Source organism: Diadema antillarum, unplaced genomic scaffold, assembly GCF_040938485.1.
Source record: "Diadema antillarum isolate AM-2024a unplaced genomic scaffold, OU_Dant_1.0 scf00000055, whole genome shotgun sequence".
Classification (NCBI taxonomy): Eukaryota; Metazoa; Echinodermata; class Echinoidea; order Diadematoida; family Diadematidae; genus Diadema; species Diadema antillarum.
In genome coordinates this window covers 1,859,171-1,920,416 of record NW_027270944.1, presented here as the reverse complement: position 1 = coordinate 1,920,416, position 61,246 = coordinate 1,859,171, and the positions used below count along the sequence as shown (strand labels likewise).

Below are 61,246 nucleotides of genomic sequence, written 5' to 3'. Positions count from 1 at the left end.
GTTCTCCGTCTTAATTTCAATCATAACTTTTTTATAAGATGGATTTGCATTCAATTGTAAAGTTGCGATTGATTTGAATCAATCACAAGTCTTTATAAGACGGGGCCCAAATGACTTCGTTAGTATGCCTACACACGGACGGCCGGCGATACTTTTCACATTCAATTTGGAGAGAGACCAGAATCCCATTCGATATTACCTGGCAAATTGCTTACAGAGTTCGTTTAGAAGAGTGCGCCTCGCGTTCATATTGCTAACAGTGAATTAGTTTAACAGGTCTTCCCCACGTCTTCAAGGGTAAGTTTCAAGGTCCTGATATCCTTTATTTCACTTACGGTCCTCTGTGAAAAGACATTGAGTGTTTTTCTCAGTTTCCTCACGATAATGCATCTTGACGGTTGCTAGGAAACCGCATACCAATTCTTCATCAGTTTCCCTGCGGAACGATTGAAATAATATCATTATTTGCAAGAGAGAACGCCTGATTCGATTTAAGATACGGGCAATGCGCAGACGTATTTCTAAACAACTTTGTGTTACCTCTAGTTGCAGATTCAGATAAGCCTTTTAAAATGTTAAGTCTGTATCATGGTGTGGTAATAAACTGATTTCATGTGGTCTTCTTACAAATGTCTTTATAAATTCTCTATCTTGTAATAACAAAAAATTACAGAGAAGCAGGTAGCATCCTTTTTTCACCTAGTCTACATATGCCATATTGAGATAACGACAGCTGAATACAACCATGCACACACGCATTATATCCAAATCCACATATACATAAATACATACAAATATTGTTATCTTCTACTACTAGTAATACACAACACATACTCGTACAAAATCTCTCGCTCCCTTTCTCTCTCTCTCTCTCTCTCTATATATATATATATATATATATATATATATATGTATATATATATATATATATATATATATATATATATATATATATATATATTTATGACAATCTTTCACATTTATATAATATATCTGACCTAACTTGGATTTTTTCGTCAATATGTATTCTATGATTTCTATTTATTTCTTCTTCTTTTTTTTAAAATCATAATAGCATTTCCCGTTTTCCTTACTTGGTATAGCTATATCATCTGGTCTTAATTTTTATCCGTTCTCCGTTTTTCTTTCACAAACAATGATAACTCGGGAATTACAGCCAAACCAGCTTGCTTTCACATAGGTCCCGTCATACTTCTCTTTGTTCAACCCAAACCGAGTAGTTACCATTATAACTACTGTGATACATTGATATTGTTTTTTTTGTTTGTTTTGTATATTATTGACAAGGTACAAGAATTTGTGCTATTACTTTTGATAAAACGAGAAGTATGAAATACATTGGAATTGAATTGAAATTGAAATTATGTAACTGGTAAATTAAAAATCTTCACCATTCATCTGTTTGACTCTGTTGGTTTTACGTTTAGAGAGTAGACGAGTCTGGACTAAGACACAAGGGATATTTGACATCAGTCTGATATTTATTATCAAGATTACAAACTTTTTACATAGACACGCCCTCACCTCACATCGTGTTAGACTACAAGTACATGTATTTTACTTATTCTTATTGACAATACACCATTCCTCAGCTTACAATTCTACAAAATGTTCACAATAATAATATGGACTCTTTTCCCAGTTAAATGGGACTTCATGAGCATTTCCATCAAACATAATCTAGCCTCGTAAATTCATACACCACCGTATACGCGTTACACCAACAGTGTATTCAGGTTATCATATTCATCGATCAACAAAAAGACAAACACAGACAGACTAGGGTTCAAGTGGCTCAGAGCGAGATAGCTTGTCCTACAAAATAATGCACTTTGTACTAACAATGGCGGCAGAACAACTCTGCGGATAACAGAAAAATAAAGGAACACACGAAAATTATACCAATATCAAGAAATGTAAAAAAAATCTATATTTGAAAAAAAAACCCACAAACAACAGTCCTTCTTAACCCGTTGAGGACGGTTTGATTTCGCTACAACACGCATTTCCCATAGACACCTGCCCGAGTATACAGTACTCGGGACTCGTCCTCAGCGGGTTAAGGTGAAACATGTAACACCTGCTTTGGAAATGTGTTAAATCACAGAGGCACTGAACATTTATCATTTCTTATACAACAAGTGTATCTTCATATAGACGAATTCGATGGACATAATATCATTTTACCTGCTCACGTCTTAATAGTCAACCGCATGTTTTGGTATTGTGAATCACCGTATCAAACAAGCGATGAACAACTATACATGCCACAGTAGTACATCATCAAAGCAACCGGAAAGACACGATTATACTCACATTCATGAGCGCACACATTTTAACCCGACCTCCTACCTCAATCAATTCGGGAATTGCATTGCATGGCAAAACTTAGGTTTCTATACATTTATTCGACAGGATGTACCCAACACAATAATGTATGTGCATTGAATTGCTTACGATTCACTGAATTGCAGCACACACAATACCACCACAAAATAAAACAACACAAACACACCTAGAGACAGTAATACGAGCCCATCCACCGTTCCGGAGGAAAGAGGAAAACCGTCCAGAGTGACAAAAAGATCAAAGCAACATTAGATGATGCATAATTGGTATAAAAAGTAGATATAAACTCTCCACATATTTATCCCTGTTTGAAAGAAAATAAGTATTTTATACACTAGAAATTACGAAATACAGATGAACATGAAAAAAAAAAATGTTGAAATGATGTACCGTACACGGTGACTATCAATGCCACAACAAAGTAATTTGCAATGAAATGTGTTGCACACACGCATTTCAAACATTACAATATACTAGAACGGAGCAGTTGCATTTAGAGCGCAGGAAAATAAAGTCAAGAATATCAATTAAATGGCTTTACATATTTCTAAAATCAACATTAAAAGGCATCGTTTACCATTTGCAGATAAAACAAAAACTCAGCTTTTGTGCTTCAAAGTTCTAAAATGTGAGTTACGAATAGGAACTACCAATGAAAACAATTATGCTAAGTATTGTTAAAATGGTTCATGTGAACAATAGTTATAACAAAATTCTTTCTAGACTAAACCGTCTACAGTTACGGTTTATTTAGAAAAAAAGTGATATCTCCTTATATTTCATAGGCTGTATTGCGACATTTCTATATGGTAGGACGTTTTGTGATACAACTGATCTACACATATGCATAAAATGCTGTAACTCGAACATTGTTTAAATCACTGCTCCCGATGGTAAACAATATCTTTAATCACCCAGTTAACGTCTTCTCCCGATGAACTTGTTATTATCATCATCATTCGCACAACAATCTTCTTTAAACATAATCTTATTGACACTCCCCAACTGAATCACGTATTCGGCAAAAGGGAAAGACCAAAATAATTTTACCAAAAGCGGTTCACGGACTTCAATCTAATCTCGACAAAAAAAAAAGAAGAAGAAGAAGGAGATAATAACAGAGAGACACATATCGAAAGCGATATCTTATAGTCACTGAAAGATTTCAAGGATCATGGTCATACACCCACACTTTCATTATCATGTCGTGTGATGATGAGGAAACAGGCTGAACGTCAGTTGAATACATTAAGAATACGATTGAGCATGAATTACACTAAAATGCAACACACGCTGAAACAAAAACGATGTAAGTGGACATCATTACTCTCATGTCCTTTTCCCCTTGAAATTACTTATCGACGTTACTCATCTTCATTTCTTTTTCTTTGTATTGTGTGAGGAATCTTTCGTGCCCTTCAAGTAATCGGACAGAACCCCTCTCAAATCATTATGCCGTCCGTAAATTGCACGTAAACCATAACAAGCGGAAATGGGACAATACATATTATCATAGCACATTTAACATCCTATCATACTATCATAGGTCTTAACGGTTTTCCCCTGATGCTATTATAGTTGTGTCTTTTTATGTCCTCAAATCACGTGGAATGTAGCATCCTTTTTCCCTACTGAAAGTTACATCAAGGAATGCGGGCGGTGATTAAGATTTGACCTTGAACAGCAATAAAGTCAATCAGTTCCAATCCAAATTACGCCATAATTACAAAACGATAGGGATAAGATAACCTACTTCCGTTCATAACTTAATAATCGTTCTTCATCATGCATGCCTGATATTCATATTCTGACTTTCTCTTGACACCTTGCCACGTTTCATTCCCTGGCGAAATTCCTTTCTAGTGGACTAGCTGACAAATGGATTTACCTATTAAAATAGCCATTCCGACGAGCAATCAAGTGTCCTGATTACTGTCATAACGTTTCGATAATCTGTATCGTATTATCCTGTGGGTCAGCTCAACCAACCAATAATGCAAACTCTTTCACACATCGATGGTGTAATCTTTCTTCCGTCTGGACTCGCCAGACGACTTTCACAGTTAGATTTAACACCATGTAGAGCAATGACCGCGCTTACGGTCAGCATCGTCCTCGTGGGCACAGGCCGTCATCCTGGCGAGGCACCGGAGCAGTTTTAATGGATGATAAACTGACCGTAAAGACGCATTACATCCTGCTCATTTTGTGTCAGAAGTATTGAGTTTTTTTTTTTTATCAAGGCGTCAAAGAGAACATATCACCTTCATGCAGTTCTTATAAACGTGTGAATTAGATGAAAACATGAGATCAACATTTTCGTGCCATTTGAGTACTCAAGGTTAACTATCCCCATTATTGTTATTCTCTAAAGTACAGGTTGCATTTACAAATTATTTCGGTATATACGACAAAACAATGCAAAATGATTGCGAGAGAATTGAATATTGGTAAAACAAATATGCACTACATCAAAAATGAGGAGCAGTAAATCGAAAATTATTTGATAATAGCTTAAATGTATCTTTTCCAATGGGCGAGACAAATGATTTTATTCTTTTTTCTTAATATGCATTTATTTATTTACTCAGGTAAGCGCTTGTTTTGTAACTTTGTCTTGCTTCCAGCCGTACTGCATTGTGATATGTTTGAATTCACGTAAATAATACTGCCTCTTCAAAGTCAGGTTTTAAATTCATCACAAAAATATAACAGATCGATGTAAGTAACATAATACAATTTCATAATACATTGACAGTTTTGCACCAAGCATGTCCAGTGTGAATTGATATGAATCCCCTAGCTGATCCTAACCCAAATCCTAATCCTAACCCCAAGCCTAATCTTAATCCTGAACCCAATTCTATCACTAACCGGTGTTTGGCCGAGGGGTAATTGTCCGTAGGGGGTAATTGTCCTGATTCGGCGTACACATATGGTAATTGTTTAAGCGCCAGCTGCATGCGCCTTAATAGCCAATTCTAAAATCTAGGTCATAGCATCACAAATACTGATAGGTGTTACGATAGGCAACTCTTTACATTTTGCATTTAGAGCAATATGAAGCTAAAAGTGATTATTAAGGCGAGCGGGTGCATTGGATAGGGAGGATAGAGGCATAGAGTGCATTCTTAACACGGTGTAAAGAAAGTCACGTGATTGACGATCAGCCTGCTTTCTTCCGTTTCGAGAAATGAGTACGTGATGGGCGGTTTATGGATACTGAATCGTGACAAGAAGAAAGGCAATACTTTTTTTTTCAACACATAATAAAACTAATGCTATGTATACCTGCACATGCACGTCTACGTACGTGTGTATGTACCTCAGAACAACTACAACCCCACGGAAATCTCGGTTGCAAGTCTGTATCATATCATAACTAAACGTTCTTTCTGCGTTTGAGCAAGCCTAACGATTGCGTAACATGTTCCCCCACCGATCAGATGTCACATTCCCAGATTCGTTGGTCAATTCGGAACACTAGTTCACATCGTGACGTCATCAAACCAGTACTGTCACTATTCTGAGCAGGAAACAACATGGAACACAAAACTATCAGGAATATCGTGACATTTAACTCATACTGCCATGTTCGTATCTGTTAGGTTAGGAACAGCACGGAACATAAAACTAAGTATAATGAAGCGAATCATTCTGGTCACTAACCCGTCTCAACGATGACGCAATGGATAAAATTAGGTTTAAAGACGTTGATCAATTGCATGTTTTGTGGCGTAAACAGCCAATCTTTGGCTTTACGAGAATATCGTCTCAATCCCAATGCGTTGAATCCTCCTCAAGAAAGATAATTATGGAAACGATAATTCCCCGTGGTACCGTCGCACAGTGGGCCAGAATGAGCTCAAAGTGCGCCAAAATTATATTCCGTGGTTTCTTTTTACCCAAATTTGGTGTCTAGGGGTAATTTGGGGCGTAGAATTGATTGAACATAATTTCAAACTCATATGACGTCGCTGTGATGCTGTTTTTTCATTGGCTACCAAAAAACTGTGTAAATGACGAATAAAGCAATGCAAATCTTAGGCTGTTATTTTTTTTCTTTAAAGATTAATATTTATCTTTTCACATTCACTGACACTGCTTATATACTACCATTGAATACACGATGCTTACATGTCACAGAAAGTGTGTAAACATTCGGGTTTCGTTAAAAGAATCGAATTTGTGCTGAAAGTTCCATATTACACACGTACTGCAAAATGATACTGTTGTCCGTGTAAACTAGTTACAATATAAGTTTATGATGTATGAACGCCGTACTTTTGGGTGAATTTATTCACTTTATTCTAGCAGGACATAAAATAAAATATGCGATATAAAATCAATCTCCGATATAGTTCTTATCTCTCTACTTCATAATTATAACCTTAGGCCTATGCCATATCAATTCATGATTACAAGCGCAAAAACCATTTTGTCTAATTTTACTGGAAAAATAACAAATTGTGAAGTCAGTAATCAGGAAAATGAAAGGTTATGATTTAGCAGCCAAGAATGAGTCTGCCGTGTATAAAAGTTTACTTGGAAAAGCTAATTTTTTTTTTTTGATGAAAAATTTATCGGAATCACTATCATATGAAATTATTAATTCATCCACGTTCCACAATGATTTTTTTTTTTCTCATCAGTCGTCGGAAGCAAAGTTTTTTTTTTTTTTTTTTTTTTTGCTTCCGACAACCCATAAAGTGTATGGGATCACAGTCTGATGAATCCGACTTGTATTGGTCGCCTATCAGGTCAATGTCAGACATGTCAGGCATGATCCGATGAGGCAAGATCGTCCGATGAGGATCACGCGAGCAATGTCTGACAATCACCTGCAATCGGATTCACAAACTGCGATCCTATACACTTTGCTGAGCGGCGGGAAAGCAACAAACTTTGTTTCCAACGAGTAATAGATGAGAATAAAATTTCTGTGTTTTGGTGTATAACATTCTATCTGCATATGTCAAGAGTAGGATCGAAGTATTTAGGTGTCCACACAGTATGTAACGCAGTGGAAATAGCTATGTTTACAGGATTATAGTGGCTATGGCAATTATGAACAATAGGCTATATGGCCTTGGCTATGTGCAATTATGTACTCTTTTATCGTCTGAGGAGGGGTCTTTTAGGTGCCAGACTAGCCCTACACAATCTGTTTGCCTCTTTTTCAGTGTTATTCATGTTACTGTGCCTTTAACGTGCGAGAAAAAAAAATTTACAAAAAATGCCGCCCTCATGCGGCCCCGTGTGATATAACAGCATTCCTGAGCGGCTGCAAGGTCCAAAATAGACGTATTGTGTCGCGAAAAATCGGCTCTAACACAAAAAGTGGCAAAAGGTGGCAGCCAAATCTGGTATCAGCTTAAAGCTGAGACATCAGGGAATGTGGTGGTAATAGAACTTAGTTGGAAATCCGTGGCAATCTAAACTTTTCATTAGGGTATATTAAAAAGACAAATAATTAGCCTCTTTTCCAGGATATTTAGCGTAAAATATTCATGAACATTAAGTTTCTTTGCATTTTTACGGCATTCATAACGTAAAATGAACTCTGAGAAATATGTGGGAGAAATTACAGGTTGATATCTCAAAAACTACATGTTGACATTACTTATTTATTAAAGAGGTTACAATTTGCTTTGAAACTCTTAAAATATTGTATTTTGCTACTTCAGGTAGGAAATATACCCCTTTAATGTACATACCTGATTTGAATATTTCAATTATAAATTCCTCAAAGTATTGCCTCTCAAGGGCGCATGTCAAAAATTAAAAAATCCCAAGTGCCCAAAGTGACTTTTGGCGCACTTTGGTATCTCTCTGGCCCACTGTGCGTCGTTCCTCCACATGAAGCTGGTGGTGCCCGGGTATATTCTCGTTACTTTCGTTTCTTAATTTCCCTCTCAAGTTATTGTAGTAATGTTTCTTGTCTCAACAGCCGTTATGCTCCAAGGAGTTGGCCCTGACCCTTATCTTCTTATCATAGCAGTAGATTCCACTCTCAGGCAATCAGTTGGCACCATTAAGGAGAAAGGAATTGTCATTAATCCGGGGAAGTCAAACCGTGACAGGAGTATAAGGTCATATCTTATCGATCTTGGTAATGCAGGTAATATTGCAAGAGTAGAAGCACTTTTGAAAGAAGCTCAGGTCTTGCTAGCCTCTCTTGAGAATGCTTCTGCTAAGATTGATTTCATTCTCAATGCCGAAGAAACACGAATTACAAATGACAATAAATGAGGGAGCTGAGCATCTGCAAATCCCCTCCACTGGTAGTTCCCAGCTAAATGAGGTCAACGACTTTTAATATCCAGGCTCCTGCGTGGATGACTCCACGAAGAACTTCACGATTCGCAAAGCACAAGCTTGAAATGCATTGTATGCATCATTAGAAATTTCGATCTTTCTGTCTCCGACTATCTTTCTTTCTTTCTTGATTTCCACATTTTGGAATGTAACATCCTGACCGTAGGAGAAAAACCCGAAGAAGTTCAGTGAAAATATTTCTTGCTGTTTCAAAACGTCACCTTTTCGGACTTACGGTGTACTTGTACTCTCCAAAGTACGTTGTCCAAAGTTGTAAATATTTAAAGTCACGGATTATATTTCGTTCATTCAGCTGACGACGACAGTGCCAGACTTTACGGCAACAATTTCCAATAAACGACTCACGACGAGACCCACCCCTTCCCCATAATATCCGTTTGCAGAATGAAAAGAGAGATGCTTGGTAGAATCACGTGTAAATAAGTGTAGTCACTATATATCCAGCAGCATCCATGTCACAAGGAGCTTTTGCGATTCTGAGGCTTACAACTAACAACGCGACTAACAATGAAATAGATAATGCCTTTGGTGCTCTACTATGCATAAACTTTCTGGATGGAACAACTGCACAGGAACTAGCGCATGCATTCATTTTAAGTCAATGAGATAAAAAGATCGTTTGCTCATTGGAGCTCCGGAATCTCAGCTAATTGGACTCCAACAGATACAAAATTCAGCTGCACGGATTGTAACACGCAAAACGAAATTGGATCATAAAGCCGATAAGGGCTCGTATCAAGTATAAGGTTCTTTCACTAGCTTGTATTTAAATATCATCATGGGAAAGCTCGTGCCTTTCTCAGTGAACTCATCAAGCCATATCAGCCCTGTCTTAATCTACGCTTAAGGTCAAAGAATATGCTCTCTGAAATACGTGTGAAATATAAGACATTTGATGAAAGGGCTATTAGAAAAAAAAAATAGCACTAGCATTACGGAACAATCTCCCCCATAAGCCTTAGACATATTACAGATTTTGCTAAATTCAAATCTGTGCTATTGTGTGTTTCTAAGACCTAAATATCATTATTTACTTGCTCATTAGCGGTCGATAAGAGGTCCTTGTCCATTGGTGACAACGGCAAACAAGGAAAACGTAAAACAAGTAATTTTTTTTTTTCAATGAAATCATCAAGGCCAAAATGTCAAATCTGTCCCACTGAGAAGAACGATTCTCTATTGACGAGTTTGGAATTCCGTTCTCCTCTGTCAAGCTATTAGAGGCAATATGAAATAAAAAATGATAAAAGCAAGTGTAAGGGGCATCCATACTACTTTTCTGACTTTCCACGCCCATCTAGTACTCTCTTTCCATGCATTTTCTAATCACATTTGCAGCTGCTGGTTGGATTACTGTATTTTTGTCATGCATCTGCATGAACGCTTACTTTCATTACGCAACAATAATAACATTGTGAGGGAAATCTAATTCCATCTAAGTAATGCTACTACTACCAACATAGATGTCACAGGTTATACCTGTGACGAGAATATAGTTATCTTGGGAGGGAGATGAAAACATCTTTTTGAACTTTCATCAAATTATTTTTTCCCTCTTTACAGAGAGCAAATGCAATACTGACATATCTATGTCTTCTTATTTACTCTTTGAAAGTTTCCGTTCGTCGATTGTAATCGACTTATCATTTTGACATTTCATAATGCATTGCATGCCACACACACACATACACACACACACACACACACAAATACATACAAAGACAGTGACATAATATATCAGTCTTTCATCACATCTTATCAAACTAACTTCCTAGATCTCTTCTATTCTTACAGAGGGTCGTGTAAGTAGCATTTTCACCATGATTAAGATTTCTTCACCATTTTACCATTTCTCTTTACCATTTACCATGATTAAAGGGGATAGCTAGTAACTGATCAGTGGGAATCAGTGGAAATGCTGGGGATGATTGTTCCAATTTTTGTGGGATTCATTTAAGAGTACATTATATATCTACTGTCGTGTGAAAATTATTTGCTTCACAGAGGTCTCATATTCAAGTACTGTGCAGATTAATGCCCCATCACTGTACAGGCATGCTAACCTGGAAACATTATACTGCACATTACTTGAATATGAGACCATTCTGAAGTAAACACACACTCACACAACAATAGATATATAATGTACTCTTAAATGAATTCCACAAGGATTGGAACAACCATCTCCCAGCATTCCTACTGATTCCCACTGATTAGTAACTAGCCATCTCCTTTAAGATCTCTTCACCATTTTACCATTTCTCTTTACCATTTCCCATGATTAAGATCTCTTCACCATTAAATTTTTACCATTTCTCTTTACCATTTAACCATGATTCAAGATCTCTTTTCAATCACCACCTCGTAGTCTTTGAGGATCCGTCCCGCCGCCGACTCGGGCTGGAGTTGCAGCAGGTCGACGTCGGTGTGACCCGCTGGTTTTGAGATGGTGTAGTTCTGCACCAGCCAGGAGGATATAAGGAAGAGGTCGGCCTTGGCCACTGCCTCCCCGAGGCAGCTGCGACGTCCGGTCCCAAACGGGAGGAAGCTAGGAGGGTGCTGTCTCATCGAGCCAGTCGGATCAAGGAAGTGCTCTGAGAAATAAGAGAGAGACAGCGAAATGATTCAATAATGGCATATTGTTCTACTGGACAAGTGCATCCCTATAAGGGCATCATGGCATTCTTCTGGATAGTTCGATGGTTGCATTACACAGTAGAAGTAAAATGATGTGCTTGTTTTTATTTTTTATGGGAATTAGTGAGTTGAGAGGTATATGTACCCCTGATCGAGATCGAAGTGACAAGGACGCTAAATTGTAACATATATTCTGTATTCTTTTTACTCTTTTCTTTTTCTTCCTTTTTTGGCATAGAGGAAACAAAATGAGCAGAAAAAAAAACAGTGGTCTCATCTGTCCCAAATGTAGTGTGGTACTTAATAACGAACTGTCAGGACACGACTGAAATGAGGTATACTATTGCACTATCGTTCACTTCAACAATATGCCCGACTTACAATATCTAACATCCACAAGCAGGTAAGCGGACAAAACAATCAAGCTATAGTCAAGCTCCTGGTAAAATACATGTATATGATTGCGACCATTGTAGTGTGGTACTTACGGGGTTTACTTGAAGAATATCACACTGAATGCAGCCATAATGATGTGCGACATAATAATGTTATTATCGAATGAAACAGACTTTGTAAATACATGTAAAAATATAATTTTGCTTACACAATGTGTCATGATAACTCATACACTGTGCATTTTTTTTAGCAGTAAGACATATAACATTAACCCCGCACAGCTAAACATATGTCATGTGACTTGAAAATTATGTAACACCATAATAGTAACCACATTAGGCGCAACCAATACAACTATGCATGCATGCAGCTTACTGTTGGTCACTTGGGTTAAAAGGTTAGAAAATCACAATATGCGATATTGATACGAAACACATTTATATTCACCTATATATGAATGGATGTATATAAACCAAACCATAGAATATAATTGAACATTCATAAAACTACATTATAGCAAGTAACATAAAAGGAAGTAACTCATAGAAATAATTATGTCTTATATGAATCCTTTTCTTACCAGGCCTGAAAGAGTTAGGCTCCGCCCACTCTCTGGGGTCAAAGTGCATGGAGAAATGGTTGATGATGACGACGGTGTCCTTTGGAATCAGATATCCATCTGGGGTAAATAGGTGTGAGAATAAAACTGTCCTTTGTATTGATTAAATACTAGACACTTAACAACGAGCATTGTTTCTTCCGTCATAATACAAGTGTACATGAAGTACATTCTCTCTTTTTTCATATACAATGTAATTTTATCCCACATTCTATACAATAATCATTAAATACCTATAGAAAACTGTTTTATAAGGAAAGAGAGGGAACCAATACGGGTCAAATTGCTTGTTAAAAAAACACAAAAAACCCCGCATAATATACATTACAGAAAAACATGTTTCTGTGTATACAGGACCCTATCATTTTGTATTGTATAGCCCCATGTGTAGACATCTGTATTGCTACAGATTGAAAAGTAACCATCTGTGCGCGTGATTGCATACTAGTGCGCTTTTGGTAAAGATCATAAAAATAGAGTTGGTCCTTACAGAACTCCGTGTCCACCGTAGTAGAGTGTGGCACTCCGACGGGGCCGACTGAGCTGTAGCGAATTGACTCCATCACCGTCGCCTCGGTGTACGGGAGGGTACCGCGATCAGCGAGGCACGGAGGGCGATCACGGCCGATGACCCGGTCGATCTCCTGCTGGACCTTTAGCTGGATGTCGGGATGCTCAGCCATGAGGGCGACAAACCAGTAAAGCCGCTGAAGCGACGTCTCGATACCGGCTATTAAAAAGAATTAGGTGTCGGCAAAAATTGATGGACATGACATCAAAATAGACGAGAATAAACAGATACCTGGTGTGATCATCTCGTGCACGAAGCCGCCGTTTTAGGACCTATTTGGTCAGAAGGTGTCATACTATGATCAATAAAAAAAAAAAACCAATATGCAAACGGGATACCATCCCAGCTCTCAATCGTAGCGATCAATCGTAACTACGCTTGCTCATTTATGGAGCCGTTGCTAGAAATGTTTGGTTTAACGCATCTACGATGCCCCCTAATACACACAAACTTTGTACATACGAGTAAAAAGGCTCTTGCACAACATCATCCACTGGGCTGAAAGCTCAAAAGAAGTGACGGCAGAATAGTTGATCTTTTTCAATTGTTTGCTTCTCATTTCTAGATGACAAAATTCCTAAATATATTACTTTACTAATTCCCTTATTCAATCATCCATTCATAATTATTTACCTACCTACACATAACCTATTTGCTTCAACAATAATCCTCTATCTCCTGCATAACACAGAGGGCGACATGTTTTTGGTACATTTGGGTAGCTCTTCAGAGGAGAATCAATCACTAAATGATGTGTCCACGTTAGAATGAGAAATAAGGGGGGGGGGGAAGGCAGAAGACAAATGTCTTACCGATGAATATATCATTGACAGTCTGCACTAAATGGGTGTCTGTGAGGTTGTCGATGTTCTCGTGTTTACTCTCTATAGCCTCCTTCTGGGCTAGTAGCATGAAGTCACAGAAATCTCTCAAATTGTCTGCAAGAATGGTTGATATGGCAGAGAAGACAATGACAAAAACGATTTACTGGCATTGGAATAGTCATGATTCTCCCTTATTGCCCGATTTCCACCTAATGATCTAGTCTGTTTAATTACACCATATTAGTGAATGGCATGCTATCAACTTATAAGATGAAACGTTTGAAGTGTTGATATTCCGTGACTTATACTTGTGACTGGTAGACAATATATTTACGTTTACACACTGGAGTGATGATAACTTTGAGATGACCGTGATTACAATTTATAAACAAAATAATTACAGACACCTGGACGTGTTGGCCATCTTGCTAATGATACCTTATTGATTGGTTTTTTAGACGAAAACTCCGTAATTTACTAATTAATAGCAATAACGTCATAAATCGTCTCTTTTGCAAAGCTGAATCGTAAGAGAATATTGCCCTAAAGCGCATATATGTTGGTTATTACTGTGTCTCCATTTTAGATGAAAAATAACAATAAGAAGATTAAGAACCCATCTTTATATATATATATATATATATCTTTTTTTTACCACATAGACTCAAAGTGCTTGGACGAATACAACGAAAGATAAAATGCAATGCAAGGAACAGACTGGTTTGATCCTATCCTCTCCAGGGGCTTACCCGGGTCAAATGTGGCTTTGTGACGTTCCATCTGAGGCATCGACCAAGCCAGGTATTGTGACTTGATATCGTTCATAAGGGTGGTGCCGCTGGTAGATATGTAGCGGGCCCATGGGAAGATGTCTGCCACAAGACCGAAGCCCACCCTCTCCCACATCTCCCGAGAGAACTTGATATACTTTAGCAGCTTGGGATCGTCGAATCGAAAGCTGCAAGACAAATCCAAGAAACTTTATTACACTTATTACCAAGATGAGGTATATGATTCTGTGTATCAACATGGAATTGTAAAATTTTGAAATTTACGATGTGTAGTGCATAAAACCAGTTAAAAAAGGAATGCACCATTTAGAGATAAAGATATTCTTCTGTTGCGACGCTCATCCTCGTTTGTATAAAGAGGCTGACCTACTTTGTGTATAATCATGTATGAGGTTGTGCGTATGTGTTTTATTTTGTTTTGTTTTGTCTTTTTCTGTTTTCCTTTTTTTTTTCATCAGGCAATATGCCTCGGCCTCATTAGTTCATTACATGTTGTAATTAGTTATTGTTCATGAGGGGACTGTAAATTACAAGCCAAGCTTTTCAGCAGTCAACTTCTTTTCCAACAAATACAATGCTCTTTTATACCGTGAATTCCACTGTATGATGAGTGCACTACTTCATTACACCATAATTTTCCCTTTTATGTCTTTGATTCTGTATAACTATGTGCTACGGCTGATATCATGCTGGTTTCATATTTTGTTGGAAATGGAATAAATGGAATGAAATAAATGACATGAAATTACGAAACAACTGCGGTAAGATATATATCCCCGCTATCTTTATATACAACATATTCTATAGATGGCAAACGGAAATGTTGATACCTCTCAGCAAAGCACATCTGGGAAAGGACGTTGTAGATGGTAAGAGTGAGGAGGAGTTTGGGGTCGAGAGGTTTATCCCCGTTCCGTGCGATGACTTCCTCCGCCTGGGGGAACACCTTGTGAACCAGCTTGTCAAGATTCTTCCCCGTCGCGAAGTGCCTGAGGGGTGACAGAGAGAGACTCCTCACTACAAAGGTGGTGTAAAACGCGACACAGTTCCACGACCCGCTCCGGTTTAACGCATCATCAGATAATACTCCTGTCTCCATGGCAACTCCCTGTCGTCATCACCACCTCCCCTTACCTCCAGCTCATTCTCCTTTACATAACTCTATTTATCTACCAGTCTGTTTTCCTGCCATAGTCAGCATGCTCAGCTACTTTTTCCTGTTACTTTGTTGTTTAAGATGAAAGCCTTTGCAACTGTGAAGAATTTGTCCATCGGGCAACTATACAATGCGATTACGAGTACCACTGTGAGATATCCGCTTGGGAAGACGTCGCACTTAAAAGCATAAAGTTGAACGAAATTCTCAACAACCACACGTAAGAGAGAGGGAACATTGGCCAACTCAATTACGCCCAGGGAGAGAATGTAATGTTTGGCGATAAGTCGCACAAACAAAATTCGCTGAATAACAAGAAAACAAAGAAAGTAGAGTTCGCTTATGGCACAGACTTCGTTTCTCCTCCTTATTGATGTAAACTCGCAGGCAATGCTGAATAAGATTCTGCATATCCTACCATGTGAGCATTTTCAAGAGGGTTCACAGAAATCAGGTCAGTGCGTGTGCCAGCATGTTTCGTTTATATAATACTCTCTTGCTAAAAAGAAGCACGCTTCGAACAAGCTATTATAAGCATGCATAAAAACATGACTACATGACTAGAGAAGATACACAACGACCTTAAAATTGATATAATATTTGTGGTTTTGCTGTGAAAATAGCCGGACCTTTTAATGAACTCAGTCGTTGATCTTCAGGCGAGTTTTTAAGATTGTAATTATTACTATTATAATCAATGATAATTGAACTAATAAAATAATGATAATAATAACTATAATAATAATAATAACAATAACAAAATGACAATAACAATAATGCCGCCATAAATATTGTAATTGTCATCGCTATTTTATCCGTTGCAACTTCAGATGTTGGCTGTATAATCTGAGTATGAACACAAGAATGTTTACATCTAGATTCAAAAAGGACAAAACCATCATCTCAAAGCAATATCTGTGCGCGATGCATCCATCTTTATATCTATTGATATGATATAATAGTCTTACTTTAGGTCATCTTTCGATGAGTCTTCTACCAGTCAATTCATCTGATTATACTCTTTTGATTGAGGTCAACTTCGTAATGGTTAGGTGTGGGATAGCACTTTAATTAAAATGGCGACGCACAAGGAGGTGATGACACAAAAATGGCTGCAATTCAATGGGTGCAAATGAATTGCAAGGTAAGAAAAAAATTGCCCTTCTCATTCAAACCCAAAAGTCAAAACAATCAACAATGAAAAACGAGCAAAATAACGTAAATGATACAAAAACAAGAAAACAAAATAGTGACGTCAAGGTTGTGCAATTACCTGAGAGCTGAGTGCGCCAGTTTGCGATGGAGCTTCCATGTATCAGTGTAGGGACTGAAGACAATGTCTTTAAATCCCTCAGACAAGATCTCAGCTGGAGAGAGAGAGAGAGAGAGAAGGATAAGAGAAGGTTGGAGGGATGAGAAAGGGTTGGTGAGATGGGGAGTGTTTGGGGATGAAAGATGGGGGAGGAATGCCATTGAAGAGAAAAGCAGCGAATATTAATCTGTTAAGTAGCTGATACCACTGATAGGGTTTAGGTAGTTCCTCGCTCGAAACATTGAATCAGCTGGGTTCAAGGCTGTGCTTCAGGGAAAATAATCAGGGCGATTTTAGAATCGAAATCTCGTTACTCCTGTTAGTTTGGACGAATGCCTGGCTTCTTATTCAATTATTCCTTGCATTGTGGTGATAAAGCCGTGGAAAGCGAGGCTAACGAAGTAGGAACGAATGTATAACGACGTAATGTACGCCCCATGTTGCGATTATTTACCTTTCTCTTCGTGGAGACATAAAGTGCAACAAAGGAACAACTGTAAAACGCATACGTTGTAGCATTTAGTCAAAGGCAACGTACTTTTTCGTTCTGGTTTCTGCTCCAATGTTATGGCAGTAATAAACTAGAAATGTCGCTAAGGCGACTGGTATGCCTCCGCCATAATGCATGATTCTCCCAATAGGACTATAGTACATGTGGACAATGTGTGATTACATTTTCACAGAATTGGCAAAATATTAGAATGACAAGTTTGTCACAAATGTGTTGAATGTTCACCTTCCTTGACCTAGGTTTAATGGGATGAATAGGAGAGCATGTATTTGGGGATTTAAGGACTTTAACTTGACTTTGACCCATTCATAAGTTTGTGCATTGAGTAATTTTCAAGGTATGGAGAAAAAGTGCAATTTCTGTATTGAAAAGTACATCGTTACCATTTTCATCTGGTCTTTGATCCTAAAATTCATAGGATAATCACTGTCAGGCAGAACATGCATAAATATGTAGAAAGTTTCAAGATAACTTGAGCCACTTCCGAGATATGGAGGAAAAAGTTAATTGAGCACTTTCCCTTGATCTTTGACCTCTTTTGGACCTTTGAGGCAAAAAAAAAAGAAAAAAAGTTTCCAGAGAATCTCTATTAGGTTATACATGCATACACCAAGTGTAAAAAAAAAATAATCCTGCTGGCATTGCATAGATATGAGGGAAATAGTAAAATTTTGAAGTGTTGCCCTTGACCTTTGACCCCTGACCTTTGACCCCATGAACCCTAAATTCTCTAGATAATCACTGCCAGTCAGTACATTATATGTTCCATGAAGATACCTTGAACAATTTCCAAGTTACGGATAAAAAAAGTGAAGTTTAATATTTTTACGTGACCTTTTGACCTTTGACCTCATGACCCCAAACTTTCACCAGAGAATCTTAATTGGGTAATACGTGTATACACTAAATTTCAAGAAAATATCTTCAGGCATTGCATAGATATGGTGGAAATAGTGAAATTTTACCTATTTGACCTTGACCCTTAACCTTGAGCATGTGCACCCAAAAATTGATAGGCACAACTTCACTCCACAATACACAGACATGCCAAGTTTCATTAGGATACCTCAAAAGGTTTTTTAGTTACGCTGTCCACAAAATTCATTACGGACGGACGGAAGGACGGACGGACAACCCGAAAACATAATGCCTCCGGCACCACTTCGTGGCGGAGGCATAAAAAAACCCCAACAGAATATGAACATACACTCAGAGAACGACATTAAACAAAGTAAAAAAGCTCTATGTACAGAAATCAAATCGTTTGGAGCTTTTTCTATTTGTCACTTTCGTAATAACCAACAAGGAAGATTAAAAAAAAAAAAAAAATGCGGCAAACGCCACACACGAAATGATTACAAAGTAGACAATTCCAAGCACGTGAAATTAACAGGAAGTTCTATTCAGGACCACTTGTATTAAATACCATTCACATTCTGATACAATATTTCATCACACAATCGACATATATGCATATCAATCGTGATACAACATGACGTGTTCATTGTACAAACACGTCGACAATGATGATGGCGGAACCGATCGAACTGCTCCTGACTATACTTCGCCGATCGCCCTTTGTGTTCAAGTTGCCATTATTCCTTCATGTTGCCAAACGCACATGAGCAGGCGTCTACACATTTCACAAGACACTTACTCAGACTGAGTGGCAGACCTACAGATGAAACTCACAAAGTTAATTCACCCAGTCTGAGTAAAAATAACCTCCGAAAATAAAATCAAACGGAAATTTCATCTAAGCAGTGCATGCATATTGCTATGCTTGTAGTCAGATTCTCCGTACTTTATTTCCGTCTGATTTTATTTTCGGAGGTTATTCAGGAAATTTCATTTAACTTTACATTTCAATTTAAAAGGAATTTCAAGCGTGTATGCATATTGCTTTTTTGTAGTCAGATTCTCCGTACTTTATTTCCGTTTGATTTTATTTGCGGAGGTTATTCAGTCATGTAAGGGCCGATGTTATATCAAACATTTGCTTCCCCATTATGTACTGTAAGAACATACTCTTAATAGTGGGGAAAATTGATGCCGAAATGTAGCATTTATTGCATTGGTAGCCTGTGTTCATGCTCCAGTGAGTTACTGGACAGGCCTATATACATGAATTGAGACCACCAATAAGAAGCAAGAAGTTACCACCAAAACCGTTCCTAGTGGTAGGTTCAAATCCTTATAAATTCTTTTGATAGCCACATGTCTTGTGCTCACCGATGCATAATACAGCAGAATGTTTATCAAAATGAAATTAGACTAATTCCTAATGAATAATTTTGAAATCTACACAACACAGGAACTGGATTTAGTGCATTTATAGGGTAAAGGGGTTTACCAGCCCCACGTGCTCATTGAAGCCTGACACCTTGAAGGAAATGCCATATGATCACTGTAATGCAAATCAGTCTTAAACACAATGAAAAATATGTCATTCAGTTGATTCACGTGCACAAAATCAAAGTACTACATACTGCATAATTTCAATGTGACATTTTTGTTTGTTTTATAATGTGCTCATTAAACCCTGGATTGACGTACATTGTGTGCAAAAGTCGTTGTTAGCTTTCCAAAACATAAATTCCACCTGATGGAGCAAATGTACCATGAGAAATATGTCCAAACTGCCATTTTGGCAATTTTTACCCCGAGATCACTCAACCGTGAAATTTTGACCACAAGTCAAATGGTACGACAGGAAGCACATAAATTGTGCGTTGCATGCCTTCTTATGCTGGAAAATTGAAATTTGTTCCAATATCATTGAATCAAAGTTACAAAATACGGCTTGTGAACTTCAAAAAGTGACCATTTTGCCTTCAAGGCGTGCTCACTGAAGCGTGGTCGGTCGATATACACTGAATTCCACATGATAGGTAGCTTGGGAGTGCAGCTACTTGCCCCTGTGTTTAGATTTCCTCAAATGTTCCTGATTCAGAAATTACAGCGATTTGTTTTAGGGGGAACTTACTTTTTGTTTAGTGTTTATATATTACATAATTATATATATATTATATATATATATACATATATTCATATATAAGTATAAGAAAGGACGAAGAAATCGATGCGTATAGCTTTGACATAAATATTCCTTTTACTGTTCCTCCTAATATACAAGTGTATATATATATATATATATATATATATATATATATATACTGTATTTATCGAGAGAGAGGCAGAGGGAGAGAGAGAGACAAAGTTGATAACTTCAAGAATCAGCATGGAGAGAATGATTAACAGATCTGTTTCTATATACATCAGATAGGCATAAGTCGGAAATCTCCGCCACTGCATCTCAAGTTGAAGTCCCCAGAGTCATGGCAGATGTGCATGGCTTGACCCATATATCTCCCTGACGCAAAACCGAGCAGCGCTCTGTCAATAATAAGGTAGCTTTGTTGCTTTACTGATATGTACCGTGTTTACGCTCTCTCGATCGCGACACCTCTCGATCATTTTTCTATGAGCTCCGGTGTGTTGACATTTCGGAAAGTTGCCATCACATCACACATGCCCAACACCATTCTACGCTCTCGGCAGTCTTTCACGCCGCCAAAACAAAAACAAAAGCAAAAACAAAGACCAAAAAAGAAAAAACAATAATCAATAAACCCCCCCCCAAAAAAAAAAAAAACAACAAACAAACAAACACCAAAAACAAAAACAATTAAAAGACGTAAGCTACATGATATTCCTTTGGAAGGGGCCTCAAACACGTCACAGCCGTATGTCGAAAAAAACAAACAAACGACATAGCAAATCGTTTGCTTATCTATACATGACTGTTGTATGAAAATACGAATGATTGTATAATGTATATAGATAAAAAACAAAGTATATAGATAAATATAAATAATATATATAAATAAATATACTGTTATGCTTCTTTTGATTTGAAAGAAAACCGAATTGAATTGAATTGAATTGAATAAAGTGAATGCTACACAAATAAAAACAAATTAACACATATGAATAAAGTATCTAAACACGGAGGGGGTGAAAGCAATAACTATAGATCAAAAGTCAAAGTAGAAAATCCATATAAATAGATGAATATCGTTTACAATAACAACTACGCCTTCATTATATCCTAGCAGTTGGTTTCAATGCCATTTCCTTCAACACCTTACCTGATCGCACTCACTTTGTGCTTTCCATCATAAGACTAAGGAATATTGGTTGGCTGATATTCTCCACAGAATCTATACTCTAGCCTTAAAGGGCTGATTTCACGGGGCACGCGAACTATTTGCGAAGGACGCGAATGACAAAATCCAGCATTCGTATTTTAGTCTGCAAAAGATCGCCAAAAGAACGGTAGCTGCTTATAAATTTACTCAGTGACAATGACAATCATACCGTCCGCCCCACATTCCACACATTGTGAAAGCTACTGGTTCTATGGCAAACCGAATTACCGCTGGTTTCGGTATCTCTGAGAGTGCCAAATTATCACATTTTGAAAATTGCAAGGGTTGACAAAAATGGTCCTAAAATCATAACGCATTAACCAAAATTAAAGAACTTGGAGTCATTCTACTGGGGGAAAAAATGGCCTTTCAAATTGTATGCAAAATAGTGACATGATTATTTGCAACAATTTTTCTGAAATTAAAGATCATAGATGTTCCGTTCTTTCTGGGCCACCCTGTATAGTAAAAAAAAAAAAAATAGATAAATAAAGACCAGCAAAGACAACGAAATGTTTGATATGCAAAGAAATTATTATAAAGTATGCCAAAATTACATTGAAACTAGAGATTATGTGCGGGGAGAAACTGCCAAAAAAAAAGATAAGTGCTTTACTAGTGGAGGTAGGTCCTCAGAGAAAAAAAATGTAGGCGCACACACAACAGAGAAATGAAAGAAAAAGAAAAGAGAATTACAGGAAAGAAAAAAAAAAACTTCTCATCTCTCCTTGGAAACATCGCTCCCATGATTATTGAAAAATTTGCCTTGTTCGCATTTCCGATGCGTGTTCTTCGTGGACGAAACATGCCGTACTTTAGCGATGATACACACGGCATCCGCACATACGTCGGGAGACCTTCGCACAAATTGCGCAAGGATGGTTTTCGGCTTCATTGTCGGAACACATTCGGAGAAAAACTTTTCCAAATGTTGGATTTTGCCATTCGCGTCCTTTGCAAATCGTTCGCGTGCTCCGTGAAATCAGGCCTTTACCAACGGGGAATTCCGGACCAGTTAAAAGTTCTTCCGATAAGAAAGAGTAACATTTTTTTTTTTTTTTAATTCGCACAAGCTTAACATTGATCAAAGTCCAGTTTTGATCAAATTTTCCCTGCAGTGCTTGCAAACATTAATGTACTCTGTATTTTCAGATTAACTTTTAATGGGCCCGGAATCAACATTTAAGCACTGAAGAGGACATGGTGCCGTAGAGCTATTGTGATACGTAAATGTGATACGTAGAGATATTGTAATCAAACTGTCACAGCAATCCTCACCGGAGTAAACCTGAGGGCGTCCGGCAAACTCGGCTCCCCTCTTCAGCATCGCTTCCTTGATCATATCTACAGAATTCAGTACGACGACCCATCGTTCTCCCACTCGAAGGCTGAAGATGTCGCCGTATTTCTTCATAAACTTGTCGAGCAGGATCTCACTCCGATCGTTCAATTCTGTGTGGCAGGAGTAGATATTAAGCAGCAGAAATACAGTGGTGAAGTCGCGTTACAAATTGACAAAAGCTAGTAACGCTGTCTCGGGTATACCATTTCGAAACACAAACCAGTTGCACAAACTAAGACTATAATATTTCTGAATATAAAAGTCGTGAACCCTATATCCGTTTGCATCTTAATTGAAAAAAAAAAACAACTCAAAGAAGAAAGACAAGATTTTGAGTTTCCCTTCATTACGTACCGTATCATAATACAAATTAACACATACATATTTTTTTTTTCTCGCCACTATGTTACAAACATCTACATCATTTTTGTATGCACGTGTCTGCGTCCGTGTCTGTGTCTGCGTCTGCGGTAAGTTGTAAGTAGTGTTACGTAAGAGAAATTTTCGTTGTAAATGGCATATTATGTGTAAACTGTGCGCAAATCACGTAAATTTCAGTCTTCAAAATAATGTGAGATGGCTAATCCCAGACTTCCCTGGTAATACTTTCAGGACCTCATCTAATCTGCATGTGTAATTGTGTCCTTTCAGACAGAAGAATTGAAACATTTTTAATTTTAATTTTATTTTCATATTTCTCGATGAAAAAAAAATACATCAAATATAACAAAATTAAATAATACACGATAACTAGGCAGGAGGCATAATATTACACAATGAAATACATGATATCCACCTAGGAGACATATATAGAATATTGCAAACATAGAAAACATAGTGGTCGATCTACGTAAAATTGGAATCTGCGAATAAATGCTAAAGAAATATGAAGGAACCTACTTAAAAGCAAGCTTGTCGAGCGTAGGTTCCAGTTAAAATCAAGCTTAAAGATTGAGATGAGGAGCAAGGGTACAGTAAATGACCAAATCATAGAGAAAAAAAGATATATATACCGTATATCCAAAAAAAAAAATACAACGGGGACCTCCGCAAAGATTGAAAAATAGAGAATCGATCCAAATAAAATTTAAGGATATGAAGCTATACCACATCTTACAGAAAACCCCACCCGATTTGCTTCAGTGGTCAAAGAGAAATAAGAATTTTTGTAGAGCATGTCAGAAATCCCTTCCCTCCAAGTTTTGTCCATTGTGTTCACACGTTGATATGCAGTTCCGAGTGCATCCAGGTGCGAAATTTGGAAGAATCAGACTCATGACATGCTTTAAAAGAATCCACATTTCTCCGTGACCACTTAACCAAACTGAATGGGGTTTTCTGCAAAATTATAGCTATGATGTTATATTTTAACACTCTGAAATAGCATTCAGATAGTTTAATCATATTGGAAGTTTTCAGTGCGAAAATCTGATTGTAATTTTTTTGGGGGACATACTGCATATTGTTATTACTATTATTATTATTATTATTATTATTATTATTATTATTATTATTATTATTATTATTATAATATATTTGTCCTTCCCTAAAACGAAGCTATCATTGTTCTTTTTGATATCATGTTATCAAATTTTATTTGAACGAGGAGCGAAATTTGTCTTTTCTCTTTGTCTGTCTGTCTGTCTGTCAGTCTTTCTGTCCAGTTCTGCTCTCCCTCAATCAAGACGCTTAGTAACACACGTAATACTGCCCCGCCTAATGAATTCGCACCCCCCCCCCCCCCCCCGAAAAAATAGCTCTATTCCTCGATATACCTCCTATCACACTGATTCAGTGTGCAAGGCAAAAACGAGTCAACAATTGCAAACAAGGACAGGATTAAAAAGGTAATACAGTGTACTATGAAGCCCTTTTTTCCCATCTCGACATACAATCGTATCTACGTATTCGTTGATTTATGCATGGGTTGCGTGTTTTTGCTTTTATGCAACCACCCTATGGGGGGAAAACAAATAATACAAGAATGAATAAAATACGAATGTGTTGGCGTTTGTCAGTAATGGCTAACTTGAAAAAAAAAATGTTGCATCGAGAAACAAGAAGTAGGAACAATAGCAACTGAAATCTTGCGCGTAAATAAACAAGTAAGCACCCACTGATAGACGATTCTGTTTGAGCTAGCTATCTATAAGCCAGGGTCAACGAACATTAATGGGTAATCTGCTTACGCCTGCTTCACAATAAAACAGAAACAGACCTTTGGCGCTTTTCTTATATTAGCCCGGAAAGCGAAGAATCCCAAGGTAATCAAAAGGTATTAGACTTACATCATCAGAGAGAAGGAAGTATAGATGAAGTAGCGCAGAATATCCGGAATATGTTCATGAGATTGATAAAAAAAATTGTTAATATGTTTATGTATACATATCCCATCATGCAATATTATATATATATATATATATATATATATATATATATATATATATATATATATATACATGTATATATATTTATATGTATATATATGTATATATATATATGTATATATATATATATATATATATATTCATATTTATTTATTTATTCATATGTAAGAATTTTCTTTTGTCAGCAATATGTATGTGTTTATATAAAAATGAATGTGCATGTGTGTGTATTTCTTTAACATGCGCTACCCCGGAAGGATGAAGCGTTTGAGGCTATTAAACTTTGAGGTTTTTATCAAACATCAAAACGTTTTCTTTGCAGAAGCTATTAGACGATAACAATGTATCCAGTACCAAGTTGCTAGTACACTGTTACGTAAGGCCTTTCTGTAATCGTAAGAATTGCTCAGATTACCCACAATAAAATGCGAAGAGCTCAGCGTCGAACAAATTCCTCATTATTAACTCTTACAAGCTTAGTAATGTATGACATACATGTTTGTCATGGATAATCCCTTTATTGTGTGGATAATTTCTGTTTTTTGTTTTACTTTTAAACTCAGTCTTCCGAGAAGAAATCTTTTTAAAATCAATACTTGACTTTGCCTGGAGACAAGGCGTTGAATAGCGAATTGACCCGTCCCTCGATCAGTAATCAAACCTGAAGGTATACGGCGAGGCAACATTTGAATATTGAATTTTTAAAAAGTGCTAGGGATAGACAGCATGTTTCAGATAGAGCTCAGCTTTAACGTCAAGTTTTATACTTCTCTTCCGCTCAAGATCGATCAGGCAATTTGGAGCCATTCATGTCGGATCAGAAGAGATGAAAACATGGAAATGTTTACCCATCGACAGTGATTCCTAGAACTGTGTTGTATTACTGGCGCTCACACTCACGAGACTATTGAGACAATTTGCCGAGAATACTAAGTCCGCCATGTATTATTTATCACGGCTTCAGCGCTCGGGCAAGACGTAAGGGTTGCATACGCCACTCAAGTCAACCTAGCTCACCAATACCTCCATGCCTGTCAGCCTACTTTGCCACCGTCATGCTCTCTGTCCTTAGGGGATAAAGAAGCAAATAAATATCACTGGGCAAAACAAATATAGGGGGAAGACAATCAACAACAAAAACACGCGCTCATGCCGCGCGGGAAAAAAACAAACGTTTATCACAAGGACGGAAGCACAAACATAGAATGGCTTCCTTCCGATATTGATTTTCGTCTCCTTCACTACTTTCGAATTCCTTCCGGCTGTATTTTAGATTTCAATCTTCTTCGTGGACTCATGCTTTCCGTGAATGCCTTCCTCGACATTCAAAAACATTTCGATTCAGCCAGCTCCAAAATTCGTCTCCGTCACCCTGAGAAGGTTTTCGTCACAAAATGTCGTTCTTTCTCGTCTTAAATTGAAGGAGCACTTGAACCTTGAAGCGATGAAATAGAGCAAATCTATTTAGGTCTCTGATAGACTAAAATAGTCTCAACAGGGTCTCTGTTTCTTATAATATTGACACATATTTTTCTCTCTCGTTTCAAACGAGCTCTTGATATATCTCTGCTCTAGCCTAAGCAACTGCCCAGGATTGTTTTTTTTTTCTCTCTTTTTTCTTTCTCTTTCTCTCTCTATTTGATATAGTTGAAATAACATGTTACCGTAGGTATTTGCTCTGTTTTCCTTGTTATATTTGTTGTACTTTTTAATGTTTCGTTGTTTTTGTTGTTACCTAACACTTGTTCCTTTACTATTGTATTATGCAATTTGTATGTATATATATCTGCTATTTTTATGTTGTTCGCGGATTTGCAGAAGAACAGCTTCGCTGAAGCAAATCGTCGTGATTAAATAAAATAAACTGAAACTGCGAGTCCTTTTAACAATGTGACACTCTGACTATCCAGACTCGTACGCTCGAATTCACGAATGTGGTACAATATTGAAACCATGGTTTAAACCATTGTTTCAATTGTACCACCTTCGTGAATTCGGGCCGAAGTGTGTACACTTACTGTGAATGTAATAATTATCATCACTGTTGTGCTACCATTATCATATAGGATGCAGTGACTATTCCGTGGTCTCTTCACAACGTACGTTGTATATCAAGTGAGATACACATAGCAATAGGCAGCTTTTGTTGTATTGTGTGACTAATAAATCTGAGCGCATTGTTGCTATTAAATCCCACACGCTGATCTTGATAATATGGTCATTTTTTTTTTTTACTATAAAGACCACTCTCTCCTATAAGTGTAGAGTAAACATTTCCGCTACTCTCAGTCATTGTATTATTCTGCTTCTCTCTTTTGAGCTGTATTCACATGGTTTACTTATCTATTTATGCTGAATACAATACCTGACTAAGAAATGCGGAAACCAATATAATTTGACACTAGATTACACATGTGAAATATTCATCAACCATGACTTAGTTTTTGATACACAGAAGGTATAGTCATGAACCGTATCACAGGCGCACAATATTAAGTTAACTACATCTGCACAGAATGCCATATCACGCACATCGTGCACGCTTTATAGAAAGAAAATTCTCAAATGGAAACGGCATTTCCGAAAATCATAATGGAATCTAGGCCCGTTAACGTAAAATAAAACAGGCAATATTATAATTCTGGGATAGTGACTATGAAATCAACTCTTTGTGCAACGGAGTTTCATTTTTAAGGTTTGGTTTGCAGCATTGCGATCGGTGTTTGAGGATTTTCAGAACGAGTGATAGATGTCCGTTAGGAAGAAGAAGAAGAAGAAGAAGGAGAAGAAGAAGAAGAAAAAAAAAAGAAGAAGAAAAAGAAGAAGAAGAAGGAGAAGTCGGTAATCGATTGCTAACCGAAAGCAATCTACGGTTATTCCTGATCTCAAAGTGTCGGGAGAGAAGGGATCGATTATTTTTGATTTGCAGCAGATTGCTGCGTTTTACGTTACCTTACCGAGGAAACTGATTGTGTCATGGCAATCACTTCATTTACTTTTCGCGTTTCTATCTGGACTTAACGTTGTGCCTCAAAACTACTAAATTTTGCCCTGAATATCCGCGGAACCAGACAGATGGGGGAAAAGGGAGGAGGAAGGATGAAGAACGGAGAGAAGTCAAGGAGATTGAGCCGAAAGGAGGAGGATGGTGTAAGGGGGGGGGGGGGGGCAGGGGCAGGGGCAGGAGGAAGGGATAGGAGTGAAAGGAGAAGTTAAGGAAAAAAGTGAAGAGCGGAATGAGGATGAATCATTAGGAGGGGAAGGCAAGAGGGAGAAGAGGGAGGAGGAGGAGGAAGGCGGGGGGGGGGGGGGGTAGCAAAAAGAGTTCGTGCGAGAGGGAAAGTTTTGGAGGAACAGGAATGATGGCAACTTGGGGTAAGATAAGCTAAGGTGGTATAGAGAAGGGGGTAAGTAGAGAGAGGACAATGGGGAGGTGGACGATGACAGAGGGAAAGTGAGGGGCAAGGCAGGTGGTATAAGGGTTGGGAGGGGTACATCTAAGTGAAGACAGAATATGGACAGGGGAGAGAGGCTGGGGAGAGAAGGGGATGTGACGGAAAGAGGAGGAGGGGTCACTGGGGAAAGGTTAAAGTGTGGAGAAGAGTGAGAAAACAGGGAGGAAAAGGTAAGTGGGTTGAGAAAAAGGGTTAGGCAGGGAAGTGGAGAGGGTGAGGGGGTATAGGGAGGAGGGAAAGAGGTAAGCGGGAGAGGTAAATGGGGAGAAGGGTAGACGGAGAGATAAGTGGGGGAAAGGCAAAGTAGAGGGAGGTTAGTGAAGAGGGATGGAATAAGAGGTAATGCGGAGGTTTAAGGGATTAAGAGGGAGGCGAGGTGGAAAAGTAAGACGAGGTATCCATGCACACACTTGCCCACTCTATCACCCCATAGCATGGACTCTTTAGGGCTTTTTACACTTGTAAAATTTTGCTTAGCCCCGGACCAACGGTGGGGCTAAGGGGGGGCCTTAGCCCCACCGTTGGTACGGGACTATCCTTAGCCCACTTTCTGTTTACACTCGTTTTTGCCAAAGTGGGCTAGCCCCACCGATAGTACGGTACTATCTGGCCCTGCAAAATAGCAGGGGTTAGCACCGCAATTGCGGTGCCAAGCAAGTGAGTGTAAACAGAACGAAAAAATAATCCGGGGCTAAGCGACGGAGACGAAGTGCGACCCTCACTGACCAATCAGAAACGAGGTAATCAAGTGCTGCCGGTGCGTGCGTGTACGTGTACAGTACACAGCGTAATTATGAATATTCATGTGGTTTGGAAAGTCCGGGGCTAAGAAATACGAGAGTAAAAAGGTCAGTTTTCTCCTTAGCCCCGGACAAGAGATAGTACGGGACTAATTGGCGAGTGTAAAAAGCTGAAAAAATTGGTACGGGACTAACGATAGTCCTGGGTCAGAGAAAGTCCGGGGTTAAGAAACACAAGTGTAAAAAGCCCTTTTGATCTTACCTAAGATGTTGCCTATGAGAGGGAGCCCAGGGGGGCCGGGAGGGAATCGGCGGGGCCGCATCACATTCTTGACGAGAGCGATGGCGATGATGATCACGCCCAAGACCACGGAGGCTGCCACGCTGATATGACCATGCCATAAAGACGCCGCGGACCTATCTGCTGAGAGGTTGTCCATGCTTACCAAAGGCTCCAGAAGGCCTCAGTGTGCCTAAAGAACAAAACCGAAGGAAAAGAACAAAGGTATATAGGCTTATACTTTTTAAAAGAGAATGCATGTTGTGAAATATTCCTCAATTTGAACTGCAGGTCTTACTTGAAACTTGATTTATATATATATATATATATATATATATATATATATATATACGTATATATACATATATATATATACACACATATATAGGCCTATAATACCACTTTTTCATACATGAAGTATGCCATCCCAATCAGAATATTGTTGAAATACATTTGATAGTTTTTAAAATATGTCAAGATGGTATGCCCTAACCTATTCTGTCGCGTTGCACTTGTTTTCTGCGTCATTCTAGTCGACTGTTCCTAGGCACTTGCATATAACACACACACAGACACACACCCAATCAATCACACACACACACATACACAAAATATCTGTCCCGTTCACGCAAATTACTCACGACGAGCCAGAGTCCATCCAACTTTGTCACCGCCCAATCGAGGAGACATACGGGTCTAGGGCAATTACCCTCTGGGCAATTACCCCGGACCCTTCCCCTACCCTAACCCTAAATCTGATCCTGAACCTAATCCTATTAACCCTAACCCATACTCTAACCCTAAACCAAACCCTAACCCTAATATTTACTCTAAGCATACACTAACTAGCATTCAGCCGGGGTAATTGTCGAGGGAGGGGGGGGGGGTGACAGTCCTGACACGACATGTTCTGATATCAGTCAGGGTTATTATTGACTGTCCAGAGACCGGAGCTGTTACAGCTCCGGTCTCTGGACAGTCAATAATAACCCTGACAAAGCGAGACGTAGCAAGACAGCGAGATATTGAGCCTGACAGTAACGTAATTGACTCGTACATGACAAACAGTCACATACTCGAAAAAAAACAGTAAAACACACAAAGTCAGCAGAGTGCAGTGATCTTGAATAAAGTGAATCTAATAAAAACAAAACAACGATTGAGTCACACACACACTTAGAATCTTTTGAATATAAGTCGGCTGCAGTCGCATTTAGTGCTACCCTGTGATTTGCTTTTCTTTCACGTGAACAATACCACTACTTGCGTAATTTCCATTGCATCTTAATTTTTTATATGTCGAGCTGGCCGAAGTAGTTAATTTTCTGCTCCAGTTCTGATTCTATTATTAACCCCGTGAACCATGCACATTTTAACTGCATAATATTATTGGTACTTGTGGAGTATAGTGAAACAATGAATATCATTATTTTCTGTCCACAAATCAAAAGTGAAATTGGCTACAATCTTGACGCACAAGCGACACGTCGAGGACGGTTGATTTATTCTGCTCCTGTATGGATTTACATAAAACTGTCATAACGCACAATTTATTCATGCCCTCATGAAGAGCATTCCACTAGTTAGGATTCTGTGAGTAAATATAGCTCATTTTGAGGTGACTTCTCCTCATGGCAACCTGCGAGAGGTAGGAGTAACCTAATGGAGGACATGCAGAAAAGCAAAGCAAAATCAGTTTGGGGTAAACGATGATTATATGCAAGCAGCTAGAAGAGAGTAAAATCGATGACGGTACATGTGGAGGTCAAAACACATCAACGCGCAATCAGTTCTATGCCTTAACACGTTTACTTCCAAGTTTAAAAATCCACCTCGGTTCCCAGGTATACTGAGATAAAAGCTACAGCATTGTGCGGCTCAATAGAAAGATTTGCGGTGGCATCTGTACTGATAAAAAAAAAGAAGTGAAAGTAGGTGCATATACGACCTGATAATGGTAGTATAATGGCGATGACCAAAGTCATCGATTTACCGGACACCAAGCATTGAGATGGTCGCACTATGCGGAGGTCAAATGCATTTCCTGAGGATGATGGATTAGGGTAGACCAGGAGGAAAAAAAAAAGAATCCAGCTCATTCCATTAATGGTAATTGAACCCCCGAAAGGTCAATAAATGATGTATATGGCTGTACGGAAAGCTCAATAACGTGTTAGAAGACTTTGGGCATTACTACATTTGTGAATGATTATGTGAGAAAATTATGACGTATGTGTGAATTTTGTAATCCTAACGGGACGCCATGTTCTAACATCACCTCTCCGAGGATCCCTGCAGGTTTGGTTCGCAGTTGACAACTCATGCAGTAAAAGAAAGACAGTGGCAATGACACGATTTCACTCTTAAAATTCATAACTTTCAACATTTGCATACCAAAGTTTGCATGCATACTGTGTGTGTGTGTGTGTGTGTGTGTGTGTGTGTGTGTGTGTGTGTGTGTGTATGTGTGTGTGTGTGTGTGTGTGTGTGTGTGTGTGTGAAAGACTGCCAAGACAATCTCTTCGGTGCTTCTATGCATGCACGTGCAATGTCAATAACGTGTCTGTAGAACCAGGGCAGGACCGTCAACACACTTTATAAAACGTGGAGATGATAATGATGACTACGTTTTCATCCTTATCGATCTGTGCATGTGCAGAAAGAGTACAGGCGAGTTAAAGGGTCATTCCAGACTTTTTCATATTTTTCAAATTTTCACAATTTCACATCATATAGTACATAAATCGACAACTCATGTATAGATTTGTGAAATTAATTGTGGTTCTTACGTAGAGAAACAATACTTTGAAAAACCTTAGACAAATTACACTGAACAAGGATGATGACATAGGAGGTTCACATATTTCAGAAATGCAGTGTAATTTCATTACAATACCGCTTGCTTACGAGTTCACCTGTGTATAATGTATGCATGCCTTCTTCTTTTGTTCTGCTTCCTTGAGCCCCAACTCATGCATTCTTATGGTGAGGCTGCCATGCCATTATCATTGTTCATGGCAGTTTGTTCTAAATTTTGAAAATTTTCTTATTCTTCATCCCAATTATTACATATTCTGAAACTCTGTCCTCATTATAACTAATTTATAGTTGATCAAATGTAAAATCAGAAAATCATCCGGAGGCTTCCTTTAACGGATGAAAGAAACACTGTAGAGCCGTCAGATATGCTGAAAATCCGTATATGCAAACTGTTGTACATAAGCAACGTCTTAATGGAATGTGCAAATCTCTTAAATTTCAGGAACCGTAAAATGTACAAGTGTGCAAAAGCGGAACTACAACAGACTCCATGTTGCAAACATAATTATCTCGAAAAATGAGCAAACCAGTTTTCATCAGAAATATTATGAACATAATGTATGTTCAATATTTTCTAACTGTTTGCGAATTTGATCGAAACTGTCTATACATCCTGACAAAACCTGAAATTTGCTAAAACTCGCTATGTTGGCAAAAACTAACCACTCAGAGACCCCCCCCCCCCCCCCCCCCATTTGATGCTAAATGCTATTTTCAATGTGCACATTGTCCAACGCTGTTCAAACAATATCCTTTGCAAACGGAAGAAACCTCACCACAAGCCAGTATATTTGTCGCAGCTATTGATGATTTCTATGTAGGGAAAGGATCTCCTTGACTGTGGCTCACTGAAAAAAAACAAATACACAACTTACCCATATGCTCTTCCACCGCTTCCTTTTTTCACGCATTATTTACTTCCGGTGTATTTTCGAACTCTTTTCGACCCATAAGCTTTGCAATGTTTATTATGAATTTGATCAACTACATTTTGCTTTTTTAAAGCCATTTAAAACAATAGTATGAGCAACAAATTCGAGATGAATAATAGTCCACATGTGCATTTTGTAATTACAAACTTTGTCGCGCCCGATTTGATTAAAAAGAAATCATTCGAATTCATTTTTATATTCGAGCGATTGTCCTCTTTCGCCATTTCCCTTCTTTCAAATTCGTTGTCAACCACTGTCAATTTACTGTAAACATGGTAAAAGATAATCATTTTCGACATCATATTCTTGACAGATTCATTATAATTTGCGCCGTAATATCGCCATCTATTTGCGAGTTTATAGGGCATGACAACATCTGATCATGAAAACAAGAGTCAATTTTGTTTCCCAGAATACAAGTTCGTTTTTCCAGCGATCGATTTCAGGCATCGTTGCCAAAATACAACCATTTGCTACTTCATGAATTTCTTTTTCTGCTCCCATTTTGCTGCCGTTTTGGATCAACATTTCAAGAAATCATTCGCCTCCTCCAAAATTTTATCTAATTTTATTTTATCATATGCTAGGATCATATCATATTTCAACTATTATAATGCTAACTTTACATTCACGACATCATCATTAACAATTGTAAGTCTCGATTTGGTTCATTGAACCAGTACTGCTGCGATAGAATTGTATACCTCTGAAATCATAGAATGTTGTCGGGGTGCACAATGATTGCATCTTGTATAACAATTTCTTGGTTTGTTAGGTATCTGTGGAAATATCGATCCCTAAACAACAAACATGTTTTGTCGTATGCTGGGACATTCGCGATCGGCAAGCCGGGATGAATTTGAATGAAGTTGGTATACGAAAATTGAATTTGAATGATCCTCCTTCTTACACTCGCGATAAACAAAATCCTGAAATAGCATGACCATCTAGTTTTTAATTGAATGCCTATTTTAGGTTTTTGAACTTTGATGTCACTGGTCATTCGAATTCGCCCCAACATTGCCCAAGTTAAATGAAATGTTCAGTTATTTGGCTAAAACAAGTACATTACTTCATTCTATAAGTTTTCCAGACAAAAAAAAAATCCAACCAAAGCGCTCCTGTGAAACAAACAAGCAACAACTTCGTTATGACGAGAGTGCACAGTTAAGGTAAAACTATGCCATGAATATTTTTCAATGGTGGCCGGTGTTGACAATTTGATTGCAGATAGGAAACTGAAATTAAAAGAAATGAAATATTCAACGTCTTATTTGTTTTATATCCAAATAAAGCCCCTTAATTGCTTCTCTTCAGTCCTGAAATTTGGCAAGGGTTTTTCCTTTGCCTCAGCCTCACTCAAAATGTAGGAGACAATTTCCTCACTGCAAAATATGAATGTGTTATCAGGGGCGTCACCAGCTTTTTTTCAAGGGGGGTGCGTTTTGACCCTAATGTAACGAGATTTTTTTTTTTTTTTTTGACAGACATTTGGAATATAGGAAGCTCTCAATCCCTAGACTTTTACTGTTGTTGAGGGAAACCAAGCGGGGAAAGGGCACCGGCGTAGCTAGAATTTCATCTTTTACAGTTAAAACAAAAGCTACCATTTGGAGCTATATTTTTTCGCTTTGGAAATAAAGGGGGGAGGGCGCACCGGGAGCAGCTGCCGGCAATTACTGGCAGCAACATCAGGAGAAAGGCAAAACAATTAAATGCGAGCGAGCGGAGCGAGCGAGCTTGAATATTTTGAAATTTTACAGTAAAACAAAAACCTGCCGTTTGTTGCTATATTTTTTCGCTTTGGAAATAAAGGGAGGGGGCGCATCGGGCGGAACTGCTGGCAATTACTGGCAGCAACATCAGGTGAATTGCATAACGATTAAAATAAATGCGAGCGAGCTTGAAAATTTTACATTTTACAGTCCAAAAGCTGCCGTTCTTAGCCATATTTTTTCGCTTTGGAAATCAAGGGAGGGGGTCGCACCGGGCGGAACTGCTGGCAATTACTGGCAGCAACATCAGGTGAATTGCATAACGATTAAATGTGAGCGAGAGAAGAGAGCGAGCTTGAAAATTTTACATTTTACAGTCCAAAAACTGCCGTTTTTAGCCATAATTTTTCGCTTTGGAAATTAAGGGAGGGGGGCGCACCGGGCGGAACTGCTGGCAATTACTGGCAGCAACATCAGGTGAATTGCATAACGATTAAATGCGAGCGAGCTTGAAAATTTTACATTTTACAGTCCAAAAACTGCCGTTCTCAGCCATATTTTTTCGCTTTGGAAATTAAGGGGGGGGGGGGGGGGATGGAGCGCATGCCACCGGGCGCAACTGCTGGCAATTACTGGCAGTAACATCAGGGGAATTGCATAACGATTAAATGCGAGCGAGCGAAGAGAGTGAGCTTGAAAATTTTACATTTTACAGTCCAAAAACTGCCGTTCTTAGCCATATTTTTTTGGCTTTGGAAATTAAGGGGGGGGGGGGGAGCGCATGCCACCGGGCGCAACTGCTGGCAATTACTGGCAGCAACATCAGGTAAATTGCATAACGATTCAATGCGAGCGAGCGAAGAGAGCGAGCTTGAAAATGTTGACATCTTACAGTCCAAAAACTGCTGTTCTTAGCCATTATTTTTTCGCTTTGGAAATTAAGGGGGGGGGGAGCGCATGCCACCGGGTGCAACTGCTGGCAATTTACTGGCACTGGCAGCAACATCAGGTGAATTGCATAACGATTCAATGCGAGCGAGCGAAGAGAGCGAGCTTGAAAATTTTGACATTTTACAGTAGAAAAAACTGCCGTTTGTAGCTATATTTTTTCGCTTTGGAAATTAAGGGGGGGGGGCGCACCGGGCGCAACTGCAGACAATTACTGGCAGTAACATCAGGGGAATTGCATAAAGATTAAATGCGAGCGAGCGAAGAGAGCGAGCTTGAAAATTTTACATTTTACAGTTCAAAAACTGCCGTTCTTAGCCATATTTTTTGGCGTTGGAAATTAAGGGGGGGGGGGGGGGGAGCGCATGCCACCGGGCGCAACTGCTGGCAATTACTGGCACTGACAGCAACATCAGGTAAATTGCATAACGATTCAATACGAGCGAGCGAAGAGAGCGAGCTTGAAAATTTTGACATTTTACAGTTCAAAAACTGCCGTTTGTAGCTATATTTTTTCGCTTTGGAAATTAAGGGGGGGGGGGGGGGCGCACCGGGCGCAACTGCAGACAATTACTGGCAGTAACATCAGGGGAATTGCATAAAGATTAAATGCGAGCGAGCGAAGAGAGCGAGCTTGAAAATTTTACATTTTACAGTCCAAAAACTGCCGTTCTTAGCCATATTTTTTGGCTTTGGAAATTAAGGGGGGGGGGGGGGAGCGCATGCCACCGGGCGCAACTGCTGGCAATTACCGGCAGCAACATCAGGTAAATTGCATAACGATTCAATGCGAGCGAGCGAAGAGAGCGAGCTTGAAAATGTTGACATCTTACAGTAGAAAAACTGCCGTTTGTAGCTATATTTTTTCGCTTTGGAAATTAAGGGCGGGGGGCGCACCGGTCGCAACTGCAGACAATTACTAGCAGTAACATCAGGGGAATTGCATAAAGATTAAATGCGAGCGAGCGAAGAGAGCGAGCTTGAAAAGTTTACATTTTACAGTTCAAAAACTGCAGTTCTTAGCCATATTTTTTCGCTTTGGAAATTAAGGGGGGGGGGGGCGCACCGGGCGCAACTGCAGACAATTACTGGCAGTAACATCAGGGGAATTGCATAAAGATTAAATGCGAGCGAGCGAAGAGAGCGAGCTTGAAAATTTTACATTTTACAGTCCAAAAACTGCCGTTCTTAGCCATATTTTTTGGCTTTGGAAATTAAGGGGGGGGGGGGGGAGCGCATGCCACCGGGCACAACTGCTGGCAATTACTGGCAGCAACATCAGGTAAACTGCATAACGATTCAATGCGAGCGAGCGAAGAGAGCGAGCTTGAAAATGTTGACATCTTACAGTCCAAAAACTGCCGTTTGTATAATAGCTATATTTTTTCGCTTTGGAAATTAAGGGCGGGGGGCGCACCGGTCGCAACTGCAGACAATTACTGGCAGTAACATCAGGGGAATTGCATAAAGATTAAATGCGAGCGAGCGAAGAGAGCGAGCTTGAAAAGTTTACATTTTACAGTCCCAAAACTGCCGTTCTTAGCCATATTTTTTCGCTTTGGAAATTAAGGGGGGGGGGGGGGAGCGCATGCCACCGGGCGCAACTGCTGGCAATTACTGGCACTGGCAGCAACATCAGGTGAATTGCATAACGATTCAATGCGAGCGAGCGAAGAGAGCGAGCTTGAAAATTTTGACATTTTACAGTAGAAAAAAAAACTGCCGTTTGTAGCTATATTTTTTCGCTTTGGAAATTAAGGGGGGGGGGGGGCGCACCGGGCGCAACTGCAGACAATTACTGGCAGTAACATCAGGGGAATTGCATAAAGATTAAATGCGAGCGAGCGAAGAGAGCGAGCTTGAAAATTTTACATTTTACAGTCCAAAAACTGCCGTTCTTAGCCATATTTTTTGGCTTTGGAAATTAAGGGGGGGGGGGGAGCGCATGCCACCGGGCGCAACTGCTGGCAATTACTGGCAGCAACATCAGGTAAATTGCATAACGATTCAATGCGAGCGAGCGAAGAGAGCGAGCTTAAAGATTTTGACATTTTACAGTAGAAAAACTGCCGTTTGTAGCTATATTTTGTCGCTTTGGAATTTAAGGGGGGGGGGGGGCGCACCGGGCGCAACTGCAGACAATTATTGGCAGTAACATCAGGGGAATTGCATAAAGATTAAATGCGAGCGAGCGAAGAGAGCGAGCTTGAAAATTTTACATTTTACAGTCCAAAAACTGCCGTTCTTAGCCATATTTTTTCGCTTTGGAAATTAAGGGAGGGGGCGCACCGGGCGGAACTGCTGGCAATTACTGGCAGCAACATCAGGTGAATTGCATAACGATTAAATGCGAGCGAGCTTGAAAATGTTACATTCTACAGTCCAAAAACTGCCGTTCCTAGTCATATTTTTTCGCTTTGGAAATTAAGGGGGGGGGGGTGGAGCGCATGCCACCGGGCGCAACTGCTGGCAATTACTGGCAGTAACATCAGGTGAATTGCATAACGATTCAATGCGAGCGAGCGAAGAGAGCGAGCTTGAAAATTTTGACATTTTACAGGAGCAAAACTGCCGTTTGTAGCTATATTTTTTCGCTTTGGAAATTAAGGGGGGGGGGGCGCACCGGGCGCAACTGGACGATTACTGGCAGTAACATCAGGGGAATTGCATAAAGATTAAATGCGAGCAAGCTTGAAAATTTTGACATTTTACAGTCCAAAAACTGCCGTTTGATGCTATATCTTTTTTTGCTTTCGAAATTGAGGGGGCGCACCGGGCGCAACTGCTGGCAATTACTGGCAGCAATATTAGAATTCAAATGCGAGCGAGCGGAGCGAGCGAGCTTGAAAATTGTGACATTTTACAGTCCCAAAGTGCCGTTTGTAGCTATGCAGTAAGGGGGGGGGGGGGGGGGTGCGCACCGGGTGGAACTGCCGGCAATTACTGGCAGCAACTTCAGGAGAATGGCATTACGACTAAATGCCAGCGAGCGAGCTTGAAAATTTTGACATTTTACAGTCCACAAACTGCCGTTTGTAGCTGTACTTTTTCGCTTTGGAAATTAAGAGGGGGCGGGGGGGGGGGGGGGACGCCCGGTGCGCCCCTCCCCCTGGATCCGCCACTGGTAGTCAAGGGTGTCGGTTTATGTTCATGAATGGGGGAGGTATGACCAGCGAGGTGGCGTCGAAGTGACCAAGTATGGGAAGGATGTCCAAAATCTATGTATATAGTCAACACTGTATAGAATACACTTGCACTAGTAGATAATTATGTATAAAATCAGTGCTGCCAGAACCAGGCAGGGGTGCGAATTACTTTTGCCCACGATTTTTTTCTTCTTTTTTTTTTGATTTTGTCCCCGATGCAAAATTTCAAAAAAATAAATAAATAGATAAAAAATAATAATCATTTAGTGTCCGGCGTTGAGGTCGCTCGCAGACTGAAGTTTTTTGTTTTTTTTTAGGGTCTGAAGGGGGGTGCGTTCGCACCCAACGCACCCCCCCTGGTGACGCCCATGTGTTATGAATCCAAATTGAAACAAATATCCCACCTAATTGAGGTTCGTTTGTGAAGAAATTTACCATAACTAAACACGGCAATTTTAATCACGTTGCTATTTCTGAGTTTTCGTGTAAGACTACCCTTTTTTGTTTGTTTGTACCGTTGGCGTGACAATTGGGGTGTAAATGGACAGTTATATCCTAGGGTGTGAACATCGTCTCGGGCAAGAAGCGTCCATTGGATCTCATTACTGATACATGGAAAAGAAGAATAGCAAACGTACAGCATGAATTTCATTCAACGTCATGGAAGCTTTTCAACAAAACAAACGAAATAAAAAACGTGCTGGAAGAACTCAAGAACGTCACTACTCAATCAGGAAAACAATGTCATCCCAAGCGGTTTTGAAGTCACTTTGTGAATCTTTTTAATATGTGTTATTTCAGCTCTATCCACTTCAAAGAGTTGTCCTTTCTATGAATGCGTGTTGCAAATTCATGAAAGTGGTGTATCATCGAGATGTTAGACCTGTGGGAACGAGAGGTTCCACGAGTTGCATTCAAAATGCTGCGATGATGTCTAATTGGCGCATTGCCAACGGGAGACCTGACGAATCCCGTACAAATGAAATGGAAATTTCTTGATTTTGTAAAGGAATGTTTAAAAATCCTTAGCACGCAGTCATCTTGCATGGCGTGAATATCACCTTTTATACAGTGGACTTGGAAGCATAAGATTGTCAGATGTTAATTTCCAAATGTTAAAGACTTTTTAATTCCTGTGGTAAGATACCCTATGCATCAACGACTATTGTCAGTCAGCGTTGGTCAGGTTGCCTTACAGAATCATTCAAGGCCCTAACCTGGAGGAAGAGAGTAGAGTTCTTAGCCAAGCGAGATACCAATGCCTTTTGGATGGTCAGTCCAGATGTTGGAAGATTCTCTTACCATTATCATACTCAGTCCAGCGACTCTATCCAGGGAGGTTTGTCTCACCTTCCTAGTCTATCCAAACACATGCGTTATCAATGTTCGGCACGCCAAGTGTTGCGAGACTTTTGACCCGAATTTCAGCTTTTAATTTCAGTCCTGACCATGAATATAATTCCACCCTATCTGAAACAAGCAAAGGAACAAACAGAGGTATGCCATGCGTCCGTTTCATGAAATCTCCGCATAAAAGTCTTTACAGAAATCTCAGAAAGGCAAAAGTCGCTCAGTATAATAATGCAGCTATGAGAGACTTTCAAAGAGAAGTGAAATCCCTTTCATAAAGTCTTTTTCCTAAGTGTGTCTTATGAGCGAAAAGTCTCTCATAAAACTTTGATGAAACGGACCCCAGGTCAATTACCTACTCGTACTTGCCTCATTTATGGAGTAATGGAAAAATGCAGCTGGAAGTATTCAGCTGCCGAGTACGATAGGAATGGGTTTAATGGAAGACGTTAATCGAAGATAACATTATTGGAGTGAAATTGGATATCCTCACCTTCCCCTCAAATCAATGCACTCTAAGAATGATAAAAGAGAAACCGAACGGTCCTTGTCAAATCTTTGAGTACCGGATGTCCAAACAGTTAGATAATATCCAAATTCCATCCAAGTCATTACATCAGAGTTCAGGAGAAATTGCTATCGTATGACGCAGTTTTTATTTTTTTTTTGCATATAAGAAATATTAGTGGCGTCGGAAAATCCTCGTTAAAATGTTCATCAAAAAAGATGTACAAGAGTGCCATGCAGAAATGCATGTGACGAGGAAAACATTGCAAAAATTACATTAATTTTTGCACACACACAGAAACACAAACCCACACACACACACACACATAACCTTCAAAACTTTATACTTTACTCACTTAGACATAAAATTACACACAAATTGTACAGTCACTATCAATTTGACACAGATTAACATCCATGCATACATGCACATCACACCCAACACGATGTTGACTCATACAGATTAATATTTCCTTTAATGCTATGTTTCTCTGACATTGACATTGACAATGCATTGCTCATTTTGCTCTATATCTTATATCTATCATGGCTACACTGTAAAAACATGGGTGTTAGATTTAACACCACGAGCGTTAAATCTAACACCGATCAAACTTCAATAAAGGACCACACCCACAGGTGTTAAAAATGCACTGTGATGGTGCTGAAAAGTGTTCACCTGACACTTCGTGGTGTTAATTTGACACTGTACCTGGTGTTATTTTGACACTGTACTGGTGTTAATTCAAAAATGACACCACATGGTGTTGATTTGATATTTGTTGGTGTTAATATCAATGGTTTAACACCCGTCCAGCTTCAATAAGGGACCACACCAGCTGGTGTTACTTTGGTGTAAATTTATTTTCACATTTTTTCAAAAATCTAGTATTTTAATGTAAAATTCTTGATCGTCTTGTTTAAATTAAAAATCAACAAGAAGTGCAGTTACTAAGAAACTCTTCAAAAAACAGTTCAAAATTTGGAAATGACACCCGGGGGTGTTAATTTAACACCATAAATGAGCACCGAAAATTTAACACCAGCTCGGTGTTCACTATTTAACACCGGACTTTTTGCAGTGTATGTTATGCCTGTGATGCATTCTACCAGTGCATATACTGGTTTATAGTGGATGCATGCAAACAAAACATTAACGAGAGAATACTTGGATCACCTCATTTCAACAAAATGGATAAATAAATCGAGCTGAATTGAATTGAATTGAATCAAATCAAATTGAATTGAATTGAATTGGAATACGATATTTAGAACTATTTAAAATCGAGAGATAAGATTAATGAATTATAATAATAAGGTCTTATTTACCCAGGGTAGCCTCCTCAGTGTTGCCACTGCTCTACCAGAGGGCCCTGCTATTATTATTTAATACATGTATACCCATGATAGCGTTGCCAGATACCCATTTATACACCTGGGTCGAGAGGGACATGGTAGGTACTGATCTTGTCCAAGGACTTAAGCACTAGGCGGGATTCGAACTCGGGTCTTCTGATCGAAAGTCAAAAGTCTTAGATATTCACTATGCCGCAGCACTCTTTATTAAAGAAAAAACAAATCAAAAGGTGCATCAAACTATTCATGAGCGTCGACACACTCTTCTGTCATAAAGCAAAATGTTCGACCAGGAATGTAATGCCCTATTTGATGAAGACATTCCCGAATTAACAGCGACGGAGGAGACGACAACTGTGGTCACGTGAAGATAGAAGAGTTAGGAAAACTGAGAAGGCGGCGCCGGAGGAGAAGAAGGACGACAAAATGACGGGGAAAAAGAATAAAAAGAAAACGGTGGTAAGGATGATTGTGCAGCTGTTGTGGCTATTGACCAAGTCTGTTGAAAAAACTGGAAATGTCGCAACATATTTTGGGGGTTTCATTCCCTTAAAAACAACAACAACAAAACATCGCTCGAATCGAGCTCGTCTGCAGTGAACATCAGCAAACATACTGGCGTCAATTCGAAGTCCGGGTGAACAGAGCTGGGTCAGTAGAAAACACTTTTGTCACACTAGAAATCGACCTGACAAATGAAAGTAATACCCAAGATTACATGCATCTGAAAAGACGGCCACTGAAATACACCAGAAGATATCGCAAACACATCATATCGTATAACTTGTTCACACCTGAATATTGTTAGGCCTATATTACGCGTTGCCCGGCAGTAAATCCTACACGGTATTGCTGGGAATTCCTTCATACAAGTACTAGCACCTGTGGTAGGCAGGTAGGACCTAATGCACAAAGTGTATACACATGTTTAAGTTCACACATCAGCGCATATCTATTGTACAAATTCTCTTCACGGTCTGATGCATTTTATGCAAAATGTGAACGATTCATTGATCGAAAAAAAATTGTCTGAACAAGGGGCTGTACTCAGTATGAGCATGCATATAAAAGTTATGTAGTAATCGTTCGTGTTAGCCTATGGAGCTATACTTGCATGTACAGCATAGTACTAAATGTAGTAGCTCCATAGCGAGCCTTTTGCTCGAATCGGTGAGCGCAAACGAGAGCACTTGCTTGCAAGCAGAAGCTTTTGCTGAAGGGATTATGCAGCATGTTGACTTGTATTGCTTCATGATTCATTATGTGGCCTCAAGGGTATCTAAATATTATGTACCGTATATTTTACAATGATATTTCCACAATTTTCCTCAGATTTTAGGATACGCCCACAAAACCCTCTAATCTATCAATCACTGCTAAAACAATAATCGTTACGATTGATAATAAAAAAAAATCGGAATGCACCTACCTCAAGACCGAGATAAACTTGCGTGTTTTCTATAACAACGTCTTTTCTTGAGATTTGAATTTTCTTCTGTTTGTCTCCCTCTTACAAATCTCACCCTTCACCTCTCTAGTTAATATTCTCTCGCATTTATTACGTATTTTCTTAATCATACAAAGGAACAAGGAACTGTGCAAGTCATGCGCGGTCTGGGTGGAGGCTTGAATCTCGCAGACGTCTTTGCGTAGTCGCTTAGAGACTGGACTGGTCTCCAGGAAGTTTGTGTGCTTTTTGTTTGTTTCATTTTTCCATCTGAGAAGATGGATGAATAGCTATACTCAGCTGCACTAGCTGGTCTTCCATGAGTTCCATGCAGTTGGATGTAAGGCGGGACCACTCCACTGACATATTACTCTGCTTTTTGCGACGAATGAATGAAGCGGGATGAGTTGTGACTTTCTCACACGCGGGACCCTCTGATCAGATCGTCTCACCTCCCTGCTCTGATCTATGTTCCGGTTTATGTCCTATCCGACGAACAGAGTGTTTTGCCTCCCCCGTATAAATTACACATAATATTGCTCAGTTGGAGTCGGGAATTGAAGCCGGATCCTTTGGATCTGGAGGGAGATGCACTACCGAATGAGCCAAATCACCGCCTGGGAGTATCGAATATGTTCGATTTTTAGGAGACTTTTCCAGTCTTTAGTCGCAGCCAATGAGAAGTCTCCGCGACCTTGCGGAGACCCATGACGACCTACCGGCGACAATGCGGAAACGCCACCGGGAAGACTATCTGGAGAGGTCTCGGAGAAGTCCCCGCAACTGCCCGAGACGTTCTGAAGACGTCGTCGTGACTTCCAAGTATTCGTTATTTGTTTGGAGACTTCCCTGAAGTCGCCCTGTAGTCGTCTTCTTGGTGAGATGGCAGGCCAATTTTTGGTCGACACATCTCCGCCAGTGAGACATAGGCCCTTTATAGATAGAGCGTAAAACAGATATTTTGCTCATTCTTTCTTACATTGCTTTTTTTTTCCAGGCTCGGTTATACCATGTAGTTCCATGGTTATACCAGCTTGAGCCTTTGCTTACAGGACGTTCGCGTTTACGCATCAACAGCTATCGTTTCCAGGAATTTGATGAATCGGGAAGAAACTGTTCCTGGCTACAAAGTAGATCTAAAAGGCTGCCAGCAAAGGGGGTGATGGGCATCAGCCAGTACGTGTGTGTGTTGTTGTTGTTGTTTTCTGTATGAATCTGTAGGAATGATTCTTTGACATGTACAAGGACAAGAGTTGCTTTCCGCACACCGTGCCTTGAGATCCCTCACATGGAACCCGCCTTTTCTTCTCATAAGGGCTTTTTACACTTGTAAAATTTTGCTTAGCCCCGGACCAACGGTGGGGCTAAGGGGGGGGGGGGGCCTTAGCCCCACCGTTGGTACGGGACTATCCTTAGCCCACTTTCTGTTTACACTCGTTTTTGCCAAAGTGGGCTAGCCCCACCGATAGTACGGTACTATCTGGCCCTGCAAAATAGCAGGGGTTAGCACCGCAATTGCGGTGCTAGCACCGCAATTGCGGTGCCAAGCAAGTGAGTGTAAACAGAACGAAAAAATAATCCTGGGCTAAGCGACGGAGACGAAGTCCGACCCTCACTGACCAATCAGAAACGAGATAATCAAGTGCTGCCGGTGCGTGCGTGTACGTGTACAGTACACAGCGTAATTATGAATATTCATGTGGTTTGGAAAGTCCGGGGCTAAGAAATACGAGTGTAAAAAGGTCAGTTTTCTCCTTAGCCCCGGACAAGAGATAGTACGGGACTAATTGGCGAGTGTAAAAAGCTGAAAAATTGGTACGGGACTAACGATAGTCCTGGGTCAGAGAAAGTCCGGGGTTAAGAAACACAAGTGTAAAAAGCCCTATATACGAATAGTGTTCGTACAGGCGTGACATCGCTGTTGTCGGTTGATGAAATTTCATTGCAATATGAAGGCAAGAAAATGTTCGAGCACAAGCAAAATATGATGCCTACGGAATACAACGATTGCTTAAACTTGATCTTGTCTTTGACAAGCCCGTGCTTGAAGCAATTGTATGCGAGCAATACAACTACTTTTTTTGGGTGCATATATATGAAATTCTAAACCACAACTCTCGTTAGCTTTAGAAACAGAAGTCAGAATATGCAGTAGATGCCTCGGACACAAAGGCTGTCTATAGTGTCGTTTCCACTCACTAGCACTGCACGCACTATATAGCACCGCATTAGCACTTTATCACAATCTAGAACCTCAGGCAGCATTTATAAATCATACAGCCCTCTTGCACGTCATATTGTGAATCACTTTAAGGCTGCAATCGGCTATATTTCCACAGCTGTTCTTACCCTGTATACCAATACACCATATCTATAGGTTTCCTTATAACGCAAGATTAATTTAAGTCTTATATATTTCTATTTTGAGTTATAGTTCATCATTTCTATAATCTAATTATACACTTCTTTCTGGAATTGGTGAACCTAATGTTGTGAAAATGGATTGCATTATCATACCAAAAGCACAGAAAAAAAGTCTTTCCTGAAATAAGGAAGTATGATTACAAGATATTACTTATCATTACATCACATTCCTTTTTCACTAATCGTGCATGTGTGACTTTGTCTATGCATATAGGGCCTATAATGCCAATTGGCATACAACATAAATTTTCAAACAACTCCGTATACTTTAGGAACTAATTCAATGTTGTAGATATGTTCATATACCATGCAGTTCTTGTTTGTTTTTTTGTAACATGCATCCATTACTAATCCCACATAAATCGGGGTAGCATTCCTATTGACTCAAGTTACTTTTTTTATATCTCAATCATTGTATGGTATAGAATAGGACCGTAAATAAACTTAATCTTAAACAAATCGTTTCATTTCTTATCAGAGTGGACTTCAGATTAAGCAAACAATGCATGTAGGGAATGTTTTGCAGGAGTCCTCACAAAATTTGCTAACGTTAAAACATCTCGGAGTTTAGAGTTACTGGTCCGGACAAGATGTCCTTACGTCTGGTAGCAAATTTTTAGCTTATTCAAGGCTCATGCGAGCTATTGCGATCATTCGGTGTCTGGCATTCGTCTAGCATCGTCCGCCATGCGTCGTGCGTATTTTTCTTTTCCATTTTACAATGTAAACCTCTTTTTCGAAAACTAAATGACGAATGACGCCTAGCAGATATCCCTGGGTGATAGGATCTTAATTTGTTCAAATGGGCACAGTAATACCCCTCTCTCCATTAAGGCATCGTTGAAAATCTTCTTTCTGCTACGAACAAGTAAATTTGTGACTATATTGCTAAGTTTGTTCATGGTGGATCCAGGGGTGCCCCTCGGGGCCTTTAGGGTTAAAATTGGGGGCTATTTTTCCCATTTCATCTTCTTCTCGATAATCGATGATCAAACTTTCACCAGCTTGGCGTGTCTTATCGCTGGTGTTGTAAAACTACAATTTTTGAATTGCATTGGCACAATGTCCTACTCGGGGCATCCAGGGACCAGAACGCCTCAAATCAGAGAATCTTTATATCTTCTTCTGTACAACTAAATTTAGAAATAAAAAAGCTAATGCAAAGTAATTACGTTTCTAAGTGTAGTGAAAAGTTTGTATTATGTTATATTCTGAGGCTCCCCTGTTGAGGGCTCGTGGGAGAAACAAATCTGCACCACGCTCAAGGGACCCCACGCCATCCCCCCCCCCCCCCCCCCCATTTAGAGAGTCATACAAGAAAAAAAAAAACTTCTACGAAGCCCAAAAAAAAAAGTTTCGGGTAAATACATTAGTGAGTGCACTTACAAGTTTGTTGTCATCATGGTCAACATGTTGACTTGGCAATCATTATCTCCATTATGACAAAAATACGCCTCCTTCCAGGCCCTCTAAAGCCCTAAAGTTTTCGATGGTCTACAAGAATGTGTAAGGTGAACTTTAGTTACTAAGGAAAGCACTGGATTCACTTCAATGGTCTACTATTTGATTGCGATACAAAACACGCTTTAAAGAGTGATTTTTTTTTTTTTTTATCTCAACGTGTCTAAAAGACAGACAATATTTCGATTAAAACCAGTGTCCATGTGATTGGTGTGCTTTCAGACATGACTTAAAGCACGGACCATGCTTTATACATGGACCATGCTTTAAGTAACGAGGAGTTCTACACACAGCCACACTCAAAACAAGCACACACACACACACACACACATACACATCAAACATACACACACATACTGCAGGGGCGGATCCATGAATTCCGTAAAGAGGGGGCGTGTTTACAAAATTAAAGGGGGGGCGCACGCACCCCTCCCCCCATTTTTTCTTTTTATTTCTTTTGTTTCAACAAAAAATAAAGGGGGAGGGGGCGTGCGCCGGTTGCGGTCCTCCCTGGATCTGCCCCTGTACTGAGTGGATGAATAGATACCTGTAGGAGATATAGTACGGGATGAAAGGGAAAAGTTTACAGAAATGCGCTGTTTATATCAGTCTCATATTTTATCTATTCGGTGAGTGATCACCGGTGGAAAATAATTTCGCTTTGTTGATTGCCATGCAGTGCGAGTACTCTATTAAATAACATTGATTTTTCCTCGTTCTCTTTTTATACAGGAAGTTCAGGCAAGATGTCTTGTAAATACTACAGGACATGGGAATTATACCTACGTCATCACGTGACTATAATGAAAGACAAGTAAAAGCAGCTGTTCCCCAATCCCTCCCCCCCCCAAAAAAAAACAAACAAACAAAAACAAAACGACTGTTAAAAGAAGGGAAATATAAAGGGAGTTTACTTGTACACAAAACCAAGACCTTTGCTACCCTTCAAAATACAAAGCCGGGACCTAAATAATTTTTTTTGTAGAGTCAAGTGGTCTGCAGCTTCAGATATAAATCTCCAAGTACACGTACTACGTTACAAAATGTCGACACTCAGTATTAGCATAACCTATTTTATCCGCCCACTCTTATTAAGAAATTGGTCACTGATACCAGCTGGCTACTTCAGGAGTCCGAGATGGCCTGTGCCTGGCAGCACAAACAAAATTTCTCTTGGAACAGACTACGAACCCAGTGTAGGACAATCATAATCATCATTTTTTTTGTTACAGGTCATTTACTTAATAGATAAGGCACGTTAACTGTCATGATATCACACGTGACATAAGATTTAGGACTTAATTGCAACTTTAAAATTGAAACTATAGTGCATGTCTGCGGCCAAGCGGTTCGTGCAAGTCTGAAATGCGGAAATACACGTTTGTTTGTTGTTATTTTTTTTCTGTAAAAGAACGTTATGAAGACAATCCATTTTTTCTCTTTCTACTGTTTTCCACCTAATTTATTTCCGAAAAAAAAAACAGTTACAAAAATAAAACGTATAACAATAATTATTGTCCACCCCTCCAAGCCATGTATCCTCCCCCCCCCCCCCCCCCACCGCGACTCAATCCTCGAAGATCGACGAAATGTGAAATAAATGACAACTGTGTATTTTAAGATGTATACTACAGCGGCCACATACACCTGGGGGTGTTTCATAAAGCTGTTCGTAAAGTTACGAACGACTTACGAGCGACTGGTGATCAGTTCTTGGGCTGAATTATGGAAATTCTGATAAGTATAGCACATCAGAACTGATCACCAGACGCTCGTAAGTTGTTCGTAACTTTACAAACAGCTTTTTGTCTTTATGAAACAGGGCCCTGGTCATATCTGAAGTCAAATGGTCAGAAAACTGACGGGGTTAGCTCAACCTAAAGCATTTCTTGTACACTGTATAAGTTTTAGTGACAAACTATTTTGTTATCATCACAACGCATTGTGTAATATTGACGAAAGATGACGGCCTTGCACATCCACAATTGGTCACATTTCCAGTCAAACACTACAAAATTTGAGGGTGTTAGCCTGTTCCACAATCGCTCAGTCGTCTTGTGGAAGTGATAGTTTTTTTTTTTTTATCAATGAACAATAGTTACTGCCGTTGTTAAGGTACGGACTTCCACGCATTGTGCTTAAACGTTTGTATCTTGACACACTTGAGTGCGTAGCTGTAAGTGTGTGAATGTCCAGGTACATGCACGTGTATGAAGTATATCATCGCTTTGAGAAGAATCAATAGAGGGGTGGGGGGGGGGGGAGGGAGAGAGAAAGGGGGGGGGGGGGGCAGGGCATTGTATGAAATTAATCTAGCGCATTTCAACACACGGATTTTTTTCCACCTTACGTTTCATTCGATTTCGCACGAGTTCAAAAAGGCAATGATTGTTGTAAAAACAAAACAGACAAAAGAAAAGAAAAGAAAAGAAAAGAAAAAAATAAAACGAAACGAACAAGACAAAAAGACACTTTTGCTCACAGGTAATATAATGTACAATGAAGAATATTTTGAAGAAATACTTTCGCCGAGAAACAACAGCAGCAGCGGTCAGTCACTGACCAAAGGTCTGTATCTTTCGGACTTTAGCCTGCGGAGCAGTAAGAGATGTGTGTATTGGGGGGGGGGGGCAGCCAGGCTAAATCTTAGCTGTTTATCGTTAGTTTTTTGTTCTGTTTTGTTTTGTGTTGTTCTGTTTTTTGGTGTGTTTGTGTGCGTAGGGTATGTGTGCAATGAGTATTTTGGTCCTTTGCGAATTATGATTATTACATCCCTGAATGAAATTTGAACAAAGAATATACGCACCCCTCCTCCCCCCGCCCCCGAGATTATCTGCGCATTATCACTATTTAGTAGTTGAATTTAAAACAGCAATGTTAAAGGGAGCGTATCGTTTTGGTTGAGACCTAATTTCAGGTATCTAAATTTTTTGGTGAGATAATGAGAAACCTCTTATGAAATATGAAAGAACATGTAGAAGAATTCAACGTTTATTTGATGAAAATTGGTTTTAAAATGGCTGAGATATCCAAAAAAAGAGCGATTCTAATAAAGTGTGGGACCCACACTTTATAATACGATCTCTTTGTTTTACTTTGTTTTTGGATGTTTCAGTCATTCCAAACCCGATTTTCATCAAACAAACTTTGAATTCCTCTTCAAATGATATGCTTTGTACTATATCATAAGTGTTTTTTTTTTTTTGGTATCTCGCAAAAAATTAGAAGCCCAATTCTCATCTCCACCAATACTGAACCATCCCTTTAATGGAACTCTGTGATGTGGCAACTACATCAAGGAAGATGTAAGGTGCAAAGGAAAAGGTATCTATACACGCAGGTGAGAGGGAAAGCACGGACCGACATGTACACGGAGAGATGCATTCATTAAAGAATAAAAAAAGGTATAGAGACCAAGATATAATAATCCCTCAGACAGATCACGAGTTAGCAGATGAAACACTGTGACCTATGGCACTTAGGTCCTAATCATAGAGCTGTGAATAATCCAACTCTACGGTCCTAATGCTCTCAACGTTTAGATAAATATGTAATACACCAATAGCCATGTTACAGAGATTTAGCTTATAACATATTGGTGACGAGAACGAAATACGTCAATTAAATGTAAATAAAAACCAGATTCTATAAGGAAAAGGAGTGAGAGGCACCTTTGCCCACTGACAATAAGTTTTGATGTGAGATTGTCAACAAAAGGTGATCAGAGATCAACATTTATCTTCACATACAGACAGACAAATATTTTCAATGATATTCATGTCGGGAAATTAAAAGGTGCCGCTATATGATAATGTAATCTATATGGGTTATCGTCATATATCTTATGTTAATCTTAAACTCCATATGTTGGCGTGTTTGGTGAGAGGGGTCAAAACCATGTCACTAGGGCAAAGACAATGATAATGGTATAATCGTGACTGTGATACTGTGATATCGTGTGATTCTAAGAGAGTTGTGCGAATGCTTTCTTATCTAAACATGCATTATTCCGTCTGTCTGTGCGTGCGTGTGTGTGTGTGTGTGTGTGTGTGTGTTCCAAAAAGGAACTGAATGTGCTGTTTGAGCTAATCACTATAGATGGATATTCATATTTCATGGCGCGTGCCCCCAAACTCGGGGTTTTATTGTGGGTAAACGATGGGATGATGGAGGAATACCAGTCAAAATACCAAAGGATATTTTAATGAATTTGACCTTATTACTGTGGGTCAGTATATGGAAAAGCTTAACAGAGGTAATCGAGCAAATTGGGATATGTTACCACCTTTGTTATGCTAGATATGCCATCAGCCATTAATACTGCTGATCAAAAGATCTGATAGATGTGTCTGAAAAAGAAAGAATGAATCAGACACATACAGAAAACATGGGCGTGTACTTGAACTGCCTTTTATAATAGCTGATTGACATCACAATTATTTGTCGTATACCTACAGTGTGTGAAGATTGGTGATTTCACCTGAGAGAAAACTGATGTTGAGTGCATGGTGTACCCCCTGTGTTCTGTTTACTGGGTTCTTTTCCGTTCATACAAAATCATACAACCGATAAGCAGAAAAAACAAAAACAAAAACAAAAACAGACACACTGTAGTGTAAAGGCCGTGTCACACCTTTCCGGGCAAGCCTTGCGTGCGACTTGTGAAGAACAATTTTTACTACCCGGAGGTCCCCGCAGATGACCCGCACATGACAGTACCTAGCACGTATCTCACCCGTAGTCACCCGGAGGTGCGCACGCAAATCTTTTTACCCGCAACCATGTTTAGGCCCTGTTACAACATTCTGGGCATGCTACGCGGGCTTGTTGCGTGTGGGGATTTTCCAGCAAACCGGACAATTTCTGAGGGCGGACAAGGATTTGGGCGGAAAATGGTTTTCAAATTACTGAGATATCAAAAAAAGTGATAATAATAAAAGGCGACAGGCCACGATTTCTATTATTTGTTTCACCTTGTTTTTTGGATAGCTCAGCCTTTTCAAAACCGATTCCAAACTTTTGATTCCCCTTAGAATTGCATGCTCTTCGACATCTCAAAGAGTGGTTTCTGAATATCTCGCAAAACGTTAAAAAGCTGCATCTTCACCTCAACCAGAACTGTACATCCCCATGAAGTCGACCTGCAATAAGTAGAAGATCTTTTCACGCCCTTTTCCCCTTATATCTATTGATTCTAATACCCGATTAGTCGAGTTTTCTCTAAGTCGGAGCTGATTCAACTTGGGCCAGGTGAGCGTAGTCTACATTAATCATCTTTGCCTTGTACAGCGTACCTGTATTTCTACCTGCATTCGTGATCAATATTATTACTTCTCTGTTCTCGTGTATTATGTCATGTGCATATACCTGTATACCAGAAGTATACCTTGAGCGTAGAAAGGCAGACCTGTCTGCTCTCAAAGCTACCATCATTATCATCTCTATAATCGTCATGTACAGATGGGAAAACGATAACATAATGTAAGTGTGAGTAGCATGATGAAGTGTTAAGAATAATCAACGTTCCTTTGCAATACATCTTGTACGACACTGTCAACCCATACGGTGCATCCGAGTCAAATGTGCACAAATTGCACATTAAGCAATGAACAAAAAACGGATATGGCATGCACAGGGTTAAAGGGACTGTACATGCAGTACTGGTTGAGGTGGGGATTCATATTTTGAACATTCCTAAGTGAGATAATGAGAAACCTCTTATGAAATATGAAAGAGCATGTAATTTTAAGAAGGATTCAACGTTTATTTTATGAAAATTGTTTTTCAAATGGCTGAGATATCCAAAAAAAGAGATAACAATACTAAGATAAGGCAACAGGCCACGCCTTTTATTAGGATCTCTTTGTTTCACCTTGTTTTTGGATATCTCAGCCATTTCAAACCCGATTTCATCAAATAAACATTTGATACCCCTTAGAATTGCATGCTCTTTGACATCTTAGAGTGGTTTCTGAATATCTCACAAAACGTTAAAAGCTAAATCCTCACCTAAACCAGAACTGTACACACCCTTTAAAATGGGAATGAGACTAGCTATAAAGTAAATCATTATCCAACCAGCTTTGATGCATACATTGTATTTTACACTGCATTATATCACTGTATCACTGTCACTATTCACATCGAATGATTATCGATGAATTCAATTAATTGCAATCAAGTTTGGTGACACAGAACATTATTTTTGTTTACTGTGAGTGGAGGGTGCAATTCTTTTACATAATGTAATACAATACTTGTATTATAGGACACTGGGAATATACAAACCACTTGAATAGATACGGCAATCGTATTGTATGTTCTTCGTTTTTAAGTCTATTGCAGGGAAAGATGGAGAATTAAAAAGATATATTTCGAATGAAGCCCCGCCCCCATCCATCAAAAATGCTGTTCGAATTTCAAGCATGTGATTGAATAAGAACGAATGGTGGAAACGCACTGAACAGTGAACAAGTTCTTGAAAAAAAAAAAATATATATATATATATACTCGATGATATCAACACGTCCGCAAAAATAGCTGCATCTTACGAATGGGAATACAGCAACCTGGCAGGAGTATGCCCTATACATCACATGGATTCTTGTTACTACAGTAAGGGTGTACTTGGGTGAAGCGGCTCGTAACTGCATGCATCGCACACAGCACGAGTACAGTATCCTCATGTTTGCGTGCAGATTGTGGTTGTCTGAGACGGCCATAAAGGCAACTTATTATGCGTCTGCGTAGAGTAGGCCTATATCGACGTGTATTGGATACATGTGCCAAGATCGCACAAAATACTATATACTCTTATTGCTGCAGTGATATAGTCCGTGTGAAGTGATGGTTGCCATGAGCTTTATATGGTGCAATGAGGGTACTAATATGATAGGCCTTTGTGACATCGCAGTGTGAATCCAAGGAGGTACTAGGCACCTCCTTGGTGAATCACACTACATATACACTAACAATATTGCGAGACACTTACACATGTGAACTTACCTCGCGTTGCGTCTAGCGTTTACAATCCCTGGATCCCTCAATGCCTATAGCGAGTGCGACAGACCTGCATGTGCAGCACAGAGGAGGAAATAATTGTCTATGCTATTAAATGTTGGTCTTGTGGTGTCCAAGCCAGAGCCACTTCACAGAGTGGCATGTTATGTGATTAGTCTGTCCAGCACAGTCTTCTGGCATTCCAGGTACTACTGACAATCATTTACGCGTAGCAGCCTACCACTATTTACCTGTGTGATGTCTACATGCATTGCGTAACGGGTTTATGACTCGTTCCGCTCTGCCTGGGAGGAATAATGGCTTTACGTACGTCTGGGCGGAGAGGGCGACTAGCGTAGTATCGGACCACAGTCTCTGTGTGTACAATATCCCCATGCAACAATTTTTTTTTCTCATCGGTCGCTCGTCGGAAGCAAAGTCTGTGGATTCGTGCCATCTAGCGTAAGTGCATCGGATGACAGTCTGACGAATCTGACCTGTGCTGGCCAACTATCAGTTTATATGTAAAAATCCCGCACTGAATTTCCTGTAATGTTTTTATTGGACGATTAAAATGAATTGAATTGAATTGAATTGAATTGAAGTCGCTCATGATCCTCATCGGACGATCTTCTCTCATCGGATCACGCCCAACATGTTCGACACTGACGGATAGTCGACCAAATACAGGTCGTATTAATCAGACTGCAATCCGATACACTTTCGTGGGTGGCCGACAAGTGACCGATGAGAAACAATCTTTGTAGAATTGGGGTATAAGGGATTCTGAATCGGAGTGGCGGCTGGAAGAGTCGATTTGTCAAAACTCGCTGACGCTCAGAGTCCACTTGGCGAGAAAGCTACTTCTGGGGGCATTTCATGAAGCGTTTAGTCAGATATTTTGTCTGACAAACTCTTAAAAGCTAGAGAAATCCTTGCATCTGATTGGCTGAGAGTCCAACAGACGGACAAAATGCTTCATGAAATGCCCCCTGAGCTCAAAACTCGCCTTGGTCGCGTTCAGCCTTGATCGAATTGTTCAGACAGAGAATACAAGAAGACGTGAAAAAGGCTGCGTGTTAGGCACTCTGTTAGGTATTCATGAATTTAGAATAAGAATCAGAGGTGAAACTCGCCAATAAAGCGTTTACTGATCAGATTTCATAAAAAATAGGCCTATGTAAATATGATATTGGACATGACAGTGCTGAGAATCATTAACCGGACAATCTACGAGTGCAGAGCACGGCGTCGCGACTTGCTATACAGCGACAGTGTACAGCTCCAAGTTTGTACCCTACAGAGCCCCCTTCGAATTATAGGTAACATTTTCACGATTAGGCAGCAACTAGAAAGTTTCATGGGTTTTCAGGAAAACAGTTGCGGTTGAAATCATGACCGTAGTGACCGCTAAAATAAGGAAATATTATACATCGTGTTTTTTATTCATTCAAATCGTAATTTGGTAAGGCAAGCAAGCTCTACCTCATTATGACAGTACAGTTCAATGAAGAAGATACTTTAATATTCTTACGAATTTTCATTAAAAAGAAAGCGTAATGAAAACTTGTTCGGAGGTCAGTATAAGAATATAATTATCATGAAATAACAACGCATCATCTTTGTCAGCTTTAATTGTCTTGATTTTTGTTTTTAATGTTCATGTTAACATCATCTTGTTTTAAAAAATGTTGTTAAATTCAACTCTTCCGTTCATGGGCAAAATGAGCTTGAATACTACAAAGAGTCCGTTGACCGTCAAAACACCAGACTCAGTTCAGTTCAGTTTTCAGTTCAGTTTCATTTACTTTCCATCCGGCATCCAACAACAAGTACGACAAAATACAAAGTATGAAATATAATATGCATTACATCATCACGTTATTTGATCAGTTTAAAAAAGAAAATATCGCAATATGAATCGTAAATTATTCGATAAGATATGAAATGTCAAACAAAGCAGAATAACTATGAACATGAATGAATACTTTGAAAGGTTGACCGAAAAGATGAACAAAAAGTGATCAACTAAAAAGCATGGCTTGAGATTATGTGGATCACTCAAAACGTAGTAATATGTCACTAAACAACATTATTATAAACATTTATCATTCAGATTAAAAAAAAAAACAAGTTCAGACTAATCCTATATACAATGCTATAACCTGATGCAGGCACTATTCGCTAAGGCGTGTGTACCCAATAAAAGATTTTTTGTCTCTTCCCCCCCCCCCCCCATTTGTTTCCTCCTTCTAATTATTCAGCACCCAGCAAGGTTGCCGTTTGGCTCCCTCGTGGTGATTCACATTTTACAATAACGATCACCGCAGTCACAAGATCTGCGATTCGCGCATACTGCGTGAACGTCATGAATTGTTCAACTTAACGCGCCTTAACTCTCCGGCAGCACCTATCCATCCTTCGTGGCTTCGTGGTGTCAGCACTATCAAAGAATGGATGCATTTCCCTAGGGGGAACTCAAACTCCCAAGTTCAACACTATTATAGAAATTGATGATGGTGGCTGATTAATGGTAGAGTGACGCTCACAATTGCTGTTATAAACGAGGTCAGGTAACGTTCGATCATCAAAATAGACACACAAAACAATGAGGAAGAAAAGCCCAGTTCCACCCGACACTTGTGATCAATCGATCAATCGATAAATGCTACCGACAAGCGATAGCGAAAACGATTGGCACTAAAACAGTGTAGAGACATGATGTTTGTCTTTTCCTCGTGTCCTCCTTATTTGGGCTGGAAGAATAAGAAGTGTGAAGATATAATCGATGTAGGACAATGTAGGACTAAAATACGACCTCCAGATGCATTTCTTCGTACGTAACGGAAGATTATAGGAGCCTACATCATAATTACAAGGGTCACGGGGCGTTGCTGTTTGTGGTGTAAATTTGTCATTATTTGCAATCTTTCTTTTTTATTTGTTCTCTTTTGAACTTCATCCTGTTCTTAATCGTTGTAACTTTTGTATTGTTTTTAAATCTCTACATTAAGATTTCTTGTCTTTTCTAACTGGATCAACCTCTTTAAGCAGCTCTCTCATACACTGCAAAAAGTCCGGTGTTAAATAGTGAACACCAAGCTGGTGTTAAATTTTCGGTGCTCATTTATGGTGTTAAATTAACACCAACGGGTGTCATTTCCAAATTTTAAACTGTTTTTTGAAGAGCTCCTTAGTAACTGCACTTCTTGTTTATTTTTAATTTAAACAAGACGATCAAGAATTTTACATTAAAATACTCGATTTTTGAAAAAATGTGAAAATAAATTTACACCAAAGTAACACCAGCTGGTGTGGTCTCTTATTGAAGCTGGACGGGTGTTAAACCATTGATATTAACACCAACAACTATCAAATCAACACCATGTGGTGTCATTTTTGAATTTTTTTTTTTGTACACCAGTACAGTGTCAAAATAACACCAGGTACAGTGTCAAATTAACACCACGAAGTGTCAGGTGAACACTTTTCAACACCATCACAGTGCATTTTTAACACCTGTGGGTGTGGTCCTTTATTGAAGTTTGATCGGTGTTAGATTTTCCCGTGGTGTTAAATCTAACACCGATGTTTTTACAGTGTACAATGATAACACTGACCTGTTCAGTGTTTTATCATATTACTTTTTATTGCACCAAAATGTTAGTTTGATTTGTTTTTATCAGCGAATAAAGCAAAATCAAAATGAATCCTCTCAATTGATGAATGAAGATTGCTTGTGCAAATGTGTTGTCTCGCAGACTAGATACGGAAAACGATTCAGTATTTCGTTACATTCGTTGATTTTCAAACTTTCTTGACGGCGTTGTTGTCTTGACCGGCTGTTTCGCTTGATATTTCCTTTTATAATTATCATAGCTATGCAGGTTAGCGTCTTGTGTCATATTCAGCTTTTAGACAATAGAGTCTCAAAGTGTGGCAATAATGTTCTCTCTCCTTTTTGGGCACCTTGTCACGACCTCTTCTCAATTATCAAAGAATATTCTTTTTCCCATGACATCACGTGTATATGACCCATCGGTTGAGCTTGACAATATGTAGAATTGTGTGGTTGTGTTTTGTTCAGGTTTTCTCTTTCTTCTCGTTTTTCACAACAAGATAACGACAACAATCCATAAATAACCGCGAACCTTCACATACTTTCAAAACTAGAGGCCTACCTATAAACCTACAAACCTAAAACCTAACCTAAAACGCAAAGGCTGCGTGTCAGACAACAAGGGGGTATCTTAATTTTAGAGTTGTAAAGCAATTTTTGTGTGTGTGTGTCCGACTGTCACTCTCTTTTTCACGTTTTTTACTGCCCATGTGAACTAAAGAACAGCACCTATTAAAAGTCTTGACGTGGGATTAGATTATAGCGACTGATGGGGTCTAGGGCAATTACCCCCTGGGCAATTACCCCGCACCCTTCCCCTGGCCCTAATCCTAATCCTAATCCTGAACCTAACCCTAACCCTAACCCAAACTCCTAACCCTAAACCTAACCCTAACCCTAATCTTTACTCTAACCTTTCCACCAACCAGTATTTGGCCGGGGGTAATTGCCCTCCGGGGGTAATTGCCCGGATACGGGTGATATCATATCACCGTAAGACACTTTATGATCTCTATGATTTTGCAGTGTAGAGGCCTCCCAGAGTGCAGTAGAAATGAATAAGTAGATAAAATCGAGAAATTGTAAAAAAACATTTTTCAAACATTCAGGGGTTACAGAGTTTTGTAATATCGAGAGTCAAGATAAAAAATATATCTACATAATTCCGGAGACTTCTGGGGGTCATTTCATGAAGCATTTTGATATTCAGATATTTTTCTGACAAACTGTTACAAGCTACTGAAATCCTTGCATCTGATTGGCTGAGAGAAAATTTGTCTGACAAATTTGTCGGACATAATGCTTCATGAAATGCCCTCCCCCCCCCCCCCAAGTAAAAAGTGGTATTTTCCTCCGAAAAGGTCGTTGCAGGAGTTAAAGCGTTTACAGCTCATTGAGTTGCCAACTCTGACAAACGAAAGCACTGGAGGTATTTCAATTAGCTCTCTGAGGTAACATGGTATGACCCGCTAGATATGTGGCGCCGAATGTGCAGCGAATGTTGAGCAGTGGAAAGGAAGCACAACTCGATGAGCGCGTGCATCCGCCATTAGCTGAGAGAGAGTTGAATTTTCTGCCCGCGGCGAGAACTCGACTCGTTTGCACTACTCGGTGCATCACCAGTAAAGAAGTCTTCCAACTGAGGATTAATTCACCTTTCTAGAGCCACTTCCTCACTTGAGGGTATTGCTCTCAAATATCTTGGGTGGGATACCCTGCTCTATAGGGAGTTATGCATTTCACCCTATATACTGCCAAGAAAGGATGCATGGCTAGTCGCATCATTTCCAGTCATTCCGTGTAATTAGACATTCTCACGATGCTATGGGAGACCGTTATTTTTAGGGATCTGGCGATTCCAACATAATATAATAGTAATGCTCCTTTAATGAGACTTAAAAAAAATGTCACACAATCATAAGGTAAATGATATGAGTTCGGCCAAATGACTTTACACCACATCGTGTCATAAGACAGCTTAGCCTGCCTTTGATTGCACTTACTTTATTAGCATGGCGCAGAGTTTGAGATGTAGTTAATTACATACAAATTGATCTACTTGGGGGGTACCAGGTGGATCTAGCCTTTTGATTAGTCGCCTTGAAGGCCGCAATGGGTTAGCATTTCACATCGTGAATAAATCTCGCCGAGAAAAGCTTGGGATGGTGCTTAGCTACGTGGTAGACTAGTGTCAGTATACTAAACTTCATGGAAACATGGGCGAGCGAGTGACGCCAGCGGAAGGCACTTCCTTGCGACCTCAATATTATCCCCCAGCGATTAATCCTCTTGTCTAGTCTCGTCTAAGCTGCATCAACGTCATATACTAGTATATAAATCTCAGCTACGAAGCCTCGACAGGAGGCTAAATTTGCAAAGGAACGATTTAAGTACAGCTGTATTGACATAGTCTCCCCACCCTTATCCTCTTCAAGACTCGAAAGCTGACCCTCTTCTCCCGGCGAAGCTCCGCAAGATCGCCAATCAAGTTGGAAAGGTCGATCTCCCAGGCAAATCGATCGGGATAAAATAATAATCTTGACACGTCTAAGTGTGTAGACAGTCACACATCACCTGGTGT

At 39.4% G+C, this 61,246-nt stretch overlaps 1 protein-coding gene across 1 annotated transcript; it reads right to left on the bottom strand.

The window, feature by feature from the left end:
- Positions 1-10,989: 10,989 nt before the first annotated feature.
- Positions 10,990-55,232, bottom strand: LOC139715785 (steroid 17-alpha-hydroxylase/17,20 lyase-like). The gene is made up of 10 exons (XM_071627325.1): positions 55,053-55,232; positions 29,924-30,134; positions 23,016-23,189; positions 16,977-17,070; positions 15,378-15,536; positions 14,506-14,714; positions 13,745-13,870; positions 12,852-13,091; positions 12,323-12,421; positions 10,990-11,303 (listed from the first exon to the last, which is right to left on the bottom strand). The coding sequence occupies exons 2-10, from the start codon at positions 30,099-30,101 to the stop codon at positions 11,047-11,049; spliced, it is 1,536 nt and encodes a 511-aa protein (XP_071483426.1). The 5' UTR covers positions 30,102-30,134; positions 55,053-55,232; the 3' UTR covers positions 10,990-11,046.
- Positions 55,233-61,246: the final 6,014 nt, after the last annotated feature.

What these genes read in the sequence shown, in the direction of transcription:
- LOC139715785 (XM_071627325.1), bottom strand. Translation starts at nt 30,101, where the DNA reads ATGGACAACCTCTCAGCAGATAGGTCCGCGGCGTCTTTATGGCATGGT. An exon ending in TCTCATAGGCAACATCTTAG is followed by an intron (nt 23,190 to 29,923) that starts GTAAGATCAAAA and finishes CCTGCCACACAG; the next exon opens with AATTGAACGATCGGAGTGAG. An exon ending in ACGCCCTCAGGTTTACTCCG is followed by an intron (nt 17,071 to 23,015) that starts GTGAGGATTGCT and finishes CTCTCTCTCCAG; the next exon opens with CTGAGATCTTGTCTGAGGGA.